Source organism: Amblyraja radiata, chromosome 13, assembly GCF_010909765.2.
Source record: "Amblyraja radiata isolate CabotCenter1 chromosome 13, sAmbRad1.1.pri, whole genome shotgun sequence".
Classification (NCBI taxonomy): domain Eukaryota; kingdom Metazoa; phylum Chordata; class Chondrichthyes; order Rajiformes; family Rajidae; genus Amblyraja; species Amblyraja radiata.
This window is the reverse complement of record NC_045968.1, coordinates 38,120,322-38,192,410: the sequence shown is the minus strand read 5'-3', so window position 1 is coordinate 38,192,410 and position 72,089 is coordinate 38,120,322. Positions and strand designations below refer to the sequence as shown.

The 72,089-nt window shown below is 44.8% G+C and overlaps 2 protein-coding genes across 4 annotated transcripts in view; one reads left to right on the top strand and one right to left on the bottom strand.

The window, feature by feature from the left end:
- Positions 1 to 11,949, top strand: part of aadac (arylacetamide deacetylase) — a 48,576-nt gene extending 36,627 nt beyond the window's left edge. For both annotated transcript variants that reach the window (XM_033031827.1, XM_033031828.1), the window contains exons 2-5: positions 327 to 549; positions 4,814 to 4,883; positions 7,368 to 7,539; positions 8,409 to 11,949. In XM_033031827.1, coding sequence (XP_032887718.1) covers positions 327 to 549; positions 4,814 to 4,883; positions 7,368 to 7,539; positions 8,409 to 9,020 — 1,077 coding nt within the window. In that variant the 3' untranslated portion in view covers positions 9,021 to 11,949. The remainder of the gene's footprint in view (positions 1 to 326; positions 550 to 4,813; positions 4,884 to 7,367; positions 7,540 to 8,408) is intronic.
- Positions 11,950 to 51,896: 39,947 nt separating this feature from the next.
- LOC116979891 (cysteinyl leukotriene receptor 1-like) lies at positions 51,897 to 67,672 on the bottom strand. Of its 2 annotated transcripts, none has more exons than XM_033031825.1 (2): positions 67,568 to 67,672; positions 51,897 to 54,114 (listed from the first exon to the last, which is right to left on the bottom strand). In XM_033031825.1, the coding sequence occupies exon 2, from the start codon at positions 54,103 to 54,105 to the stop codon at positions 52,957 to 52,959; it is 1,149 nt and encodes a 382-aa protein (XP_032887716.1). In that variant the 5' UTR covers positions 54,106 to 54,114; positions 67,568 to 67,672; the 3' UTR covers positions 51,897 to 52,956. The 2 variants fall into 2 exon arrangements, with proteins under 2 accessions (XP_032887716.1, XP_032887717.1); XM_033031826.1 differs by lacking the exon at positions 67,568 to 67,672 and adding an exon at positions 65,722 to 65,973.
- Between the last annotated feature and the right edge of the window lie 4,417 nt (positions 67,673 to 72,089).

Sequence of the window (72,089 nt, the reverse complement as noted above, 5' to 3'; positions counted from 1 at the left end):
GTGCAGGGAGGATTGACTGGGAGGGCCCCTCTCAGCAGGAGCCAAAGTGCTTGTTGGTGAGTGTTGCTTACGAGGCCTTTCACCAGACAATGCCACAGGATCCATCAAGTGCCTTTCTTGCAGCGCCTGCAGGATGTTCCGTGCTGAGCACTGCCTGATGGACTTGTGTTCAAAGGTATTGGTCCAGGGGAACCTTTCCACCAAGGACGGGGGGTCAGGCAATGGACAAGTAAGGCCAACTAGAGGCGAATGGATTGCAGGAGATGCATATCACGACTACCAATGTTCAGATTCACATGGTTATCTCTGTTTCTCTGTTGGTCTAGGCTGAGCTGACTGAGTTCATTGGGCTGAAGCACTACATGGAGGTGATGACGTTGCTCACGGTGGCGGAGATGGTGGGGCCCATGTCCGACGAAAATGTCACCGTGGTGGACACAACCTTTAACGGGGTTGCCGTCCGCGTCTTTGAGCCGACCCGTCGGAAGCCAGGACTGCGGCGGGCGGTCATTTATATGCACGGCGGTGGCTGGTGTTTGGGAAGTGCAAGTAAGCGGTAAATTAATTCTCCAATTAATGATAGAATATAGAGAATTGGTGCTGGAGTAGGCCATTTGGCCCTTCGAGCTAGTACCACAATTCAATATGATCATGGCTGATCATCCAAAATCAGTCCCCCATTCCTGCTTTTTCCCCATGTCCCTTAATTCCCTTAGCCCTAAGAGTTAAATCTAACTCTCTCTTGAAAGCATCCAGTGAATTGGCCTCCACCGCCTTCTGTGGCAAAGAATTCCAAAGATTCACAACTCTCTGGGTGAAAACGGTTTTCCTCATCTCAGTCCTAAATGGCCTACCCCTTATTCTTAAACTGTGACCCCTGGTTCTGGACTCCCCCAACATTGGGAACATTTTTCCTGCATCTACCCTGTCCAATGCTCTAAGAATCTTTAACGTTTTTATAAGATCACCTCTCATCCTTCTAAATTCCAGCGAATACAAACCCAAACGACCCATTCTTTCATCATAGGTCAGTCCCACCATCCTGGGAATTAACCTGGTGAACCTATGCACTCTCTCAATAGCAATAATGTCTTTCCTTAAATTAGGAGACCAAAATTGCACACAATACTCTAGGTGCGGTCTCACTGCAGTAGGATCTCCTTGCTCCTAAACTCAATTCCTCTCGAAATGAAGACCAACTTGCCATTGGCCTTCTTCACTGCCTGCTGTACTTCCATGCTTACTTTCAGTGACTGATGTACAAGTACACCTAGGTCTCCTAGCACCTCCCCTTCACCTAATCTGACACCATTCAGATAATATTCTGGCTTCCTGTTCTTCCCACCAAAGTGGATAACCTCACATTTGTCCACATTATACTGCATCTGCCATGCTTCTGCCCACTCGCTCTATCCAAGTCACCCTGCAGCCTCATAGCATCCTCCTCGCAGCTCACACTGCCACCCAGCTTTGTACCATTAACAAAGTTAGAGATGCTACATTTAATTCCTTCGTCTAAATCGTTAATATATATTGTAAGCAACTGGGATCCCAGCACTGAGCCTTGCGGCACTCTACTAGCCACTGCCTGCCATTCGGAAATGGACCCACTTATTCTTGCTCTTTGCTTCCTGTCTGCCAACCAGTTCTCTATCCATGTCAATACCCTCCCCCAATACCATGTGCTCCTATTTTGCATACGAATCTCTTGTGTGGGACCTTGACAAAGACTTTTTGAAAGTCCAGATACACCACATCCACTGGCTCTCCCTTATCCATTCTACTTGTTACATCCTCCAAAAATTCCAAAAGTTTAGTCATGCATGATTTCCCCTTCATAAATCCATGCTGACTTTGACCGGTCCTGTCACTGCTTACCAAATGCGCTGCTATAACATCTTTCATAATCGACTCCAGCATCTTCCCCACTACCGATGTAAGGCTAACTGGTCCATAATTCCCTGTTTTCTCTCTCCCTCCTTTCTTAAAAAGTGGGTTTACATTGGCTGCCCTCCAGTTCACAGGAACTGATCCAGTCAAGAGAACATTGGAAAATGATCATCAATTTATCCACGATTTCTAGGGCCACCTTGAGTACTCTGGGATGGAGACCATCAGGTCCGAGAGATTTATCTGCCTTCAAACCCAACAGTTTACCTAACACAATTTTCTGACTAATGTGGATTCCCTTCAGTTCCTCCCTCCCACTAGATTCTCGGTCCCCAAGTATTTCTGGGAGATTGTTTGTGCCTTCCTTAGTGAAGACAGAACTAAAGTACTTGTTTAACTGTTCTGTCATTTCCTTGTTTCCCATTATAAATTCACCTGTCTCTGACTGTACGGGACCTACATTCGTCTTCACTAATCTTTTCCTTTTTACATACCTATAGAAACTTTTAGTCAGTTTTTATATTCCACGCAGGCTTTCTTTCATGCTTTCCCCCCTAGCCAATTCCTATCTCAGACATTCAAAGTCTCCTTTCTTTAAGTTCAGGATCCTAGTCTCTGAATTAATCATGTCACTCTCCATCCTAATGCAGGATTCCACCATATTATGGTCACTGTTGCCCAAGGGGCCTTGCACAAGATCACTTACCAATCCTTTCTCATTACACCATACCCAGTCTAGGATGGCCTGCCCTCTAGTCAGTTCCTCTACATATTGGTTTAAAAACCCATCCCATATACATTCCAGGAAATCCTCCTCCTTAGCACTGTTACCAATTTGGTTGGTCCGATCTATATGTAGATTAAAGGTAGAAAAAAATGCTGGAGAAACTCAGCAGGTGAGGCAGCATCTATGGAGCGAAGGAAATAGGCAACGTTTTGGGTCAAGACCCTTCTTCAGACTGATGTGAGGGTGGTGGGGGCAGGAAGAAGAAAGGAAGAGACGGAGATAGTGGGCTTAGGGAGAGCTGGGAAGGGGAGGAGAAAGCAGGGACGACCTGAAATTAGAGGTTCATACCGCTGGGGTGTAAACTGCCCAAGCAAAATATGAGGTGCTGCTCCTCTAATTTACGGTGGGCCTCACTCTGGCCATGGAGGAGGCCCAGGACAGAAAGATCGGATTTGGAATGGAAGGGGTAGTTGAAGTGCTGAGCCATCGGGAGATCAGGTTGGTTAGTGCGAACCGAGCAGAGATGTTGGGCGAAGCGATCGTCAAGCCTACGCTTGGTCTCACCGATGTAGAGCAGCTGACACCTGGAGCAACGGATGCAATAGATGAGGTTGGAGGAGGTGCAGGTGAACCTCTGCTTCACCTGGAAAGACTGCTTGGGTCCTTGGATGGAGCCAAGGGGGGAGGTAATGCGACAAGTGTAGCATTTCTTATTTATATAAGACATAACTTTCATTCAGAAGAGGGTGTTGACCAGAATCGTCACCTATCCATGTTCTCTAGAGATGCTGTCTGAAGAAGGGTCCAGACCTGAACTGTCTTGCATTGTAATCATGTATAGTCTTTCTGCTGACTGGTTAGCATGCAACCAAAGCTTTTCACTGTACCTCGTTACATGTGACAATAAACTAAACTAAACCAAACTAAAGTAAACTAAACTAAACTATCCTTTTTCTCCAGAAATGCAGGCTGACCCAAAACCCATACGCTAGTTCTATCCTACACACTAGGGACAATTTACAGAAGTCAATTAACCTAAAAACCTGTATGTCTTTTGAGTATGGGAAGAAACCGCTGCATCCGGAGAAAACCCACCCAGTCACAGGGAGAACGTACAAACTCCATATATACCGCACCCGTGGTCAGAATCAAACCCGGGTCTCTGGAGCTGTGAGGCAGCAACTCTACCGCTGCGCCACTGTGCCGTACTAACTGTGGTAATGTAAATACCTTCCTCTTTCCTGCCTAGTCTGAAGAAGGGTCTCAACCTAAAATGTTACCTATCCACGTTCTACAGGGATGCTGCATGATGCACTGTTACTACAGCACTTTGTGCCTTTTTCTGACCAGATAACCTTCCTCCGTGCTGTTGACTAAGGCCAGGAAAATGGGGAGAGCATCCTCGGTCATTGATTTATTGTTGTGGAATCTTATGTGCACATTGGATGGGTGCAGGCTAGAGCTTAGCTTGATGTATTTTCTGAAGTTTAGCGGACCTAATAATTGCGTCGAAACGGGCTCTTTGGCCCAACTTGTCCACACCGACCAAGTTGGCATTCTGGCCTTGTCCCATTTGCCTGCTTTTGTGACCCACTCCATATCCATCCAAAATTACCCTATCCATGTACCTGTCTAAAGGTTTTTTAAACATTTTGATAGAATCTGTCTCAACTACCTCCTCCAGCAGCTCATTCCATACACCCACCAACCTTTGTGTAAAAAAATTGCATTTACCCTATCGATTTCGCTCATGGTCTTGTACACCTCTATAAGATCACCCCTCATCCTCCAGCACTCCAAATAATAAAATCCTAGCCTGCAGCAACCTCTCCCTGTAGCTCAACCCCTCAAGTCCTGGCAGCATTATTTTAAATCTTCTCTGCACCCTTTCCTGCTTAACAACCTCTTTCCTATAACAAGGTGACCAAAACTGAACACAATACACTAAATGTGGCCTCACCAATGTTTTGTACAACTTCAACACAACCTCCCAATTTCGATATTCAATAGTCTGACTGATGAAGCCCAATGTGCCAAAAATCAAAACATAGATGTTTGATGGTGGGGAACTTGGCAATGAGATAGGCATTGGAGATGCTGATTCTATACCAGTCCTGTGGCGTGAATGTATTTTGCCATTTATATTGACGTTTTTAAGCTTTCCTTCCTGCTGATAACCTCTCATTTCACTTCCAGAAATGCAACCCTACGATGCCCTGTCAAGAAAGACTGCAACAGAACTGAATGCAGTTATTGTTTCTGTGGAGTAAGGAATTTTACTGCTTTTTTCACACACTGTTGACTAGGATCATATGTTCATGTTCATAATTATACGAGCAGAATAGAATCATAAGTCGTAGGAACAGGAACATAAGATTAGTAGAGGTGTCAGAGGTTATGGGGAGAATAGGATTAGGAGGGAGAGATAGATCTGCCGTGATTGCATGGTGGGGTAGATTTGATGGGCCGAATCGCCTAATTCTACTCCAATTCCTTATGACCTTATAAGAACATATGTTCATATCATTCAACCCATCATGTCCACTGTGCCATTCAATCAATCATCGAGTCTACTGCACCTTTCCCTCTCAACCTCATTCTCCCACCTTTTCTCCGTAACATTTGACACCTTTACTAATCAAGAATCTCCGCTTTAAAAATACCCAATGACGGCCTTCACAGCCGTCTCTGGCAATGATTCAGCACCCTCTGGCTATATAAATTCCCCCTCATCTCCTGTCTAAAGAGTATGTCCCATTATTCTGAGGCTGGTCCTAGACTCTCCCACTAGTGGAAACATCCTCTCCTCATCCACTTTATCCAGGCCTTTCACTATTGGGTATGTTTCAATGAGGTCCTCGCTCACCCTTCTAAACACCAGCGAGTAACGGCCCAACTGTCAAACACTTATCATACATAAATCTAGCTTATTTGGATACAGAAAACCTCCAACTTATGCTCAAGAATTCTCAGCTCAGTCAAGACCAATTTTAAGGGTCTTTTTTTGATAAGAAAATAATCTTGATAATTATATTTATTCCGGGAGTTTTTATTATTGTACATTCATAGATTTTTATGACGGACTGGATCGAGTTTAGTTTAGTTTAGTGATACAGTATAGAAACAGCCCCTCGACCCACTTTGTCCACACCAACCATCGATCACTCATTCACACTAGTTCAATGTTAGACCATTTTCCCATCCATTCCCTACATGCCACGGGTCATTTCACAGAGGCCAGTTAACCGCAAACTCACAAGTCTTTAGGGTCTCAAAGGAAATTGGAGCACCAGAAAAAAACCCACGTGGTCACAGGGAGATCATGCAAACTCCACACACAGACAGCACCCAAGGTCAGATTTGAACCCATGTCTCTGGCACTGTGAGGCGGCGGCTCTACCAGCTGTAACACTGTAGTTAATGGGATAATCCCAAGGTAGAATTTTGTTATGGATACCAGCAGATAGTGGGGGCAGAGATTTAGTGTTGACTGCTCATTGCAGTTCCATTAGTTGGTTCTATTGTTAACATCAGTCCAAAAGATTCTCTTGGGAGTTAAACATCATTAGTGTGGTTTAGGGTGGCACAACAGCGCAAGGGTGGCACAGTGGCGCAGCTAGGCGAAAACAGATGGGATTTCTTTAATGTACAGATAGGTCTCTTCTACTGATTTAAGCCTTCCAGTTTAAGAATTTTTTTGTTGAGGGACAAATTTTTTGCCATGCATTCCGTGGTTAGTGAACAAAGTCTTTTGAATGAGAACTATTACTGTGAAAAGATATGGCAACTCTAACAATTTTATCTAAATGTTTGGAAAATATAATGCAGAGCTGCACAGTGGTGCAGCAGTAGAGTTGCTGCCTCACAGCGTCAGAGCCCCGTGTTTGATCCTGACAAGGGGCGCTGTCTGTACAGAGTTTATACGTTCTCCCTGTGACCGCATGGGTTTCCTCCATGTGCTCCGGTTTCCTCCCACATCCTAAATTCGTGGAAGTTTGTGGGTTTATTGCCATCTGTAAATTGTCCATAGTGTGCAGGAGATAATTAGTTCAAAGATGATTGATGGACGGAGCCAGCTTGGTGGGTCGAAGACGCTGTTTTCACTCTATATCTTGGAACTAAACTAAACTAAAATCACTGTGGAAAAGCCAGGCGTGCTTTTGATGCTAAGCATAAAATAGATTTCATGAATATTTTCGTTTTGGATAAACTCAACTTGAAAATGAAGAAACATAAAGTCATGATGTTCTGGAGTACATGACCACTTTAACTAGGTTAAAAAAAAAGTGTAAATTATCTCTAGTGTGTAGGATGGTGCTAGTATACAGGGATCGCTGGTCAGCACAGACTCTGTGGGCCGAAGGGCCAGTTTCCACACCATATCTTTAAACTAAACTAAACTAAATAAACTAAACTTCTGGAATTTGAAACAGTGGCTCCTGGAATGAGGCGGAGCTATAACAACATTTAAAAGACACGTTGACAGGCAGAGTCGTAGAGTGATACAGCATTGAAACAGGCTCTTCAGCCCAACATCCATGCCGACCAAGATATCCCACCTCAGCTCGTCCCATTTGCCCACGTTTGGCCAATATCCCTCAAAACCTTTTCTATCCATTTACTAGGAACCTGACGCGGTATTTTTTTACACAAAATAACTCTTGCTAGTGAGCTAGTAAATTCTATTTATGGCCAACACTATAGAGTTTGATGATCATTTGTTAAATTTGATGCCTGTTTTATCTTCCAGATATCGGTTAGCACCGCAGCACCATTTTCCCGATCAGTTTAATGATGTCTATGCCGTGGTGAAGTACTTTCTCCAGCGGGAGATCTTGGCCCAATACATGGTGGATTCCGGCAGGGTTGCTGTAGCTGGGGACAGCGCCGGAGGCAACCTCGCAGCAGCGGTGTCTCAACAGGTAGTTATGGAAGACCATCAAAGTTATAAGCAGTGTAGTGGCGCAGCGGTAGAACTGCTTCCTTACAGCACCAGAGACCCAGGTTCAATCATGACTACATATACTATCTGTACGGAGTTCATACGTTCCCTCTGTGACCCTGTGGGTTTTTCTCCGGGTGCTCCAGTTTCCTCCCACACTCGAAAACCCCACAGATTTGTAGGTTAACTGACCTGTAAAATGTTCCTAGTGTGTAGGATAGAACTAGTAGTATGGGTAATTGCAGGTGAGCATGGACTCGGTGGGCCGAAGGGCCTGTACCCATGCTGCATCTCTGAACAAAACTAAACTAAACTAAAGTCTGAAAAAGGATCTCGACCCGAAACGTCAACCTATTCCTTTTCTCCAGAGATGGTGCCTGACCCGCTGAGTTACTTCAGCATTTTGTGTCTATCTAAACTAAACTAAACTAAATTAAAAGTAAACTAAACTAAACTAAACTAAACATGTGGGTTTGAAGGTTCATTGGTTTCTGTAAATTGTCCCTCGTGTGTAGGATAGAACTAATGTACAAGTGATCGTTGGTTGGCAGGTACTCACTAGGTCGAAGGACCTGTTTCCACGCTGTATCTCTAAAATCAACTAAACACATCTTTAGTGTAGGAAGGAACTGCAGATGCTAGTTTACACCGAAGATAGACAGAGAATTCTGGAGTAACTCAGCGGGTCAGGCAGCATCTCTGGAGGAAAGGAATAGGTGATGTTTTGGGTCGAGACTCTTCTTCAGACTGCGAGTCAGGGGAGAGGGTAACTAGAGGTATGAAAATGTACAGCTCACATCTTTAGTTACTGTATGTTGTGCACTAAATAACAAAGGGGATGTTTTGCAGATCCAGGAAGACCCTAAAGTTGAAGTTGCAATCAAGATCCAAGTGTTGGTGTACCCTGCATTGCAGACAATTGACTTCAACACTCCCTCCTACCAGCAAAACGGAAACATGCCCATCCTGCCCAAGACCCTCATGGTCAGGTTTTGGAGTGAGTATTTTAGCCGGGACAAGTTGCTCCTGAAGGACATGAAGGACAATACCCACACCGGCCGTGAAGACAGAGATTTGAACAGCCTGGTAAACTGGAGCATTCTTCTGCCCGAGAAATTCAGGAAGCAGTATAAGTATTCCCCGCCCGGCCAGGGGAACGAGGGCACCTCTTCCACCATCGTTCCCGGGATCTTCGACCCAAGGGCGGCCCCGCTGCTGGCTCCAGACGAGAAGCTGAGGGCCCTGCCTCGGGCCTTCATCATGACGTGCGAGTTCGACGTGCTGAGGGACGATGGGGTCATGTACGCCACGAGACTGCGGGGAGCCGGGGTCCACGTCACCCTTGAGCACTTTGAGGATTGCTTCCACGGCGTGCTCATGTTCATCACCTGGCCAACCAACTTTGCCATCGGTCAGAAGCTCATGGGCCGTTATATAGACTGGTTGCAGGAGAATTTGTAAATTGGTTCACAAAATATTTCTCACCGGCCTTCCACTACGTACCACACCTGTGGATTATAGTTCATGTGTTCATACGTTCATAGGAGCAGATTTAGGCCATTCGGCCCAACAAGTCTACTCTGTCATTCAATCATGGTCAGTCTATCTTTCCCTCTCAACCTCATTTTCCTGTCTTCTCCCCATAACCCATGACACTCGTACTAATCAAGAACCTGTCAATTAAAAATACCCAATGACCTGGGCTCCACGGCCATCTGAGGCAACGAATTCCACTGGTTCACCATCTTCTGACTAAAGAAATTCCTCCTCTCCTTTCTGAAGGCACGTCCTTTTATTCTGAGGGTAAGCAATCAGCAAGTGATTTTATTTCCTAATGATCCACCTCCATGATTATCTTTGTATTTAACCTCTAGTCGTACTGTAGTGCTTTTGGTCAGGGATTATAATCACTTGAAGTGACAGCTTTAAAGGAAATTTACAGGGTACAGAACAGTGGGGGAGTTTGACCGCACATGGCTTAGACATTCACACCGGGGTTTTTGGCTTCTCCAAAATCTTATGAATGGGCAGAGGCCATTCTGCCCCTCAAGCCTGTTCCTTCATTCAATGGGAGCATATGAACATGAAGCAATAGTTAGCTCAAGGCACCTCAAGCCTGTTGCCATTCAATGTGATCATGGTTGATTAGTTTAGAGATACAGTGTGGAAATAGGCTCTTCAGCCCACCGAGACCACTCGCACTAGTTCGCACCAAACCCACGCGGTCACAGGGAGAGTGTGCAAGCTCCGCACAGACAGCAACCCAGGTCAGGATCAAACCTGGGTCTCTGGTGCTGTGGGACAGCAGCTCTACCTGCTGAGCCACTGTGCCACTCGATGTTGGCCTTGATTCCTCCTCTATGCCAGTTCCCCATAGCCCTCAACTCCTCATCTTTGTCAACTCAGTTACCCGCCTTGGTTGATTGTCCCTTAATTCTTTATTTGCCCAACAAACATTTGTCAAACTCAGTCTTGATATTGTAAAAAGTAAAATTCGGCAGATACTGGAAGTCTGAGGTAAAACAGAATGTTGGAAATGCTCAGCAAGTCAGGCAGCATCTGTGGAAAGAGGGCAGCAGAGTCATCATTTCAGATTGGTACCTCGATCAAAGGTCATTTACCAGAACCATTAATTCACATATTTTCTACATGGATGCTGCCTGACCTCCTGAGTATTTTCAATATTTTCCATTTTACTCCAGGTTTCGAAGTTTTCATTGATACCTCGTTAACTGGAAGAGAATTTCCTCAGCCTCAAGAAGTGTTTTCTCTTGATATCCTGACAAAAACTTTAAATGGTCCCATCTCCTTATCCCCCCCAGACAAAATAGCTGCTTTCCATCAAGAGAAAGACACAACTTGCTGGAGTAACTCAGTGGATCAGGCAGATTTTGAGAGCATGGATTAGTGATGTTTCAGTTCAGGATCTGAATGGACTGAAGAAGGGTCACGACCTGAAACATCACCTGTCCACATTCTCCAGAGATGCTGCCTGACCCGCTGAGTTACTCTAGCATTTTGTGTCTTTCTTTGGTAAACCATCATCCTTGTTCCTTGTTCCTTGTTACAACCTCTCCATCTAGCCAACTTGCAGCAACTAAAGATGGATCCCGACCCAAATCGTTGCCTATCCATTCCTTCCAGATGCTGTCTGACCCTCTGAGTTACTCCAGCGCTTTGTGTTTTACCCTAGTTGCATTTGTGATTATCTTAAACTACAGACAATTTCATAACTTTCTATCCCCAAGAAAATGAGAACCTGTGTCATACAATCTTTCAGCCTTACAATCATTCCTGGCTTAATGTCTGCAGTGTCCACTCCAACGTTCATAAGTTTATAAGTTCATATGTTCTGGGAACAGAATTAGGCCATTCGGCCCATCAAGTCTGCTCTGCCGTTCAATCATGGCTGATTTGCCTTTCCCTCTCAAGCCCATTCTCCTGCCTTCTCCCCATAACTCCTGACACCCTTACTAATCAAGAATCTTAAAAATATCCATTGACAACCTCCACAGTCATCTGTGGCAATGAATTCCATTTTATTCTGAGGCTGTGTCCTCTGGTCCTAGACTCTTCCGTGGAAACATCCTCGCCACATCCACTCTATCCAGGCTTTTCACTATCCGGTAGAACAAAGCCAACATATCCTTCTTGACCTGTAACTTCTATAATTGAAGGTGTCAAGATTTTGAACAGGTCTGGCTACAGTCCACCTGGACTTACCTGATCTCCCAGTTGCTGAACACTTTAATTCTCCTTCCCATTCCCACGCTGACATTTCTGTCCTCGGTCTCCTCCATTGTCAGAGTGAGTCTAAAAGCAAATTGGAGAAACGGCATCTCATATTGGGTAGCTTACAGTCCAGCGGTATGATAATTGATTTCTCTAACTTCAAGTAACCTCTCTCTCTATCCCTCCCCCACCTAAGTCACACCAGCTTCTCATTTTTACCCTACAAACAGCTAACAATGCCCTGTTTCCTTTATCATTAAGTTACTTTTTTGCATATCTTTCATTCATTTGTTCTCTCCACATCATCGTCTATAGCTCTCGTTTCCCTTTCCCCAGACTGAAGAAGGGTCTCAACCCGAAACGTCACCCATTCCTTCTCTCCAGAGATGCTGCCTGTTGCACTGAGTTACTGCAGCTTTTTGTGTCTAGCTTCAGCAAAATGCCTGAGCCAGGATTGAAAATTAATACATGCTTATGTCCAAAGCTAAGAAGCCTGATCCCCAAACCAGTCATACGCCTGTATTTCCTAGCTCTTTGTACCCCCACCCCATGTACTTCTCTATTGATGTGCTGTGTGTATAGATGTGATGTGATTATTTGCTCTATTTGTAATGCAATGATTAAAGTGTTGATTAAAAAGCTCCATCTTCAACTCAAATGTCTCTGTGTTTGTTATCCTAAGAGCAAACCGTTTGGATTACAAGGCCAGCAGCTAGACTTCTAAGCCATTGAAGTATGTAGAGTTATAGAGCCATACAGCACAGAAACAGGCCCTTTGGACCAACTCATCCCAGATGCCCCATCTACACTAGTCCCACCTGTCTGCATTTGGCCCATATCCCTCTAAACCTTTCCTATCCATGTACCTGTCCATGTGGTTGATCTCAAAAATGTAGCTGAGCAAATTACATTAATCAAAGTAAATAAATCTGGAAAAAGTTCACAAGTGTAGCAAAAAGCAGCATTTGAACTAGAGAATGGGGTCTTGAACAGAAAGGAAATTGTTTCATGTTGGTGATTGAAATTGAGCCACTGAATGAACAGCTGCCAGAGAAGCTGGTGCGGTCTATATGAGTTATGAGGAGGAGATGTCTATTGCTCTTAACCAGGCTGCATGGTTGTATGTAGAAACAAGGAACTCCAGATGCTGGTTTACCAAAGTCAGTGTACAAAATCATGAGGGGAATAGATCGCACAGAATCTCTTGCCCAGAGTAGGGGAATCAAGAGCCAGAGGACATAAATTTAAGGTGAGGGGGGTGGAAAGATTCCATAGGAACCTGAGATGTAACTTTTTTACACAAAGGGTGGTGGGTTTGTGGAACAAGCTGCCAGAGGAGGTGGTTGAGGAAGGTAATATCGCAATTGTTAAGAAACATTTGGACAGGTATGTGGATAGGAAAGGTTTAGAGGGATGTGGGCCAGACATAGGCAGGTGGGACTAGTGTAGATGAGACACTTTGGTCAGCATGGGCAAATTGGGTTGAATTGCTTGTTTCTACATTATATAACTCTGTGACCTTTCTCCATGTCAGTCAAACCCTGACCTGTCCGTGTTATATCTCTCATTATTCCAACAATGCCATATACAAAAGGGCACAAAGTGCTGGAGTAACCCAGCGGGTTAGGCAGCATCTCTGGAGTGGAGAACATGGATAGATGACGTTTCGAGTCAGGAGCCTGTAATTGTATGATTTCTTTGATGTCCTCACACCCCCTTCATCATAGAACATGCATATAACATAGAACAGTACAGCACAGGAACAGGCCCTTCTGCCCACAATGTCCATACTCAACATGATGCCAAGTTAAACAAATCTCCTCTGCCTGCACATGATCCATATCCTTACCTTCCCTACATATCCATGTGCCTATCTGAAAGTTTATTAAATGTCCCCACCATATCTACACCACCATCACCCTAACAACATGTTCCAGGCACCTCTCACCAACTAGAGAGCTACTGACCTACCACCTACCTCATTGGAGCCCCTTGGACTATCTTTAATTGGATGTTACTAGACTTATCTTGCATTAAACATCATTCCATTATTGTACACTGTGGCAGGTTGATTGTAATCATGTATAATAGTCTTTTCGCTGACTGGTAATGTAAATAGCTCATCCTAAGTTTCCCCCCAGTCTAGTTCCAGTCAATAAAATACTGAGTCAAACACTTGCGCATCTAAACTTTATTTTGACAAAACACAATTACAATTCCCACTACTATGCCTGACAACCGCAGGTTCGATCCTCGTATCTGCCTGGCCAAGCCCTCCTAGCCTCGTTCAAGCAGGGACACTCCAGAAGGTCACGCAGTCCCAAGCGTTCTCCCAGAAGATCAACACAGGACCTTGTGGGAATGGCCTTTTATATGTCCCCGAACCTTGAGGGGCCGAACCACATGGGGGTGGTCTCTTTACAGTCCAATAACAGATATCGATTAACACAGTATATGATAGAAATTTCCCTAACCCAATAATCCAGTGACGAATACAATGGATTTGAAAGAAAGTTATAGAAGGAAGCAAACAAGAATAAACATTGAAACATGTGCCCTGAGATTCAAACAGTTTCTCCAAGGCTCAACAGTTCGACCAATCATCGATTAACAGGATGACTGTCTTGCAACATTATTTACACTATTAACAATGCTTTTGCAGCGATCCAATCAAAATGATGCAGTTAGGGTTTGTTTGCAAAACTGCTATACATTTTATCAATTTAGGAGAAACAAGGAGAACACCTGGACCCTTCACCATCCTGCATACCATTTTGAGCCTAGACTGGCTGGCGCCATTCAAAGCCAGTAAAGTTCAGCTGACAAGGGTTAAGCAATTCTGACAAGTGCAGAGATCCTCCATTTTATGGTGTCTTTAATTTGTCCAATATTAACAGTAGCATGAAAAAAAAAGAGCTTTTCCCTGTACCTCAGTATATATGACAATAAACTAAACTAAACTAAAAATGGTGTAAAAAAAACTTGTCCCGCTCATTTTTACTTTTAGTTGAGTTTAGTTTAGAGATACAGCGCAGAAACAAGCCCTTTGACCCACCGAGTCCGCGCCGACCAGTGATCCCCGCATTAACACCGTCCTACACACACTAGGGCCAATTTACAACTATTCCAAGCCAATTAACCTACAAACCTGTACATCTTTGGTGTGTGGGAGGAAACCGAAGATCTTGGAGAAAACACAAGTGGTCACAGGGAGAACGTACAAACTCTGTACAGACAGCATCCTAGTCGAGATCGAACCCGGGTCTCCGGCATTGCAATCGTGTAAGGCAGCAATTCTACTGCTGTGCCACCATGCCGTTCATCTCCTTTAAACATTTCCCCTTTCACCTTTAAGCTATACCATCTAGTCTTTGACATTTCTACTCTGGGGTGAAAGGTTCTGATTGTCTATCCTTTCTATGCCCCTCGTGATTTTAAGGACTTCTATCAGGTCATCCCTCAGCCTCCGATGCTCCAGAGAAAACAATCCGTTTGTCCAGTCACACCTTTTAATTGAGGCGGCATTGTGGTAAACTATGACTATGTTAGATGTGCGGGAAGGGCTGACATTGCAAAAATAGTTATTGTAAAATGAGGAAATCATTAAGCCTAGAAATTTAACCCTAGTTGGTGCTAAACATGTTATATAGCAGTGGCAATACATGATACTTACACTGACAAATTCAGCTGCAGTTTGAAGGTGGGACATGCATAAATAGACCTTCTTATCCGCACTGTTGGTTGATATCAGCTTTAAATTCATGCTTGGAAAAATGTTAAAGCATAGATGACATGGAATCATGGAAACTTATTGGTTGAAGTCAGTCAAAGAAGACCTTCTTATCCACACTGTTGGTTGATCATTCACTCCACAATCCTGTAAATAATGTGGTTAATTGTTCATCCTGGATTTTTGCAAGGCCCTGAAGAAATGTGCCACCACGACCCTTTGAGGCAGAAGTTGAAAGGTTTGTAGGATTTAAAAGAAGGTTATGTAGGAAGAAACTGCAGATGCCGGTTTACACTGAAGATAGACACAAAATGCTGGAGTAACTCAGTGAGACAGGCAGCATCTCTGGTGAGAAGGAATGGGTGGCGTTTCGGGTCGAGACCCTGATTCAGATTTAGGTCTGAAGAAGGGTCTCGACCCAAAACTTCACCTATTCCTTCTCTTATATGTAGGTTTCCTTGGAAATATCAGTCGGCAAGTGAGTAAAACACAAAGAGCTAGAGTAACGCAACGGGTCAGGCAATATCTATGGAGGGAAATGGGCATGCAATGTTTCTGGTTAGGACCCTTCTTTAAATTGATTGTAGAAACAAGGAACTGCAGGTTCTGGCTCACAAAAAAAGGACACTAAGTGCTGGAGTAACACAGTGCGTCAGGCAGTATCTATAGTGAATATGGATAGGTGGCGTTTCTGGTTGGGACCCTTCTATTCTCTCCAGAGATGCTGCCTGACCCATAGAGTTACTCTAGCAATTTGTGTCTTTTTTTCAGAGTGATGGCGATTGGCATGTGAAGTTGTGCGTGTGCAAGGTTAGATTTACAGTAGGTTCAGGTTTATTATTGCCAAGTGTACTGAGGTACAGTGAAAAGCTTTGTTGTGCTTGGCTCACCAAACAGATCAGACAGCCATACATAAATACAATCAAGTCAAACTCAAATAAAATAGATACATCAGAGGGGAAGATATAGTTCTCAGCACTGTAGCACATCAGTGCTATAGACAAAAAGTCCAATGTCCGCATTGGGGTAGAGGTGAATCGAACAGTACACCTGTCATAGCACTGCTGTTTGATCTGACAGAGGATCCAAGAGTTCAGTAGTATTTCATAAACTGTCCCAGCCAATTTCAGCCAAGGTGAACATTGTGAGTAGGTAAAATATTCCTGTAAAAGTATTATAGTAGAAAACTTTACTTTAGACTTTAGAGATACAGCGCAAAACAGGCCCTTTGGCCCACCGAGTCCACACCGACCAACGATCCCCGTACACTAACACTATCCCACCCACTAGGGACAATTTGTACAATTTTACTGAAGCCAATTAACCAACAGACTTTTATGTCTTTGGAGTGCGGGAAGAAACTGGAGCACCTGGAGAAAAACCATGCAAGTCAGGGGAAGAATGTTCAAACTCCGCATAGGCAGCAGCCGTAGTCAGGATCGAACCTGAGTCTCAGGCGCTGTAAGGCAGCAACTGTGCCGCCAAAGTATATATCTGTATACTCTTATATTTAGAGACAGGAAGCAATGTTGCAGCATTGCCTGACTTTGGTAAGACCGTATTGGTGTATTACTTACCTTCTTGTTGTCCCCTTTGCAGGAAGGATATGGAGGCTTTGGATAGGGTGAAGAAGAGGTTCACTAGATAGTTGCCTGGATTAGAGGGCATTAGTTACAAGAATAGGTTGGACAAACTTGGATTGTTTTCACTGAAACATCAGAGGATGAGGGGAGTCCCGGTAGAAGTATAAGAGGCTAGATAGAGTAGACAGCCAGAATTTTTTTGCAAGGTGGAAACATCAAAGACCAGAGACCATAGCTTTAAGGTGAGAGAGGCAAAGTTTAATGGATTTACGCAGGGAATGTCTTTTTTCAAAGAGTGATGGGTGCCAAGGGTGGTGGTAGAGGCAGATAAATTGTGGCTTTTAAGAGGCTTTTGGATAGGCCCATGGATATGCAGGGAATGGAGTGTTATGGATTATGTGCAGACAGAGGAGATTAGTTTATCTTGCCATCATATTTGGCATGGACATTGCGAGCTAAAGCTTCTCTTCTTGAGCTGTATAGTTCTATGTTCTAAAATGTAGACATGGGAACACTGTCTGAAGGATCATGGAAGCTCGTGCTTAATAACTTAACTTTCCAAGTGCAGAAAAATACAAACATTCTTGGGTTGCCCAATCCACTAAAAAAGACCAATACCATTATTTTTGAATAGTAAAAGGAAATTCAGGGTCAAATCTTCACACATGCTATTTGTGGAACCTGTGGTTTGAAAATACAGTACGCTGCACAAAATGTTTTAACTCACAATGTACTGAATTGAGTCAAGCACTCAGTGGAGGTACAAGGAACTGCAGATGGAGCACCGATAAAAGGACAGCAGCAGTCTCTGAGTGATGTTATTCTTCCTGAGCACCCTCAGGAAGTGCAGTCTCTGCTGGACCTTTTTCAGCAGTGCAGAGGTGTTCACGCTCCACGTCAGGTCCTCCTCAATATGGATTCCCAGGAAGCGGAAATCCGCCACCCTCTCCACACAGTCCCCTCTGATAATTAATGGTACCATGTCCGTTTTATTCTTTCTGAAGTCTATTATTATTTCCTTTGTCTTTAAGGTGTTGAGGAGCAGGTTATTTTCTCCACACCACACTGTCAGCTGCTCTGCTTCATCCCGGTAGGCGTACTCGTCCTCCCCGGAGATGAGTCCCACCACCGTAGTGTCATCCGCAAATTTGACAATGGTGTTGCTGTGGTGGGCGGGGGTGCAGTCATGTGTGTAGATGGTGTAGAGCAGGGGGCTCAGCACGCAGCCCTGTGGAGAGCCGGTACTGAGGCTGAGGGCCGTGGATGTGTGATGGCCCACTCTGACTCTCTGGCTGCGACCCGACAGGAAGCTATTTATCCACATGCTTCAGGTTCCATTTGAGTAAGCAACACATGTCATTCTTTTATTAGCGATTTTCGAAGAATTTAAGATACAATGGAGACATCCAGATCAGGCAATGGTCTATCAGGAAACATCAGTGTGGTTGCTTTTACCAAGTACTGTATCTCACCATCAATGTGACCTGAAAGAGACATTGATTATTCAGCTCAATTATAAAGAGCAAAACACAAAGTGCTGGAGGAACTCAGCATCAATGCAAAATATATATTGACAAGTCAAACGTTGATCAAAAATGATGTTGAAAGTTAATACTACATTTGAAGTCAATGCTGTCATTCAAAGCTTACTGTCGTGCCGCTGCCGATCGGAACGCCTGTTGATGTTTAGTTGAGAGTAGTGTTAAACTTGTTCATGATATATGTATTTTTATTTCTATTTATTTATTTTTTACTGCACACTGAATGGACACTGGTTTGAGTAACGTTTTTTTGTTTCCTCTGGGTATGCGAGTACTCAGGAAAATAACAATAAAGATATACAATACAATATACAACAATGATGGAGCTTTGAGCAAAACATATAGTTCTGGAGGAACTCAGCTGGTCAAGCAGCATCTGAGGAGAGAAGTTGGCAGTCAGCGTTTTGGGTCGGAACCCTTCTTCAGACTGGTCACCAGTGGAATTGGAGGCTTTCCTTGGAAAGACTAGATGCAAGGAACTGCACATGCTGGTTTACAAAATAAGACACAAAGTGCTGGATTAACTCATCAGATCAGGCAGCATCTCTAGAGAACATGGATAGGTGATGTGTAGGAAGGAACTGCAGATGCTGGTTTACACTGACGTCTCCACCCGAAACGCCACCTATTCCTTTTCTCCAAAGATGCTGCCTGATGCTGAGTTACTCCAGCATTGTATGTCTATCTTATGGATAGGTGATGTTTCAGGTTGGGACCCTTCTTCAGTCTGATTTTTTGTTTGGGGGGGGGGGGGGGGGGGTAAGAGAGTAGTGGCAGGAAAAGCGTGGCAGCAGGGTTTTTTGATAGCCAGATGGTTGAACAAAGGCCAGAGATGAAAAGACATAAGGTGTGAGACACAAGGATTGAAGAGTTGTGAATTACGAAGCTGGAGAAAGGAATGTAGGTGGAGGGGGGAAGCGAGAGGGAGGCATTATGTGGTTACCTAAAATTCAGTGTTCATACCATTGGGTTGTAAGCTTTGAATGACAGCATTGACTTCAAATGTAGTATTAACTTTCAACATCATTTTTGATCAACGTTTGACTTGTCAATATATATTTTGCATTGATGCTGAGTTCCTCCAGCACTTTGTGTTTTGCTCTTTATAATTGAGCTGAATAATCAATGTCTCTTTCAGGTCACATTGATGGTGAGATACAGTACTTGGTAAAAGCAACCACACTGATGTTTCCTGATAGACCATTGCCTGATCTGGATGTCTCCATTGTATCTTAAATTCTTCGAACATCGCTAATAAAAGAATGACATGTGTTGCTTACTCAAATGGAACCTGAAGCATGTGGATAAATAGCTTCCTGTCGGGTCGCAGCCAGAGAGTCAGAGTGGGCCATCACACATCCACAGCCCTCAGCCTCAGTACCGGCTCTCCACAGGGCTGCGTGCTGAGCCCCCTGCTCTACACCATCTACACACATGACTGCACCCCCGCCCACCACAGCAACACCATTGTCAAATTTGCGGATGACACTACGGTGGTGGGACTCATCTCCGGGGGGGACGAGTACGCCTACCGGGATGAAGCGGAGCAGCTGACAGTGTGGTGTGGAGAAAATAACCTGCTCCTCAACACCTTAAAGACAAAGGAAATAATAATAGACTTCAGAAAGAATAAAACGGACATGGTACCATTAATTATCAGAGGGGACTGTGTGGAGAGGGTGGCGGATTTCCGCTTCCTGGGAATCCATATTGAGGAGGACCTGACGTGGAGCGTGAACACCTCTGCGCTGCTGAAAAAGGTCCAGCAGAGACTGCACTTCCTGAGGGTGCTCAGGAAGAATAACATCACTCAGAGACTGCTGCTGTCCTTTTATCGGTGCTCCATTGAGAGCATCCTAACATACTGTGTATGCGTATGGTACACCAGCTGCACAGCGGCTCAGAGGAAAGCGCTCCAGAGGGCCATTGACAACGCCCAGAGGATTGTCGGCTGCCCTCTCCTTACCTTGGAGGACTTACACAGTTCCCGCTGCATTAAAAAATCCCAGAGTATTATAAAGGACATTTCCCACCCCGGACACTCCCTGTTTGAACTGTTACCGTCAGGCAGACGGTACAGATCTACAAGGACAAGGACAAACAGACTTAAAAACAGTTTTTACCCCACTGCTATAAAGGCACTAAATGTAGCCGCCAAGGAACGCAGGGGCGATACATACTAAGAGACTGTGAAATCGACAGAAGGATGTAGGGCTGGGTGTTTATGCGTGCTATTTTCATGATATTTATTTTAGTTGTTTATCTTTTTTTAAATATTTTACCTTGTATGTACCATTAGCTTTTAGAAATGTTTGAATGGTGCACTGACTGGCTGACATTTTACAATTTCGTTGTACATGGTTCATGTTACAATGACAATAAAGAAACTATTCTATTCTAAGAGGTTGAACATTTAATGCATGTTGACATTCTCCCTGTTAGGCCATAGAATATAGAACCATACAGCACAGGAACTGGCCCTTCGGCCCACAATGTTCGTGCCAAATGTGATGCCAAGTTAAACTGATCTCATCTGCCTGTACATGATCAATATACCACTAGTCCTTGCACTTTCATGTGCCTATCTAAAAGCCTCTTAAATGTCATTATCGTATCTAACTCCACCAGTGTCTTACAGTGCCAGAGGCCCGGGTTCGATCCTGACTACAGGAACTGCAATTGTAGGAGGTAAACGTCATAACAAGGTTGCTGTAGGTGAACCTATGGAAGGATCATTAAAAAAATATATAGGGCAGCACAGTGGCGCAGTGGTAGAGTTGCTGCCTTATAGAGCCAGAGACCCGGGTTCCATCATGACTACGAGTGCTGTCTGTACAGAGTTTGAATGTTCTTCCTGTGACCATGTGGGTTTTCGCCAGGTGCCCGGGTTTCCTCCCACATATACATACATGTTTGGAGATTAATTGGGTTCAGTAAAAATTGTAAATTGTCCCAAGTGTGTAGGATGGTGTTAGTGAATGGGGATCGCTGGTTGGCACAGACTTGATGGGCCAAAGGTCCTGCTCCTACCCTGTATCTCTAAACTAAACTAAACTAAACTAAACTAGACACCACAATCCCTGGCAGCGTTTTCCAGGCCTCCACCACTCTGTGAAAAAACTTGCTCCACACATCTCCATTCACATTTCCGCCTCTCACCTCATGGCTATGCCCTCTAGTGTTGGACATTTCCACCCGGGAGGTTCTGAATGCTTACCCTATCTATGCTTCACATAAAGTTATATATTTCAGGAGAGAATGGATGTGTAAGGAAAATGGATGGGACTGGTACTTCAAGAATATTTTCCACATGTTCTCATGATGAATGGGGGTGTTAGCTCAACTTGCGGTTGTCAGGCTAACCCAGAGGGACAATGTTAAATGGGCAGAGTTCTATAACAGCAAATACCACTCATGATTCTGATTCAGAGGCACAGAGTTCAAGACCCCTTGACCGCTGAGAAAAAAAATGGCGGTACGGTGGTGCAGTGGTAGAGTTGCTGCCTTACAGCGCTTGCATCGCCGGAGACCCGGGTTTGATCCAGACTACAAGTGCGGTCTGTACGGAGTTTGTATGTACTCCCCCTGACCGTGTGGATTTTCACCGAGATCTTCGGTTTCCTCCCACACTCCAAAGACATACAGGTTTGTAGGTTAATTGGCTTGGTATAAGTGTACATTTTCCCTACTGTGTGTAGAATAGTGTTAGTGTGCGGGGATCGCTGGTCGGTGTGGACTTGGTGCGTGGGCCAAAGGGCCTGTTTCCACACTGTATCTCTAACCTAAACAAAACAAAACTTACTCAAGGGAGGTAATTGGAAAAGATCTCAGTGTTCCATTCCAGGACCGAAGGTATATCATGAATTCTACAGAGTTCGAACAGTACAGCACAGTTATAGGCCCTTCGGCCCACCATGACTGTGCTGCACAAGATGTCAAGGCCTACTTTAGATTTTAGAGAGTTTTCAGAGATTTGGCCCTTCGTCCCACCGAGTTCACGTCGACTAGTGCTATGCCACACACTAGAGACAATTTAATATTTGTACCGAAGCAGATTAAATTACATTTCTGTACGCCTTTTGAGTGTGGAAGGAATCCGGAGCACCCCGAAGAAAACCCACGTGGTCATGGGGCGAAAGTACAAATTCCGTCCAGATAGCACCTGTATTCAGGTTCGAACCAAGGTCTCTGACACTGTAAAGAGGCAACTCTGCTGCTGCGCCACCCTGTCACCCGATTGATTTATTTATAACTACAATTTAAATTCCACACAGATGAATAAAAACAGAAAATGTTGGAAGCTCTCAAAAGTTAGAACTGGAAGTGCCCTTGGCCTGAAACAAGTATTGTGTTCCTCTTTCCATGAATGCTGCCTTACCCACTCAGTGTTTCGAGCAGTTTCTGCTTATTTATTTCAAGTTTTCAACATCTGCGGTCTCTATGAATTTGTTCCTGAATAAATGAATTATTATGAACATGAGAAAATGGCATTAACTCAGGATGTAACGGTCTAAAAGTTATCATGCTCAAATGCGCTGCAATCAATGCTAATGTCATTGTTGAAACACAGCTGGTCAGAAAGTCAAGCGTGTGTCTAATTATCACATGTACCAACAACAGAACGATGAAATTCTTAGAGTGGACACAAGGAACTGCAGATTCTAGTTTACTAAAAAGGACACAAAGTGCTGGAGTAAGTCAGCAGGGCAGGCTGCAACTCTGGAGAACATCTATAATGAGATTCTTACTTTCTGCAGCTCAGCTCTCCGATGGTGCAGAAAGCTCATCTGCACCATTGGATGTGGTGGTGGGTACTTTCATTGTTTTCATTTAGTTTTACGATCGGGTCATTAAACAGTTATTCAGACCAGCGTTGTTTTGCACTGCATGGTTGTTTCATATGGAGAGTTCATATGGACTCTCGAAAATGTTTCTGAGTTAAAACAGGTTTGAAACATACTTACATTCCATGACTTCCCGCCACCATATTAGAAAACCAATGTTCTAACAAGAATAAGGAAGTGTAGAAACTGTGATTGGTAAAATTGTTATTAGTTCGAGAGGAGTTGGTGACTGCAAAAGCTAAGAAATCCAAAGATCCTTAGGGCAATTTTTTCACTCAGAGGGTGATGGATATATGGAACAAGTTGTCGGACGATAGACACAAAATGCTGCAGGAACTCAGCGGTTCAGGCAACATTTCTGAAGGACAAGGGTAGGTGACATTTGGGGTGAGGACCATTTTTCAGACTGAAGAAGTCTGAAGAAGGATCCCAACCTGAAACGTTACCTATTCTTTTTCTCCAAAGACACTGCCCCTACCGCTGAGTTACTCCACATTGTGTGCCAATCTTTGGTAAAAACCAGCATCTGCAGTTCCTTTTTATTACAAGTTGTCAGATGAGACATTTGAGGCAGGTACTATAACAACATTTAAAAGGCACTTGCATGTGTACATGGATAGGAAAGGTTTAGAGGAATATGGGCCAAATGCAGGCAACTGGAACTAGGTTAGATGGGAGATCTTGGTTGCCATAAACAAGCTGTGCTGAATAGCCTTTTTCCATGCTGGGTGACTCTATGACTCTATGACTCCATGACCTACATTTCAGTGTTGTTTTTAAAGAGGTAGCAAAACCATTGCTATCTACTTTCTGAAATATTTCATGCAGATTGAAAGGTTCACATACTATTTATGATAGAGAGATAAGAGAGTACAGTCATTCTAACAAGTACGCAACAAATATGTGTTGGCATAATTGTTTTTTTAGTTTTAGTTAGAGATATGACATGGAAACAGGTCTATTGGCCCACCGAGTCCATGCCGACCAGCGATCACCTGTACACTCGTTCTATTCCACACACTCGGGATGGGTGGGCCACCTCTGTGGGTTGAGGCTCCTGTTTCCATGCTGTATCTCTAAACCTTGTGACTCCAGTTTTTCTGTTCTTTGTGTGAGTATCTCTTCGACGTTTGTGCTCTGCCTGTAACCCACTAATAATTAGAACATAGAACATAAAATAGTCCAGGCAGCATCTCTGGAGAAAACGGATAGGTGACGTTTCAGATCAGGACACATCTTCAGGCCGACCTGAAACATCACCTATCCATTTACACCAGAGATGCTGCCTGACCCGCTGACTTATTTCAGCAATTTGGATCTATCTTTGGTATAAATCAGCATCTACAGTTCCTCTCTATTACATTTTAGAACAGTACAGCACAGGAACAGACCCTTTGGCTCATAGTATCCATGCCAAACATGAACCCGTCATTCATGTCTCCCTGCACAGTGGTGTAGTGGTTGAGTTACTGCCATACAGTGATATAGAACCGGGTTAGACCCTGACCTCGGGTGCTGTCTGTATGGAGTTTGTACGTTCCCCCAGTGCCATGTGAGTTTTCTCCGGGTGCTCTGGATTCCTCTAGCATTCCAAAGATTTACAGGTTTGTAGGTTCATTGGCTTCTGTAACCAGTGTGTAGGATATTGCCAGTGTACGGGGTGATCACTTGCCGGTGCGGACTCGGTGGGCCGAAGGGCCTTTTTCCGCACTGTATCTCTAAAAGTAAAACTATATTTTTTAATTGTAGATATTGTGGAAGTTGAATGGGTGGAAAGGTTGAGATAGCAAATAGTGAAATGGAATTAGATGCTGATGAACTAATGCTGATGCTGAGTAAAAAAGGAAGGGCAAAAAGGGGCCAGGAGATAGCTCTGGCGGGTAGCATTAAGGACAATCCCAAAATAATTTATAAATACATGAGGTGGAAAAGGGTAACTGGAGAAAAGAGGTAACTCTCTGTGGGACCTCTTAGGAATCAAAGCGGTCACCTCTGTGTGGAGCCACAGGAGATGGGCAAGGTCCTAAATGAGTATTTCTCCTCTGTATTTACCGAGGAGTAAGACAGTAGGACGGAGGAAATTGGAGCAGTCACTGGAAGTGTCTTGAGAGCAGTCAGGGTTACCGTTGAGGCAGTACTGAAGGTACTGTCGTGATTGAAGGTAGACAGATCTCCGGGGCCTGATCAGATATATCCCAGGGCATTGCGGGAAACTAGAGAGGAAATTGCGGGAGCCCTGGTTGAAATTTACGAGTGGTCTTTAAATACAGGAGTGGTGCGGGAAGACTGGAGGGTGGCAAATGTTGTACCTCTTTTCAAGAAGGGCTGCAGGGAAAATGCTGGCAACTATAGGCCGGTGAGGTTAACATCCGTACTTGGTAAGAAAACGGAGAGTATTCTGAGGGAAAGGTTATACAAGCATTTGGATGGGCAAGGGCTGTTTAGGGATAGTCAGCATGATTTTGTACATGGGAGGTTGTAACTCACAAATCTGATTGATTTTTTTGAAGACGTGACCAAAAAAGTTAATGAGGGCAGAGCTGTAGATGTTGTGTACACGGACTTTAGTAAGGTGTTCGACACGGTACCGCACGGTAGGCTGCTCTAGAAGGTCAGATCGCATGGGATCCAAGGAGAGATAGCTGAATGGATGGCAAATTAGCTCCATGGAAGGAAGCAGAGGATGATGGTGGAAGGTTGTTTCTCGGATTGAAGGCCTGTGACTATTGTTGTGCCTCAGGGTTCGGTTCTGGGCCCGTTACTGTTGGTCATCTACATCAATGATTTGGATGAGAACATACAGGGCAAGATTAACAGGTTTGATGATGATACAAAAGTGAGAGGTTATGCTGATAATGAAGATGGTTGTGAAAGATTGTAGCAGGATCTGGATCGATTGGCCAGGTGGATGGATGAATGGTTGATGGAATTTAATTCAGAAAGGTTGTAGAGGTGTTGCATTTTGGGACGTCGAACAAGGGCAGGACCTACACAGTAAATGGTAGGCCTCTGGGTAGTGTTGTAGAGCAGAGGGATCTAGGAGTACAGGTGCATGGTTCCTTGAAGATCGAGTCGCAGGTAGAAAAGGTGGTCGAAAAGGCTTTTTGCACTTTGGCCTTCATCAGTCAGAGTATTGAGTATAGAAGTTGGGAGGTCATGTTGCAGTTGTATAAGACGTTGGTGAGACCGCATTTAGAATATTGTGTTCAATTCTGGGCACCATGTTATAGGAAAGATATTGTCAAGCTTGAAACCGTTCAGAAAAGTTTAATGAGGATGTTGCCAGGACTAGAGTGTGTGAGCTATAGGGAGAGGTTGAGTAGGCTGGGTCCCTATTCCATGGAGCGCAGGAGGATGAGGGGAGATCTTGTAGAGGTATGCTAAATCATGAGAGGAATAGATTGGCTAGATGCTCAGAATCTTTTGCCCACAGTAGGGGAATCGAGGACCAGAGGACATTGGTTCAAGGTGAAGGGGAAAAGATTAAATAGGAACCCAAGGGGTAACTTTTTCACAAGAAGGGTGGTGGGTAAATGGAACAAGCTGCCAGAGGAGGTAGTTGGGGCTGGCACTATCCCATCATTTAAGAAACAGTTAGACAGGTACATGGATAGGACAGGTTTGGAGGGATATGGTCCAAGCGCAGGCAAGTGGGATTAGTGTAGCTGGGACATTGTTGGCCGGTGTGGCTGAGTTGGGCCGAAGGAGCCTGTTTCCACACTGTATCACTCTATAACGTGATTAAGCTTTGTTGATTTCGATGCTAACTTTGGAAAACATTTGTTCAGCTTTATATTTCCATGTTTGTTTCTTGTTACTTATTTTGCTGGAAGCAATGAAACTGCAAAGCATGACACAGCTCATTAGTACTGGAATAAACAGCACTTCAAAAGTTGAACTGTGGTTTTTTTTATTGAAAGCCTATGGGGGAAACATAAAATATAATTTAACAAAATTAGTCATCTCAACCAGGAAGTTACAGCCAATGTTGTAATTTATAGGAAGGGGGAATTAGGAGCAACAAGTTTGCGGATGACACAAAGCTGGGTGGCAGTGTGAACTGTGAAGAGGATGTTAGGAGGTTGCAGGGTGACCTGGTCAGGTTGAGTGAGTGGGCAGATGCGTGGCAGATGCAGTATAATATAGATAAATGGGAGGTTATCCACTTTGGTGGCATAAACAAGGGGGCAGATTATTATCTCAATGGGGTTAGGTTAGGTAAGGGGGTGGTACAGTGAGACCTGGGTGTCCTTGTACACCGGTCACTGAAAGTTGGCGTGCAGGTACAGCAGGCAGTGAAGAAATCTAATGGAATGTTGGCCTTCATAACAAGAGGATTTTAGTATAGGAGTAGAGAGGTCCTTCTGCAGTTGTATAGGGCTCTGGTAAGACCACATCTGGAGTATTGTGTACAGTTTTGGTCGCCTAATTTGAGGAAGGACATCCTTGTGATTGAGGCAGTGCAGCATAGGTTCACGAGATTGATCCCTGGGATGGCAGGACTGTCGTATGAGGAAAGATTGAAAAGACTAGGTTTGTATTCACTGGAGTTTAGAAGGATGAGGGGGATCTTATAGAGACATATAAAATTATAAAAGGACTGGACAAGCTAGATGCAGAACAAATGTCCCCAATGTTGAGTGAATCCAGAACCAGGGGCCACAGTCTTAGAATAAAGGGGAGACCATTTAAGACTGAGGTGAGAAAAAACTTTTTCACCCAGGGTGTTGTGAATTTGTAGAATTCCCTGCCACAGTGGAGGCCAAATCACTGGATGGATTTAAGAGAGAGTTAGATAGCGCACTAGGGGCTAGTGGAATCAAGGGACATGCGGAGAAGGCAGGCACGGTTATTGATTGGGGACGGTGGCAAAGTGGCTCTGTAGTAGAGTTGCTGCCTTACAGCGCCAGAGACCAGGGTTTGATCCTGACTACGGGTGCTGCCTGTACGGAGTTTGTATGTTCACCCTGTGACCACGTGGGTTTTCTCTGGGTGCTCCGGTTTCCTCCCACTCTCCAAAGACGTACAGGTTTGTAGGCTAGTTGGCATCGATAACATTGTAAATTGCCCCTAGTGTGTAGGACAGTGCTGTTGTGCAGGAATCGCTGATCGGCATGGACTTGGTGGGCTGAAGGGCCTGTTGCCACGCTGTATCTCTAAACTAAAACTAAACCAGAGAGCAGCGAGAAAGGGAACAAAAGTGAAGATTTTAAATATAAATAGAAAATGCTGGATCGACTCAACATTTGTTAATGTTTCAGGTTGACAAACTTTCACCAGAACAGAAAATGTGAGAAGCAAGACACAAAGAACTGCAGATGCAGGGATTTTGAGGACAACGCAAACTGCTGGAGGAACTCAGCGGGTCAAGCAGCATCTGTGGAGGGAATGGACAAATAAAGTTTTGGGTCAAGACCCTTCTTCAGAACGACTGTAGGAGGTGGAAGAAAGCTTGAAAAGAGAGTTGGGAATGGGCCAAAGCTGGCGAGTGATGGGTGGATACAGGTGGTGGTGGGGTGGGGTTGAAGAGCAGATGGGTGGTAAGTGACAACGGCTAGAGATGAAAAGGAGACAAGAGGGTGTCTGATGGGGCGAGAAGATGGGTGAAATGTAATAACGGAGGAAAGGAAAGAGATGGAGGGGGGTGGGTGTGGGGGGGAAGAGTAGTGGGACAGTGGGAGAAATGGTTGTGCATAGAGGGGACAGAGGAAAGGAGGGGCAAATTGGGGGTTATTATTTAAATTGGAGAATTCAATGTTCATACCAAAAAAAGGCACAAAGTGCTGGAGTACTTCACATCAGCCTGTAGAATGGTCCTGACTCAAAATGTTACCTATCCATGTTCTCCAATGCTGCCTGGCACAATGAGATTCTCCAACACTTTGTGTCCTTTTTTGTAAACCTGCATCTGAATCCTCAATTTTCATACCGTAAGCTACGTAAGCGGAATATAAGGTTTAGTAAAGATGAAAGGGTGAAGTGGGCAAAAGGAATGTTTGTGATAGGAAGGAGAACAAAAGATTTTGAACATCGGTAGTTCATTCAAAAAAGGAAGTAAGAGGAAGTAAGGGGAGTAAGAGGCAACTGTGGCTGACAAGGGAAGTTGGGGATGGAATAAAACTAAAAGAAAAGGTGTGTAACATAGCAAAGAGTAGCAGGAAGCCAGAGGATTAGGAAATCCTTAAAGATAGCGGAGTCAGGGGATATGGGGAAAAGGCAGGAACGGGGGGGTACTGATTGGGGATGGTCAGCCATGATCACATTGAATGGCGGTGCTGGCTTGCAGGACCGAATGGCCTACTCCTGCACCTATTGTCTATTACATGTGGTAGTACTGGCTGAGAAAGGGAGCTGAAGAATTGGTAATCATCTTTTACATGAAGAGCAATTACTCCTCCTTGTTACTGTTGGAAGAGATGGAATTAGAACCTAATGCACGTGACAAGAGAAGAAGGAAAAACACAAATTTGGACTGGTACGGTATAAGTGGGTTGGGCTGATGGGGTTGGTTTCGAGAAGAGGAGGGAAATGGAACAGATGGCCACTGTGATAAGCAGAAAGAGGAGAGGTGGAGATAAGCTATGTTGCAGCATTTGCATTTAGCTATAGATAAGCTAGTTGCACATCGAAATGTTTCCTTCATTTTAGTTAATTATTATTGTCACGTATACCGAGGCAGAGTGAAAAGCTTTTTTGTTGTGTGCTATCCGGTCAGCAAAAATACTATACGTGATTACAATCAAGCCATCCACAGTGTACTGATACAGGGTAAAGGGTATAATGTTTAGAGCAAGATGATGACCAGGAGAGTCCAATTAAAGATAGTTCCAAGGTCTCCCATGAGGTAGATGGGAGGTCAGGACAGCTCTCTAGTTGGTGAGAGGACGGTTCAGTTGCCTGATAACAGCTGGAAAGGAACTGTCCCTAAATCAGGAAGTGTGCGTTTTCACACCTCTGTATCTCTTGCCTGATGGGAGAAGGACGAGTGAGTGACCGGGGTGAGACTTGTCCTTGATTATGCTGATGGCCTTGCCAAGGCAGTGTGAAGTGTAGATGGAGTTAATCGAAGGGAGGTTGGTTTGTGTGATGGACTGGGCTGCATTCACAACTCTTTCACACTGGTTCCACGTTATCGCACTTTCGCATCCACTCCCTGTGCACCAGTAGCAATTTACGGAGGGCCAATTAACCTACAAACCTGCGCGTCTTTAGGATGTGGGGGAGGAAAGGAGACCACCCGGAGAAAACCCACGCGGGCACAGGCAGAATGTTTAAACTCCATACAATCACTATCCAAGGTCAGCATCGAACTATGAGGCAGCAGCTCTACCAGCAGCTCTACTATGAGGCAGCAGCTCTATCAGGAACAAGTGAAAAATAACTTCCGCTGAAAGGATTAGCTCTGAAGTTTTATCTCCCCTGGTGGGTTAGTGAATCAGCAAATATCCGCATCATTGTAACATCACCACGGGCTGATGACTCCAACACAGAATGAAGCTTGACTCAATGCATTTCATGTCTAAATGTAAACGTCAGTGCCTTTTTGAATAGGTTTGCAGTTCTTCTCACATTTTAAGATAGCAGATCTCAAATTTAACTGCACCCTAGTCGTGACAGCTGCAGTCCTGATCTTGTCTTGTTCCAGTTGATCGAACGGCCCAGCTTTGAACTTTACTTTTGGAATTTAGAGATACAGCGTGGAAACACGCCCTTCGGCCCACCGGGTCAATGCTGACCAGCGATGACTCTGTATTAACTACAAACCCACAGGTCTTTGGGATGTGGAAGGGTGGAGCTTTGGAGCTGCTGCTGCCTCAAAGTGCTAGAAATATGGGTTTGGTCCTGACCTCGGGTGCTTTGTGTGTGTAGTGTGTGAAAATATTCTCCCTGTGGCTATGTGGGTTTCCTCCGGGTCCTCTGGTTTCCTACCACATCCCAAATATGTGTGAGTTTGTCGGTTAGTTGGCCCTCTGTAAATTGTCCCTAGTGTGATGGGAGTGGATGAGAAAGTGGGATAATATACATTTAGTGTGAACGGGTGATTGAGGGTCCATGATAACTCGGTGGGCCGAAGAGCCTACTTCCATGCTGCATCTCTGAACACACAAGGAAACACATGCAATCACAAGGAGAACATGCAAACTCCACACCGATAGCACCAGAGGTCAGGATAGAACAAAGGTCTCCAACGGTAGATTCCAATGTTATTTTAATTTCAGTTTAAAGATACAGCACAGAAAGTTGGATGACAGAACTAAGGTGAAGGAGTGTCTGATAGTCTGCATGGACTCACTGGGCCGAAGGGCCTGTTTCCATGTGCTATCTCTAAACTAAATCTCTTAGTTCCAACACTATAGTCCCAGTCCAATGTTTTAAGTAAATAAGTTTTGAAGATCTTGATTCCCCACATCCTTAGGTTCTTTATGATGAGCACTACCAGCGACAGAAATAAAGTTAATCTAAGGTTCATTTGTGGGGAGAGAGTGCTATAATATCAACTAATGTTGCAGTTGTATAAGACATTGGTGAGACTGCATTTAGAGTATTGTGTTTAGTTCTGGGAACCATTTTATAGGAAAGATGTTATCCAGCTGGAATTGAATTGAATTAAATTGAATACATTTTATTAATCAAGTATGTATACATACAAGGAATTTGCCTTGGTGCTTTGCTCACAAGTAACAGCACGATATGCAGTAAACAATTATGAAAAAAACATTATAATTTGAAATGTGAAGAATTAAATAAAATACCAGAGCAAGCGGAGGCGACAGACTTTTGGCTGTTGAGTAGAGCTACTGCTCGTGGAAAAAAGTTGTTTTAATGTCTGGCTGTGGCGGCTTTGGCAGTCCGGAGTCGCCTTCCAGAGGGAAATGCTTCAAAGAGTTTGTGGCCAGGGTGAAAGTGGTCAGAGATGATCTTACCCGCTCATTTCCTGGCACCTGCAGTGTACAGTTCGTCGATGGGGGGAAGGTTGCAGCCAACAACCTTCTCGGCTGATCGAATGATGTGCTGCAGCCTCTGGATGTCATGCTTGGTGGCTGAGCAAAACCAGACCATGATGGAGAAGGTGAGGACAGACTCTATGATAGCCGTGTAGAATTGGACCATCATTGTTGCAGATTGTGTTTTCTCAGCTGCCGCAGAAAGTACATCCTCTGTTGGGCCTTTTTAAATGTGGAGTCGATGGTTCCCCCCCATTTAAGGTCACTGGAGATGATGGTTCCAAGGAACTTAAATGACTGAAATCAATTCAACTGTCAAGTGCATTGAGTTCTAGGCACCAGGACACCAGCTGTGTCACTTCCTGTCTGTAGGCGGATTCCTCCCTATCCTGGATCAATCCAATCAGGGTTGTGTCGTCTGCAAACTTGAGAAGCTTGACAGAGGAGTCTGTGGAGGTGCAGTCATCGGGGTAGAGAGAGGAAAGGAGAGGGAAGTGTACACAGCCTTAAAGTGCTCCTGTGCTGAGGGTCAGTGGGTCTGAGGTGCTTTCCCAGCCTCACATGCTGCTTCCTGTCTGTCAGGAAGTTGGTGATCCACTGACAGAGGGGTTCAGGCACAGTCAACTGGGAGAGTTTGGAGTGTAGTAGCTCTGGCACAATGGTGTTGAATGCAGAGCTAAACTCCACAAACAAAATCCTGGCAAAGGTCCCCTGGCGGTCCAGGTGCTGGAGGATGAAGTGCAGGCCCAGGTTGACTGCGGCATCCACAGATCTATTGGCCCGGTATGCAAACTGCAGGGGGTCCTGCAGGGGGTTTGTGATATTTTTCAGGTGGGCCCGTATGTCTTTCAAGAGTCTTCATGATTACAAAGGTCATTGCGACAGGCCTGTAGTCGTCAAGACCAGTAATCCTTGGCTTTTTGGGTACAGGAACAATAGTGGATATTTTGAAGCAGGCAGGGACAGTGCAAGTTTGCAGGGTTGAAAATGTCTATGTAGACCACTGCCAGTTGTTCAGCACAGAGCTTGAGGGTAGAGGGGGAAACATTGTCCGGTCCTGGACATTTCTGGCTTTTCTGACTCATGAATAGCTTCTCCAGCACCGCAATTTCTATTGTTGGTGATGGAGAAGTGGCCAGACTGATGTTGGGCAGCAAGGAAGGGGTGGACAGTGGTCGAGGGCCCAGTCTTAGTAGACTGAAGTAAGGCTGCAGGCCCGTACGAAGCTTTTCAAAAAGGGGGGTGGCATGACAGGATTACAAAAAAACTTAATGTGAAATAATGTGTGCGCAGCGCACATCACGAGCACGAAGCGTGAAGTCCCTCGATGCTGGGGTCCAGGGCCTGCTTAAGGGGTTTTAGATGCTCTCTGATGCATTCTGAGCCTTGTTTTGGAGCATTTTTGCACCAAATTTATGACCAATATTTCAGAAATTAACAGGAACTGAGGTAGCTTTTTCACACAAAGGGTGCTGGGTGTATGTAACGAGCTGCCAGAGGAGGTAGTTAAGGCTGGGACTATCCTAATGTTTAAGAGACATTTGGACACGTACATGGATAGGACAGATTTAGATGGATATGGGCCAAACGCGCGTGAGTGGGACTAGTTTAGATGGGACATGTCGGTCGGTTTGGGCAAGTTGGGCTGAAGGGCTTGTTTCCACACTGCATCATTCTATGACTAAAAAGTGAAGAAGAAAAATGCATGTAGATAAGTAGAGCAGATTTGAAAGAGGAGTGAAATGTAAAGGCAGAGAGAGGTTTATGGGTGAAAAATGATGCGGAGAATGTGAATAGGCGAGGTTTCACAGAGTGCTGGAGTAACTCAGCGAGTCAGGCAGCATCTGTGGAGAACATGGATAGGTGATATGTCACAGAGTACTGGAGTAACTCCGTGGGTCAGGCAGCATCTCTGGAGAAAAGGTATAGATTATAGTTCGGGTCAAGACCGTTCTTCAGTAATATTCATGATGTGCCATGCATAGACATTCCTGAATGTTACCTAAACCATCGTGAGCTACTTTGTTACGGTGCTTGCCCTCTCCTATAACATCTCTGCTGCCTTGGGTGATGCAGGACAGGACACAAGCTTTGGGACACTGTGTGAAGCTGTTGCCGTCTGTCCCAGCCTGGTAAAAACCTGGATGGAGTGGATTTGGAGAGGATGTTTCCACTAGTGGGAGAGTCTAGGACCAGTGGCCACAGCCTCAGAATTAAAAGACATTCCTTTGAGAAGGAGATGAGCAGGAATTTCTTAAGTCAGAGGGTGGTGAACTGTGGAATTCAAGTAAATGGACATTTTTCAGGAGGAGATTGATAGATTCTTGATTGATACGGGTGTCAGAGGTAATGGGGAGAAGGCAGGAGTATGGGTTTGAGAGGGAAAGACAGTCATAGAGTGATACAGTGTGGAAACAGGCCCTTCGGCCCAGCATGCCCCATCTGCACTAGTCCCCCCTGCCCACGTTTGATCCATATCCTTCCGAACTTGTCCTATCCATGTACCTGTCTAACTGTTTCTTAAATGTTGCGATAGTCATTCCCTCAACTACCTCCTCTGGCAGTTTGTTCCATACACCTACCACCTCTGTGTGAAAAACATACCCCATAAATTCCTATTAAATCTTTTGCCCTTCACCTTAAACTTATGTCCTCTGCTCCTCGATTCACTTACTCTGGGCAAAAGACTCAACCATATCTATTCAAATCATGATTTTATACACCTCTATTAGAGCATCCCTCATCCTCCTGTGCTCCATGAAATAGAGTCCCAGCCTACTCAACCTCTCCCTATAGCTCTGGCCCTCTAGTCCTGGCAACATCCTCATAAATCTTCACTGTACCCTTTCCAGTTTGATGACATCTTCCCTCTAACATGGTGCCCAGAACTGAACACAATACTCTGAATGCAGCCTCACCAACTTCTTGTGCAACTCAAACATGACCTCCCAACTTCTATACTCAGCCTGACCCGCTGAGTTACTCCAGCACTCTGTGAAACGTCACAGAACAGGGCAAGATTAGCAAGTTTGCTGATGATACAGAAGTGAGTGGTTTTGCAGATAGTGAAGATGGTTGTGAAAGATTGCAGCAGGATCTGGATCAATTAGCCAGGTGGGCAGAGGAATGGTTGATGGTTGCATGGTTCCTTGAAGGTCATGTCGCAGGTATATCAGGTGGTCAAAAAGTATTTTGGCACTTTGGCCCTCATCAGTCAGAGTATTGAGTATAGAAGTTGGGAGGTCATGTTGCAGTTGTATAAGACGTTGGTAAGACCGCATTTAGAATATTGTGTTCAGTTCTGGGCACCATGTTATAGGAAAGATGTCAAACTGAAAAGAGTACAGAGATCCCCATCCTGGATCAGTCCAATCAGGGTTGTGTCATCCGCAAACTTGAGAAGCTTGACAGAGGTGTCTGTGGAGGTGCAGTCATTGGGTGTGAAGTGGTGATTGGAGTGAAGTGGGTGTAGAAGGGCCCAGTCTTTGCAGACTGAGGTCAGGCTGTGAGTGGGTGTGAAGTGTTGGTTGGGGTGGGAAAGGGTCCACTATTTTCATACTGGAGTCTTGCCTTAAGTAGGTGTGAAGTGGTGAATGGGAAGGAGAGGGTGCAGGGTCCATTCTTTGCAGACTGTGGTCTGGCTGTGTTTGTTGGGGAAGGGGTACCAGGGTTACGTTTCTTATTGCTGGTGATTTCTTGCATGCCCTTCCAAACTGAAGAAGAGTCACTAGCTGAGAACCTCAACTTCTCAGAGTACCTTTCCTTGGCAGCTCTGATTCCTCTTCTCAGCTCTTTATCGATTAGGCTATCTTTTAACTCTTTAACGATTAGGCTATCGGCTTGACGCATATTTTCCCCCAGCCCTCTCCCCTCTCCCCCCGATCTCGAAATTGAAATGTTACATCTGTATATAATGATCCCATTAAAATGTGTATTTATGTCACAAACTATGGAATTCATATTTTTCAGTATTGTTATCAAGGAAAAGAAAGCAGTTCCAATTGTTTGATATTATTTGATATGGTTTAATATTATTCATATGGCAGAATAAATATAATAGCTCTAATTTTTTTGCAATCTCACAAGATAATCCCCCTTTCCCTCTCCCCTCACCCCATCTCTCTCTCCTCTCCCTTCCCCTCTCTCTCTCCCCCTCCCCCCTCTCACATCCCCCCTCTTTCTTGCAGGGGTGGGCGAAGATGAAGGTGGCGCAGGCGCAGCGGGGGCACAGCGGGCAGGGGGGATGAAGGTGGTTTGGGCCCAGATGGGGTTGCGGGGGCCTTGCGGGTAGTCAGTGGGGATGGCGTGGGCCCAGCGGCGGTGGCGTGCGCCCAGCGGGTTCAGCGAGGGTGGTGTGGACCCAGCGAGGATCAGCGGGGGTGGCGTAGGCCCAGCAGGGGTGGCGTGGGCCCAGCAGGGGTGGCGTGGGTCCAGCAGGGGTGGCGTAGACCCAGCGGGGGTGGCATTGACCCAGCGGGGGTCAGCGATGGTGGTGTGGACACAGCGGGGGTGGCGTGGGCCCAGCGGGGGTCAGCGAGGGTGGCGTGGGCCCGGCGGGGGTGGCGTGGTCCCAGCAGGGGTGGCGTGGGCCCAGCGGGGGTGGCGTGGGCCAAGCGGGGGTGGCGTGGGCCCTGCGGGGGTGGCGTGGGCCCAGCGGGGGTGGAGTGAGCCCAGTGGGGGTGGAGTGGGCCCAGCGGGAGTGGCGTGGGCCCAGCGGAGGTCAGCGGGGGTGGTGTGGGGGGAAGATGGCTTGGGCCCCGGCGGCGGGGGGGAGGCGAGGGGAGCGGGCTCCGCCGCAGCGGTGTCTGGTGTTGGTGTTACAGCCGTTGGGTTCAGATTCAACCACTCCCGCCCGGGGACGGGAGAACAGAGAACTGGCCGTTTCCAAAGTGGAAACGGTAATTTTTTTTTCCGTTTTTTTTTTTTCTCCCCGATTTTTTATTTTTTTTTGGTGACTTTTTTCTTAGGGGGAAAAAAGGGCGGTGCGGTCGCACCCAACGCATCCCCCCCTTCGGACGGCCATGGGCTGTGAGTAGGTGTGAAGTTGTGATGGGGGATGAGGGGGTGGGGGAGGAGGTGAGGGGGTACCAGGGTTATGTTTCTGTCTATCGAACCTGCAGTAGAACTCATTCAGGTCGTTGGTCAGCTGACGATTGCCCAAGGAGTGGGGGGCTTTCCTCTTGTAGCTGATGATTTCTTGCAAGCCCTTCCACACAGAAGATGAGTCATTAGCTGAGAACCTGCTCCTTAACCTGTCAGAGTACGTTCACTTGGCAGCTCTGATTCCTCTTCTCTGCTTGTCATTGGCCTGCCTGTAACAGCCTGCATCCCCGCTCTTGTAGGCCTCATCTTTAGACTGGCAGAGCTGTCTGAGTTCTGCTGTAAACCAAGGCTTGTTGTTGAACCTGATCCGTGTCCTAGTGGCTCCTAGAGTGTGCAAAGAAGATTTATGAGGATGTTGCCAGGACTTGAGGGACTGAGCTGTTGGAAGAGGTTAAACAGCCTAGGGCACTATTCCTTGGAGTTTAGGACTACGACAGGTGATCTTATAGAGGTGTACTATGTCATGAGAGGAATAGATCGGCTAGACGCCCAGATTCTCTTGCCCAGAGTAGAGGATTCAAGAACCAGAGGACATAGGTTTATGGTGAAGGGGAAAAGATTTAATAGGAACCTTTGAGGAGATAACATTTTCATATAGCGGGCATTACATGTATGGAATGAGCTGCAGGAGGAGGTAGTTGAGGCAAAGAGCATTGCAACATTTAAGAAACATTTGGACGGGTACATGGATAGAACAAGTTTGGAAGGATATGGTCCAAACGTAGGCAAGTGGGACTAGTGTAGATGTTGTTCGGTGTGGGAAAATTTGGCTGAAGGGCCTGTTTTCACGCTGTATGACTCTGAATATTTCTTCAACCTTCTTGTTTTCATGACTCACAGTGAAGTGCTAATGGAACTTTTAGAGACCTGGAGGGGAAATCAAATCCTGCCAGATGAAATTAAGACAATGAAATTTCACTTGATGAGATCTGTTAATTAAATTTAATTCCGAGTTCTCCCCATCACCGTTCTCAGTGCTTGGAGCCAATTTGCATCAGAAGTGAGTTTTCAATGAAAGGCCATTACTCTGAAATGTTAATGCCCTTCCTTTCTCTGAAACGTGGGCTGACTTGTTGAATATTTCCAGTATCTTCATTATTCTCATTCTCATTATCGCATCATTTTGTCTTCAGAAGTTCAGAAATTATAGGAGCAGAATTAGGCCATATCTTTTGAAAGATACATACTTTTATTCTGAGGCTATGGTATCTTGTCCTAGACTCTCCCACTAGTTGAAACATCCTCTCCACATCCAACCACATCTACTCAATCCAGGCCTTTCACTATTCAGTAAGTTTCAGTGAGGTCCCCCTCATCCGTCTAAACTCCACCGAGTACAGGCCCAGCGCAATGAAACGCTCATCGTATGTTAACCCAATCATTCCTGAGATCAGTGCCATAAACCTCATCTGGACCCTCTGCAATGCCTACATACCCTTTCTCAGATATGGGGCCCATAATTGCTCACATTACTCCAAATGTGGTCTGACCAGTGCCTTATAAAGACTCAGCATTACATCCCTGTTTTTATATTACAATCATCTCAAAATAAATGCTAGCATTCCATTTGCCTTCCTTATTATCGATTCGACTTGCAAATTAACATTTTAGGAATCTTGCACCAGCACTCCTAAGACCCTTAGCACCTCCGATTTCCGAATTCTTCCCCATTAAGAAAATAGTCTACACCTTTATTCCTACTACCAGAATGTATGCCTCCACACTTTGCTACGCTGTGTTCCTTCTGCCACTTCTTTATCCACTTTGCTTTTACCCTTTGTTTAGTTTCACAAAGCTATTCTGATCTTTGGCATGCACTGCGGAGAGAGAATGGGAGTTCACAGTCTGTTGCCGCCATTTTTACAGGCTAGTCTTGGGAATAATGCAAAGTTAAAAGGGTTACTCACGGAGTCAAATCTACACTAGTCCCACCTACCTGCGTTTGGTCCATATCCTTCTAAACCTGTCCTTTCCATGTGCCTGCCTAAAATGTTTCTTAAATGTTGCGATAGTACCTGTGCTAACTACCTCCTCCGGCAGCTCGTTCCATATACCCACCTCCTTTTGTGTGAAAAAGTTACCCCTCAGGTTCCTATGAAATCTTTCCCCTCTTACTTTAAACCTATGTCCTCTGGTTCTCAATTCCCGTTCTCTGGGCAAGAGACTCTACTCGATCTATTCCTCTCATGATCTTATACACCCCTATAAGATCACCCCTCATCCTGCTGCACTCCAAGGAATATAGTCCCAGCCTGCTCAACCTCTCCCTGTAGCTCAGACCCTTGAGTCCTGCCAATATCCTCAATCTTCTCTGCACCCTTTCCAGCTTGACATAATTTTATTCAGTTTTCTAAACTTATTGCAAAGTGAATGACCTAAACATTCACTGCAAAATATGGTTCTGAATATATAAAAATAAGCTTCACCCAAACCAAAGCAATGCAGTGCCCGTTGCTAGGCATCCTGGCATCTGTTCAGAATTCAACCCTTGGCATTCTGGACAGGGTTTTGTTTCGCTGTTTATCTGCCACCTTTATGGCTGGCACAGTGGTGCAGTTCATGAAGCTGCTGTCTCACAGCCCCAGAGACCCAGGTTCGATCCTGACCTCGGGTACTGTCTGTGTGGAGTTTGCACGTTTTCCCTGTGACCGGGTGGGTTTCATTTGGGTGCTCCGGTTTCCTCCCACATCCCAAAGACATGTGGGTTTGTGGGTTAATTAGCCCTCTGTAAATTGCCCCGATTGTGTAGGGAGTGGATGTGAATGTGAGATAACATAGAACTGCTGTGAATGAGTGATCGATTGTCGGTGTGGAGTTGGTGGGCCAAAGGGCCTGTTTGCATGCTGTATCTGTATGGCATGAAACCCACGCGGTCACAGAGAGATCATGAAGACTCTACACCGACAGCATGTGGGGTCAGAATCGAGCCCAAGACTCTGGTCCTGCAAGGCAGCAGCTCAACCAGCTGGGCCACTGTTTGCTGACTTTTGATGAAGTACAATAAATGCAAGTCTTGCAAAAAGTGACACCATTCTGGATAATGAATTAAAATGAATCATACATTCCCAGATCAATAGAAAGCCATCGTAGAAAATAGCTAATAAATGGTTGCATCATCATCTATCAATTGATGTACTGTTGTGTTATTCACTCTTGCAGTACAGATTAAAGGTCTTGACTTAAATCAAGGTTGCACAGTGGCAGGGCAGTGGAGTTGCTGCCTTATAGCACTAGAGAACTGAGTTTGATTCAAACTACGGGTGCTGTCTGTAGAGAGTTTGCACGTTCACCCTGTGACAGCATGGGTTTTCTCCGGGTGTTCCAGTTTCCTCTCACACTCCAAAAACGTACAGTTAAGTAGGCTGATATGCTTTGGTAAGTTGTAAAACATTGGCCCTAGTGTGTGTGGACTAGCGTACAGGGTGATCTGGTCGGCCCGGATGTGATGGGCCGAAGGGCTTGTTTCTGCACTTTGTCACCAATGTCTATAGTCTAAAAGTAAAGTCTAAAGTCGACTGCCCATTTCCCACCACAGACTCTACCCAACCCGCCAAGTTATTTTACAGCTTATTTTTTTACTGTTATTATACACCATTTATTCCTGTATAGTAACAGTGCTCAGTTAGTTGTTTGTGTGTAGACAGAAGGAACAACAGATACTGGAATCTTGCATAGAACACAAAGTGCCGGAGTATCTCAATGGGTCAGGCAGCATCTCTGGAGCACAGGGATATGTGACGTTTTGTGTTGGGGCCGTTCTTCTAGTTGTTTGTGTGATGGAGTTTCCTGTAAGCAAATTATTTACATGTGCCTCTAACTGATATGGAGGTCAAATTCCGTCCACCTATTTATCAACAGTAAGTAAAATTATAGATAACTAAATTGTGAGTACTAGAAAAAATGTAGCATTTAGAGAGTCACAGATTCATACAGCGTGGAAACAAGCCCTTTGGACCAAAGATGTTGTCTGTACGGAGTTTGCATGTTCTCCCTGTCACAGCATGGGTTTTCTCCGGGTGATTCAGTTTCCAGAACTAAGGAATTGTAAGGGTAAAAAGACCCTAATGGGACTAATTTACAGGCCCCCAAACAGTAGTCTGGACATAGGGCACAAGTTGAATCAGGAGTTAAAATTGGCATGTAGCAAAAGTAATGCTGTGGTTGTTATGGGAGATTTCAACATGCAGGTAGACTGGGAAAATCAGGTTGGTACTGGACCCCAAGAAAGGGACTTTGTAGAGTGCCTTTGTGATGGATTCGTAGAACAGTTTGTATTGGAGCCTACTAGGGAGAAGGCAATTCTGAATTTAGTGTTATGTAATGAACCGGATTTGATAAAAGACCTCGAGGTTAATGAGCCATTAGGAGGTAGTGACCATAACATGGTCAGGTTTCATCTACAATTGGAGAGGGAGATGGGTAGATTGGAGGTGTCAGTGTTACAGTTGAATAAAGGGGACTATGGGGCCATGAGGGAGGAGCTGGCCAAAGTTGACTGGAAAGATACACTAGCAGGGATGACAGTGGAACAAAATGGCAGGTATTTCTAGGAATAATACAGAAGGTGCAGGATCGAACTGATTCCAAGGAGAAAGAAATATTCCAAGGGGAGTAAGGGGCGACCGTGGCTGACAAGGGACGTCAGGGACAGTATAACAATTAAAGTGAAGAAGTACAACGTAGCAAAGATGAGCGGGAAGCAAGAGGATTGGGTAATGTTTAAAGAACAACAGAAGGTAACTAAAAAGACAAAACGGGGAGAAAAGATGAGGTACGAGAGTAAGCTAACCAAGAATATAAAGCAGGATAGTAAAAGCTTCTTTAGTTTTTTGGGTGGACCCTTGAAGGGTGGACCCTTGAAGACCGAAAAAGGTGAATTTATTATGGGGAACAAGAAAATGGCAGATGAGTTGAACAGGTACTTTGGATCTGTCTTCACTAAGGAGGACACAAACAATCTTTCTGATATAGTAGTGGCCAGAGGATCTGGGGTGACGGAGGAACTGAAGGAAATCCACATTAGGCAGGCAATGGTGTTGGATAGACTGATGGGGCTGAAGGCTGATAAATCCCCTGGGCCTGATAGTCTGCATCCCAGGGTACTTAAGGAAGTGGCTCTAGAAATCATGGATGTATGGTGATAATTTTTGAATGTTCTATACTCAGGATGAATTCCTGTGGATTGGAGGGTAGCTAATGTTATCCCATTTTTTAAGACAGGCGGGAGAGAGAAAACAGGGAATTATAGACCAGTTAGCCTGACATCGGTGTTGGGGAAGATGCTGGAGTCAATTATAAAAATTGAAATAGCCGCACATTTGGATAGCAGTAACAGGATCGGTCCGAGTCAGCCTGGATTTACGAAGGGGAAATCATGCTTGACTAATCTTCTGGAATTTTTTGAAGATGTAACTTGGAAAATGGACAAGGGAGAGCCAGTGGATGTAGTGTACCTGGACTTTCAGAAAGCATTTGATAAGGTGATTAGTGGGCAAAATTAGGGCACATGGTATTGGGGGTAGAGTGCTGACATGGATAGAGAATTGGTTAGTAGACAGGAAACAAAGAGTAGGGATTAACGGGTCCCTTTCAGAATGGCAGGCAGTGACTAGTGGGGTACCGCAAGGCTCGGTGCTGGGACCGCAGCTATTTACAATATACATCAATGATTTGGATGAAGGGATTCAAAGTAACATTAGCAAATTTCCAGACGACACAAAGCTGAGTGGCAGTGTGAACTGTGAGGAGGATGCCACTGTCTATAGTCTAAAAGTAAAGTCTAAAGTCGACTGCCCATTTCCCACCATAGACTCTACCCAACCCGCTGAGTTCTTTTAGCAGCTTCTTTTTTTACTGTTATTATACACCATTCATTCTTGTATAGTAACAGTGCTCAGTTAGTTGTTTGTGTGTAGACAGAAGGAACAGCAGATGCTGGAATCTTGCATTGAACACAAAGTGCCGGAGTATCTCAATGGGTCAGGCAGCATCTCTGGAGCAGAGGGATATGTGACGTTTCGTGTTGGGGCCCTTCTTCTAGTTGTTTGTGTGATGGAGTTTCCTGTAAGCAAATTGTTTACATGTGCCTCTAACTGATATGGAGATTGAATTCTGTCCACCTATTTATCAACAGGCCACAGTAAGTAAAATTATAGATAACTAAATTGTGAGTATTAGAAAAAATGCAGCATTTATGGAGACACAGATTCATACAGCGTGGAAACAAGCCCTATGGACCAACTTTCCCGTACCGACCAACATGTCCCATCTGACCCGTTGTCTTGTCATTTTTCATTTGTTTCATTTTACTGTTGACCCTGTTAACCTACATATGCCAAATAAAACTGAACTGAACTGATCTGATCTACACTCAACCCATCTGTCTGCGTTTGGCCCATATCGCTCTAAACCTGTTCTATTCATATACATGGCTAAATGTTTTTTAACAATAGTCTCTGCCTCAACTGCCTCCTCCGACAGCTCATTCCATACAACCACCGCCCTTTGTGTGTAAAAAATACCCCTCAGGTTCCTATTAAATCTTTTCTCCCCTCACCTTAAACCTATGGCCTCTGGTTCTTGATTCACCTACTGTGCGCAAGAGACTCACACCTATTCCTCTCATGATTTTGTACACCTCTATAAGATCTTCTGGAACATTTTCCTAACCTCAAAACATTACGCAGCACAGCTGGTAGACTTGCTGCCTCACAGCGTCAGAGATCAGCGTTTGACCCTGACCTTGGGTGCTGTCTGTACGAAGTTTGCACGTTCACCTGTGACCACATGGGTTTTCCCTCGAGTTCTCCAGTTTCCCATCACATCCCAAAGTTGTGCACATTTGCAAGGTTTGTAGGTTATTTGGTCTTCGTAAATTGTCTCTCGTGCGTGGGGAGTGGAAAGTGGGATAACATGGATAACATAGAACTAGTGTGAACGGGTGATCGATGTAGATTTGATCGTCATAGATTCGATCTATTACGTAGATTCGGTGGGCAATAGACTCAAAGGGCCTGTTTTCATGCTGTATCTCTAAATTAAACTAAATCACGACACCCTCCACAAGTAACAATGGATAAAAAGGTAGGAAGTTGAAACATATTGGTCACTAATGAGTAAGATCATGAATGATCTTCTACTTTTGTACTCCTTTCTTGAATGAAGCCCACATTCTTTGGTTCACTTAATATCTGCTGGCCTGTTTCTTTGCTGCAAATTCCATCTGAAAACAAAATCCAACACATTTGTATCTGGCAAGCTCCCCACACAAATTAGCATGTCATTGATCAGACAATCGGCTTCACTGATTTTGGTATATTGATAAATATTAGCTGGGATATTGTGTCAAAGTTATAAAGTTCAGAAACAGGCCTTTCAGCCCAGGATGACCATATCAACCAAGATGCCAACTTGAGCTAATCCCATTTGCCTGCAGTTACCCCATATCCCTTTCCTATGCATTGAGTTATAAATTATCTTAAACCTTGAGCGATCAATCAAAAATCAATCAATCAAAGACTTTATTGCCATTCAAAAATACACCAACAAATGCAAGTCTGAACGAAATTTCGTTGCATCTGGCTCACCGTGCAGCATAAAATAACAAAAGGATAAAATAGATAAAATAGGTAAAGAGATAAAATATATAATAGTGGTGGCACATTATATGGAATTCAAGAGTCTGATGGCTCGGGGGAAGAAGCTGTTGCAAAACCTGGCCATTCTGCTCCTTATACTGCGATACCTTTTGCCCGAGGGCAGCAGAGTGAACAGTCCATGATGGACATGTGTGGGGTCTTTTATAATGCTTTGGCCTTGGACAAGCAACGTTTGCACGCAATGTCCCGGATTGAAGGAAGAGAAGTCCCGATGATTTTTTCAGCCGTCCTCACCACTCTCCGCATGGACTTCCAGTCGGAGGCTTTGCAATCCCCAAACCATACAGAGATGCAGCTGGTCAAAATGCTCTCTATGGTGCCCCTGTAGAAAGTGGTGAGGACAGGATGGGGGAGGTGAGTTCTTCTCATCCGGCGCAGAAAGTGCAAACGCTGCTGCGCTCTCTTAACTAGTGATGTGATGTTTTGTGACCAGGTCAGACTGTTTGTGATCTGCACCCCCAGAAACTTAGTGCTACTGACCAACTCCACATCGATGTCATTAATGTGTAATGGTATGTGACTGTGCCGGTTCCTCCTGAAGTCAACGATGACCTCCTTTGTTTTGTTAACATTCAGGATCAGATTGTTCGTGTTGCACCAGTCCACCAGTTGTTTCACCTCCTCCCTGTAAGCCAGTTCATTGTCTTGCATGTTGTGGTGACATGCAGAAATTAGTGCCACTGAAGCTTCTTTCACATTCTGCTGTTGATACCGGAATTGTACTTACAGCCGTTAGCAGCTGCTGAAATCTGCAGAAACTATCTTCCCTTTTGATTCCTTGAATTCTCTGAAGGCTCTGATACAAAGCCGACCATTTAAGCCAAATTGTTCTGCAATTGTGGTCCAAAGGAGAAGAAGGGTCCCGACCTGAAATGTCACCCATTCATTTCCCCAGCAAAATCAGCATTTTTATGTCTATCTTCGGTGGTCCGAAGGGTCTGTTTCCACGCTGTATCTCTAAAAAACGTTTAAAAACTATGCCGTTTAGTTTAAGACTCCCCAACCCAAGGAAAAATACTCCTCGTGATGTTATAAATCTCTATGAAATCACTCCTCAGTCTTCTGCACTTCATGGAAAAAAGTCTGAGCCTAACCAGTCTCCCCTTGCTACATCCTCGTGAACATTTTCTGCACCCTCACTAACTTATACTGGAAAGTGTATTGGTGCTTATAATGTATTAGATACAGTGTATACTTCCTCTCTTCTAGTTCAAAATGGCAACAGTGGATCTTTCCCATCTACCTGTGAGGACAGGCCAAGCTCGGTTCCGGTGGTGCTGCGAGTCGGCTGCCTCACCTGCAACGGGTTCGTTGTTTCGACTTTTTTTGTTTTTTTCGATTGTCCAAAAGTATGTTTTAGTGTTTCTCTGTATGTCTCGTGTGGGGGGTGGTGGGGGGAACAGGGGGAAACCGTTTTCAGGCAACTACCTTGCCGGAGATGCAACTTTTTTCCTTGTCGCTTCTTTGCCCCCCTTCGCCCCCCTCCTTGTGGCCTTACAAATGGTTTGGTGCGGCCTTTCCCGGAGTCAGGCCCGGAGCTTCAGCGGCGGTGCAGCGGGAACTTTAACATCATGGACTCCCTTGCCGGGTGATGCCGGAGAAGCACTCCGACCGCTGGCCTGTGGCCTAAAACATCTTGGAGCTTCGGTCTGTGAAGCTTCTGGTGGCAGGCGTGGAGCGGACTTTACTTTACCAGCGTGGAGCGGGTGATCCCTCTCCGGGGGGTTGCCGGGGGGTCACCGGGGGGTCGCCGGAGAAGAGCTCCGACCGCAACCCTGCGGCCTACAACATCTGGAAGCCGCGGTCTCCGGTAAGGAGGTGACCGATTGGGAGATCCGGGCTGCGGGGGGTGCTCTACCTGTCCCGACGTCGGCGTTCCGACCATCCCGACCATGGGGCATGAACATCGGGCTGTCCGTAGCAGCGACTACGGAGGGTCAGGGCCCCGACCACAGGTGAACAAGAGAGGAGGAGGAGGAGGACTGTCTGAACTGTATTGCCTTCCACCACAGTGAAGAATGCTGTGGTGGATGTCTGTGTTGAATTATGTTGTGTATTGTGTCCTTTTTTAATTGTAACGCTGCATGGTAAATTACATTTCACTGCACCTTATGGTGCATGGGACAAATAAATTTGAATTTGAACTTGAACTCGAAACTATAAAAGAGATTGCAGAGCCTAAAGTGAGAGGGGTAAAGATTAAAGGGGAGGCGTGGGGCACGACTTTTACACAGAGGGTGGTGGGTGCCTGGGTGAACTGCCAGGGGTGGTGGTGGAAGCAGAGTCAGATATGATAGCGGCACTTATAGATTCTAGTTTAGTGCAGTTTAGTTTAGAGATGCAGTGCGGAAACAAGCCCTTCGGCCCACTAAATATGCTCCGGCCAGTGATCCTAACATGATCCTACACACACTGAGGACAATTTACAATTATACCAAGCCAATTAACCTACAAACCTGTACGTCTTTGGGGTGTGGGAAGAAACCAGAGTTCACAGAGGAAACCCACGCAACAGGTCACGGGGAGAATGTACAAACTCCATGCAGACTAGTCAGGGTCAAACCCAGGTCTCTGGTACTGTCAGGCAGCAACTCTCGCCACTGTGCCACCATGCTGACCGTGCTTCATGGAGTCAAAGAGTCGGACAGCGTGGACACAGCCCCTTCGGTTCAACTTGATCACGCCGAGCAACTTGTCCCATCTACACTAGTCTCACAAGCCAGTCCTATCCATGTACCTGTCCAAATATCTCTTAAACGTTATGATAGTACCTACCTCAACTAACTCAACTGGCAGATCGTTCCATACACCCCCCACCCTTTGTGTAAAAAGGTTACCCCTCAAGATCCTTTTAAATCTTTCCCCCCTCACCTTAAACCTATCTGGTTAAACCTATCTGGTTCTCGATTCCCCTACTCCGGGAAAAGACTCCGTATTTACCAATGCCTCGGTGTAATTTAGTTTAGTTTTGAGACACATCATGGGAAAAGGCCCTTCGGCCCATTGAGCCCACGCCAACCATGAATCGGTAGTTCACACTAGTTCTACGTTATCCCACTTCCCCATCCACACCCTACGCACCAGGGAAGATTAACAGACACCAATTAACCTACAAATCTGCATGTCTTTGGGAAGCTGGTGGAAACCGGAGCACCCGGAGAAAATCCACGCTGTCACTGGGAAAATATGCAAATCCCACACAGACAGCACCGGAAGTCAGGATGGAACCCGGTTCTCTGGCTCTGTGAGGCAGCAGCTCTACCAGCTGTGCCATTGTGTTTTTAATAGTCTGGTTCCTTTATCTGTTTAGGGAGGATGGTAGGGAGGATTAAAGGGCAGTTTAATAGTAATCTACTATTCTCACACTACAATAATTGCACTGATTCAATCATTGAATAGTATAATCTTACAGAATTTGGATGCAAAGCAAAGAATTTAACAGTATCTTAGTTACAGAACAATAACGTACCATTGAACCAGTGAAGTATCGATGGAGATTCTGTGAGTGGCAGCATAAATATAATGGACCGAATGATGTCCCTTCATGTCTTATAAGAAACTTCTTAAGATAAAAAATCTAGATGTTATTCCCGTTATGCTGTATCTGTACATTGTGAACAGCTCAATTGTAGTCATGTACAGTCTTTCCGCTGACTGGACAGCACACAACAAAAAAGGTTTTCACTGTACCACTTTTCACGTGGCAATAAACTAAAACTAAACTGGGTGTATTTCTTGAGTAAAGCAAAGGAGATAGTAAATGGGACAAGTCACAGTTTAATATCACAATTAGAAAAATTCATGAAGCCTTTTAAATTATTAATATATTAAGATTACACAACAATGATCTGATATACAAAACATATACATTTTTCAGTTACATTGGAAGCATTTCAGACAGAAGACACTGATGGGACTGAAACATCTTTCACTAGAACATGAGCTGCCTTGGATCGTTTACAGAAACACAAAGGTCTGGAGGAACTCAATGGGTCAGGCAGCATCTGTGGAGGGAAATGAGCAGGATATGTATTTATTTGTTCAAAACTATTCTTGAGAACAAATCTGAATAAGGGTTCTGAATCAAAAAGTCATCTGTCTACTCCCTCCACAGATGCTGCCAGACCTGCTAGAGTTCCACCAGCGCTTCATATTTTGCTTGAGATTTCAGCGTTTGCAGTTCCTTGAGTCTCCATGGACAGATTATTACCAGCTTATCTGTTCCTCTCTCATTTGAGAGATACAATGCAGAAACAGGCCCTTTACTTGTGTATAGGGTGATCGCTAGTCAGCATGGACTCAGTGGGCCGAAGGGCCTGGTTCCACGCTGGATCTCTGAAGTCATAAGTCTAAATAATAATAATAATAATAACTTTATTTATAAAGCACTTTAAACAACTACAGTTGCCACAAAGTGCTGTACATGAGAACAAAGAGTGTTACAATCTGTGAGGATGATGAGAATGTGGCTACATTTTTTTAAAAAATGCGATTAATGTAGATCTGTTTGGTGGGTTGAAGGTACTGTTCCCACACTCAATCTCTCCATACTCTAAACAATGTATGAGGAAGCCATTTTGTTCCACTGAGTTTATGCTGATTCATGGAGTAATCCCCATGACCATGATTACCCATTCATTTACATATATTTATGTCACTGCATTTATTCATGGTGCAATCCGATACCTTCACTAGTTTTCCCTATGACCCATTCTCCCCACCTTTCTGTCACCGCTCATATTCCACCACTCACCTACACCACAATACGAGCAATTTACACTTTCTGATTAATCTGCCAACGATGCTGCGTGTCTTTGGGATGTGGGAGGAAATTGGAACAACCGGAGGAAACTTGTGTGGTCACAGGGATATTTGCAAACTCCACACTACAGGGCTGGAGGCTGGGATTGAACTATAAGACAGCACCTTTACGAGCTGGGCCTCAGTCCTGCCATGTATAAGAATTTGTGGATGCCATAGCCTAAAGTTTAGCCATTTGATCTTCATAGAGTAACACAGTGTGGAAACAGGCCCTTCGGCCCAACATATCCACACCAACCAACATGTCTCATCTACACAGGTCCCACTTGCCTGCTTTTGGCCCACATCTGCCTAAACCTGTCCTATCCATGTACCTGTCTAAATGTTTCTTAAACGTTGCTAAAGTATCTGCCTCAACTACCTCTTCCAGCAGCATGCTCTGTACACCCACCACCCTTTGTGTAAAAAAGTTATCCTTCAGGGTCCCATTAAATCTCTCCCTCCCCCCCCCCCCCCTCCTTACATTAAACCTGCGTCCTTTGGTTCTCGATTACTATCCTTGAGTTTCACATGGACCACCTCCTACTGATTATTCTAACGCTCTCCAACCCTTCCATTCTTTTCTCTGCATCTGGTTGTCTAAAAACCTCTTTGACATTGCCAGACAATGACAAATCTTAGGAAATAATTTTTCGCCCCTCCCCCTCCCCCTCCATTCCTTTCTCCGGCTTCACAATTCGCAACTCTTTACCCTTTTGACTTTTGGGTGGCATGGTGCGCAGCGGTAGAGTTGCTGCCTTACGGCGCCAGAGACTCTGGTCTGATCCTGACTACGGGGGATGTCTGTACGGTGCTTGTATCTTCTCCCCGTGACCGCTTGGGTTTTCTCCCACACACCAAAGATGTATTGATTTTTAGGTTAATTGGCTTCAGCAAAAGATTGTAAATTGTCCCTAGTGTGTTGGATAGTGCTAGTATATGAGGTCGGCACAGACTCAGTGGGCCGAAGGACCTGTTTCTGCACTGTATTTCTGAATTAACCTAGACTCTCACCTCTTTTTCCTCCCAGGTTTTTGTCTAATAATCTGACTATCGAAAAACTCGATACCGGCCTGATACTTATTACCGGCTATGATCCGTCCTGCTTCTCCTCCCTTCCAGCCTTCTCTCACACCGCACACCTCCAGCTATCAGTCTGAAGAAGTGTCCCAACCTGAAACATCACCGATCTATGTTCTCCTGACCTGTTGAATTACTCCAGCACTTTGTGTCTTTCTTTAGGAAATTCTTTGATGTTAAAGGAAAGTTATTGATAAAGCTAGAGAATTATTCAGGTATAGCATGATATGGAATTAATTACTTCCTGAGAGAGATGGTGGGAAGTGAACAGTGGAGATTCAATGCACTAACACAGAGTTACTGAAGTGCAGATTAGATCCAGATTGGATCATATATATCTTGTAAACTTATGTTGAGTTCCATCCATTCGCAATGGCTCAATAGACAAAAGACAATAGACAATAGGTGCAGGAGTAGGCCAGTCGGCCCTTCGAGCCAGCACCCCCATTTAATGTGATCATGGCTGATCATCTACAATCAGTACCCCATTTCTGCCTTCTCACCAAATCCCCTGACTCCGCTATCTTTAAGAGCTCTATCGAACTCTGTCTTGAAAGCATCCATAGAATTGGCCTCCACTGCCTTCTGAGGCAGAGAATTCCACAGATTCACAACTCTGTGGGTGAAAAAGTATTTCCTCATCGCCGTTCTTATTCTTAAACTGTGGCCCCTGGTTCTGGAGTCCTCCAACATCGGGAACATGTTTCCTGCCTCTAGCATGTCCAATCTCTTAGTAATCATATGTTTCAATAAGATACCCTCTCATCCTTCTAAATTCCAGTGTATACAAGCCCAGCCGCTCCATTCTATCAACATATGACAGTCCCGCCATCCCGGGAATTAACCTCGTGAACCTATGCTGCACTCCTTCAATAGCAAGAATGTCCTTCCTCAGATTTGGAGACCAAAACTGCACACAATACTCCAGGTGTGGTCTCACTAGGACCCTGTACAATTGCAGGAGGACCTCTTTGCTCCTATACTCAATTACTCTTGTTATGAAGGCCAACATGCCATTATCTTTCATCACTGCCTGCTGTACCTGCAAGCTTACTTTTAGTAACTGATGAACAAGGACCCCCGCCAGATCTCATTGTACTTCCCCTTTTCCCAACTCCCAACCATTTAGATAATAATCTTCCTTCCTGTTTTTGCTACCAAAGTGGATAACCTCACAGTTATCCACATTAAACTGCATCTGCCACGCATCTGCCCACTCACCCAACCTGTCCAAGTCACCCTGCATCTTCTTCACAGTTCACGCTGCCACCCATCTGCAAATTTGTGTCATCGACTAATTTGCTAATGTTACTTTTAATCACTTAATCTAAATCATTAATATATATTGTAAATAGCTGCGGGCCCAGCACCGTGCTTTGCGGTACCCCACTAGTCACTGCCTGCCATTCTGAAAGGGACCCGTTAATCGCTACTCTGTTTCCTATCTGGCTCATTCTTGTTTCCGACCACTTTATTCTTATTATTCCGAATTATTATCCTTGAGAGAGAATGTCTTGCCCAGTATACAATGAGTAAGGGCACAGTCAACTCTTGCATTTAAAGAGATGTTAATCTAGATGTTAAGACAAAGAATGGTCACGACCTGAAACGTCACCTATTCCTTTCTTCCAGAGATGCTGTCTGACCCGTTGAGTTTGGGTCTGAGTTCTCTTAATTTGGTAACAGTTGACTGCAATCTGACGCACTTCCATAAATTGAGCTCTAAAGGGAAGTCTTGCCATAGTAACAGATTTTAACAATCAGCTTTTAATCAGGAATTGCTGTATGTGGAGCTTACCACATTAATGTTCTTTTTCTCCTGATTTTCTGGTTTGAGCATTTTAACTTTTATGTCATCTTACAAGCAAGTTGATCCACATGATTTTGGGTTGTGAACCTCCTCAGGACATCTACATTCATTGTGCAATGGTGGAACTCTCACTTCCGGGTCAGAGGTCACATGTGAGTTTGAGGTGACCTTTTTTCCAAGGTCTTCTTGAGGTTGACTCGGTATACTTTACAACAAAGTCTCTTGGGGATTGTACCCCTAGAATGTCTTTAAAAAGTCAACAAATATCTACAAAGTGCTGGAAAGTGAGGTATGGAAAAACTTACTTCTATAATCACATTTTAAAAAACGATTTTAAAGCTTCTTGATTAAAGTTGCATTGTTTATAGTCATGCGCATTTACGAGTGACTGGTGGATGAGAGGCGAGAAAAGAAGTCGATTATATTTTGTTCATATTCTCAAACCCAATATTCTTGAAATGTCTGCTGGACAATCGGGCAGAAATGATCCATTGATATGGTCAGATAGTCTGTCAGTTAACCCACTGGTAAACTTGCCAATTTACCATGCTAACTGGTGGATGTTAGATCATCACTGTTTCACTAAAGATAGGTTATTTTGGTTTTCCTGCTTGGCCCTGCTATGGTCTTTCTGGGCTTCTTCAATGTCCAAGATTGGACCAGGGTTTAGTGGTGCTAATGTGGACATCTCCAACTCCCTACTCTGTTGTATGAATGCCAAGCTGATGGCAAACATGCTACTGGAATTGTTGTAGGCCGGGTCAACCTCTTTCTTCCTCAGCCACATTTTAATGAAGGTTCTGAAGCCTTGCCCCACAAAGACATAGAGCAGGGGATCAATGCAACTGTTCGCCACGGCCAGGCACAGTGTGGCTACCACGGTCTTGCGGAGGATGTTTTCCAGGTCGCAGTTGTCAGGGTGATGTATCAGGAAGTGTAAGTGCGCCGTCCTCTGTACGTGATAGGGGAGGAAGCAGATGAAGAACACCCCAAGGACCAGTATGGTCATCGCCACGTCTCTCTTGACCCGTTTGGATTTGCAGTCAAACCTCACCAGGTGTCTTATCATCAGCGCGTAGCAGATGACAATGATCGTGAGCGGGAGCAGCAATCCGACAATGAGAGCAAAATAATTCAACTGCACAATTCGAGTCCAGGAATCCACATGCACCGGCTCGAAACATTTGACTTTGCCGTTGAATGGTTGACTTCCGTTCAAAAGGAACGGAGCTGTAGACACTAAGACAAACAACCAAACACTGACGCATGTTATAATGCAGCGGCGGAAGGTGAACACCCTTTGATGCGCTGCGTGGTGAACTAGAGATAGATATCGAGACACACTGAGGCCGGTCAGGAAGAAAATACTGCAGTACATACTGACGTAGAAAACGTAGCTAGAGATCCTGCACAGAAAATCTCCGAACGGCCAGTTACCTTGTCTCAGGTAATACACCACACGCAAAGGTAGGCTGAGGCAGAAGAGGAGGTCAGCAATGGCAAGGTTCATGAGATAAATAGTGCTGGCATTCCTTCTCTTGGCAATGCGACAGAACACAAAGAGAGCCAATAAGTTGGAGAACAGACCAATGACGAACACAAGGCTGTAGACTGCAGAGTAGATCATGTACTTATACTGGTCGGTGGACGGGCAGGGCTTGGTTATGTTGGCATGTGACGTGTTGGCCGTGCTTGCTTGGGGAGTTGTGTCAGTCAACATCTTCAGTATCTGTTGAAGAAGACAAGAGATGTTGTGTTAGTTGTGTGCTCAAGCATCAACCAGTGATGGTTTGGTGACCAATTCATATGTTCATGTTCCAACTCAGAGACAGGAGATGCTAAAACTGACGGACATTCCAGTTAACAGGTCTTTCTATGGGAGGGCAGAGTCGCAATGTGCCCGATAACCTGGTTCAAAGATAACCTATAACATAGAACTTGCAAAGCACAAGGATAGGCCCATCATTCCATCATATTAAGGCAAGGGTTTCAAGAGTCAAGAGTGTGTGATTGTTATAATGTAGCAACAACAGAACAATGACATTCTTCCTTGCAGCAGTATAACAGACCTGTGGACACAATACACACAGATAACATCATAAAAAGATTAACTAATTAATCACTCCAACACGAGTGCAAAAACAAATGCCAAGGCTGTAGTGCAACCAAAGACAGTGTTGTGTTGTGTTCAAGAGCATGATGGTTGTTGGGGAGAAGCTATTCTTCAACCTGGTGGTCATGGTTCTTGGACTCAAGTTCAAGTTCAAGTTCAAGTTCACCTTCTTCCTGATGATATGAGTTTAAGCTCCCTTCCCCCAAGGGTATTTATGAAAATGTCACTGAATGACAAGCTAGGCTTCCAGGCATAGACCAATAACTTTATGATTAAAAGTCACAAAGTGCTGGCGATACACAGCAGAATAAGCAGCATCTCTGGAGAATTTAGATAGGCGACGTTTTTGGGTCGGGACCCTTCTTCAGACTGATTGTGGTAGGGATGGAGGGGAGGGTGGAGAAAGCTGCAAGGTAGCGCAGCAGTAGAGTTGCTGCCTCACAGCAGCAGAGCACCAGGTTCAATGCTGACTATGGGTGCTGTCTTACGGAGTTTATACCTTCTCCCCGTGACCACATGGGTTTTCTCCGGGTGCCCCAGTTTCCTCCCATATTCTAAAGGCGTACAGGCTTGTAGGTCAATTGGCTTCAGTTAAAAATTGTCCCTAGTGAGAAAGATAGTGCGAGTGTACTGATCGCTGGTCGGCGTGAGCTGAAGGGCCTGTTTCTGCGCTGTATCTCGAAAATGAAATAACTTAACAATTAAAAGACACAAAGTGCTGAAGTAACTCAGCAGGTCGGGCAGCATCTCTGGATAGGCAACTCACCCGTTGCAGCGGCCCCTACAGCCTGTCTGTCTTTTTTTTATTTTTTGTCTCGTTAAATGTAGTGTTGGTGTTTTTTTTTAATACTAGTTTTAAATGTGTATATGTGGGGGGCGGGGGAACCGCTTAAAATCTCTTCCCTGTCCGGGAGACCCGACCTTTTCCCTGTCGGGTCTCCGTTGTCGTTGGGGCCTAGCACCGTGGAGCGGCCTCCAGCCTGAACGACCCGGGGGCTCGGGAGACTGCGGAGCTGCAGACTACTCACCATCGCGGGGCTGGCCGGCCTCGGAGCGTGGGGAGCGGGGTGACACGCTGCTGCGACTCGACTCCTGGGGCTCCAGCAACGCAGCCGCAGGTCCGGTGGACTGGGACATCGGGAGCTCGCGGGTCCGGGGGGAGAGACCGCTTCCCGGAGCTCCCGCAACACGACTTCTCCAGCCTGTGTCGCGGGGTTGGAACGACCCGGAGCGGGGACGTACATCGCCCGGCGCGGCTTCATGGCCGTGGGACATTCCAGCGCCCGCTGGGGGCTCCAACTTTGTGACTTTTAGACCGGGAGCGGGGCCGAAAATCGTCCTGCCCGGCCTAAAATGGCCGTGGGACTTAGCAACGCCCGCCTGGGGCTTGGATATCGGGAGAGACATGGAGAACAGGGGAGAGAAAAGACTTTGCCTTCCATCACAGTGGGTCCACTGTGATGGATGTTTGTGTGAATCAAATTGTGTGTATGTCTAGGAAATTGTCTTTGTTTGTATGGCTGTGGAAACAGAATTTCGTTTGAGCTTCACTGAGGCTCAAATGACAATAAATTGTATTGTATTGTATTGTATTGTATTGTATTTCGGGGGGTTGGAACCCTTCTTCAGACTGATTCAGGTAGGGGGGGGGTGAAGGCTGCAAGAGAGGTGAGGTGGGACAAAGCCTGGCAAGTGATAGGTGGATACAGTTGAGGGGGGGGGGGGTTATTGATTGGAGGGAACAACAGATGCTTGCAGTTCTTTGTCTACACTTAACTGTAAACATCCTAGCCACTCTAACCATTTGCCTGCTCACTTCCTTCCAAAAATAATCCATGTTACTCCATTTACATGGGAACAAAGTCGTACAAACACATCTCTGCAAATTTTCCTATCCTCTGTTACTTTTATTTATCAACTATTTTGTGTAGAGCTTATCTGCCTATTGAATATTTTACTGGCGTCTACCCCCACTCACCAGTCTACACATTCACCACTCTATGCAAAAGATAATCAAATCACCCACTGCATTCTGTTTAAGCCCTTGTACTCGTGTTTTTACACTTTTATGCTCCTGGTTTTGCTCTCATTAGACTTTAGGTTTTAGACATACGGTGCGTAAACTGGCCCTTCGGCCCACCAAGTCCGCGTCGACCAGCGATCTCCCCGTACACTAACACAATCCTACTCACTATGGTTAAGAAAGAACTGCAGATGCTGGAAAATCGAAGGTGGACAAAAATGCTGGAGAAACTCAGCGGGTGAGGCAGCATCAATGGAGCAAAGGAAACAGGCAACATTTCGGGTTGAGTCTGAAGAAGGGTCTCGACCCGAAACGTTGCCTATTTCCTTCGCTCCACAGATGCTGCCTCACCCACTGAGTTTCTCCAGCATTTTTGTCTTCCTACTCACTAAGGACAATTTTACAACTTACCAATGCCAATTAACCCCACAAACCTGTTGTAGAATTGTAGAATCTTCCATGAGAGTAAACATCTTTTCCATATTCACCCAGTCTAAGAAATGTATACAGGTATGTCTCAACTAGATTTAGTTTAGCTTAATTTAGAGATACAAGGTGGAAACAGGCCCTTTGGCTAACCGAGACCGCGCCGACCAGCGGTCACGTGTACACAAGTTACATCCAACACACTAGGGACAATTTACAGAAGCCAATTAACCTATAAACCTGCACGTCTATGGAGTGTGAGAAGAAACCGGAGCACCGGGAGAAAACCCATGCGATCACAGGGAGAACGTACAAACTCCATACAGACAGCATCCGTAGTCAGGATCGAACACAGGTCTCTGGCGCTGTAAGACAGCAACTGTTCCATTGCGGCACTGTGCCAACAGACTGTCCCTCATCCCACAATATTCCCTTACCTGCTTAATCTTTGTAAGACACAAAAGACTGCAGATGCTGGAATCTTGAGCCTAAAAGGAACTCAGTGGGTCAGGCAGCACCAACAGTGGAGAATGGACAGTTACCCTTTTGGGTTGTTACAATTCAGAAAATTCTGAAGAAGGGACCCGACTCAAAATATTGTCTCTATGTTTCCCTTTATGATGCCGCCTGGCCTGTTGAGTTCCTGCAGTAGTTTGTTTCTTGCTACTTAATCGTTCCTGGTGAATAATCCCTGCGTAACTGGGCTCATCCATGTAAGCATTCTGTGGACACATACAATGAGATAATATCATTTCTTAATAAGCGAACCAAGATTATTGCACTGCTCTACTTATGGTTTCACCTGCACAGATGCACTAAAAACATTGTGTATTAGATCACGAGAGGACTAGATGGGGTGAATGCACAGAGTCTTGTACCCAGAGTATGTGAATGAAGAACAAGAGGACATAAGCTCTCTGGAGCTTAACATCTCCAAGACCAAGGAGCTGTGTTGTGGGGGGAGGCGAACATCTTCCCCCCAACCTCTCTTTGAACCTCTGAAGCTGAATGGGCAGACAGTTGAGCAGGTAGAGGCCTTTAGATACCTGGGCACAGAGATTGACACCCGCCTGTCCTTCTCCCAGCACACAGACTCTGTGTACAAGAAGGCACAGCAACGCCTGTTCCTGCTGAGGAAACTCAGGAGCTTTGATGTCAGACAGGACATTTTAACAGCTGTCTATAAATCACTTATAGAATCTGTACTCACCTTTAACATCACATCCTGGTTCACCCTCACCTCTGTCAAAGACAAATCAAAGCTTTCCCGGATCATCAATCAAGCAAGCAAAATAACTGGCAAAACTCAAAATCAATTATCAGTACTCCACACCCAGGCAGTTAAAAGGAAAGCCAACCTCATTACACAGGATCCCACCCACCCCCTGCACAAGTCCTTCCAACTTCTGCCATCAGGCCGCCGATATAAAGTCCCCCTATCCAAGAAAAACATCCACAAAAACTCATTCATACCCATTGCCATAAACAGTTTAAATAAAAAATGAACAAGGGACAAATTAACCCTGACGCACTGTCACTTTACACGTATCCACAACTTTTATCTTGTCTATATTTACAGTTTTTAATCTTTATACTTGCTTTTAAGATCTATACACACTGTGTGTGCTCGCAGAAATCTGTGTTGTATGACTGCTTATCAGTACATTGTCCTGGTTGTATGTTGAGCCACGTCAAAGAAGATTTTCTGTTACGACAGACAATAAAGTTTTCTGAATCTGAATCTGAATCTGAATCTGAATAGCTTTACGGTGAGGAGAGAAAGTTCTAATAGGTACCTGAGAGGCAACTTTTTCACACACAGAGAGTGGTGGGTATATGGAACAAGCTGCCAGAGGAGGTAGTTGAGGCAGATACTATAACACCATTTAACGTCGTACAGCTTTCTACAAACTTTTCTTTGGTTAGTTTAGTTTAGTTTATTGTCTGAGGTACTGTTAAAAGCTTTTGCTGCGTGCTAACCAGTCAGCAGAAAGACTATACATGATTAATAATCGAGCCATCCACAGTGTACAGATAGATAATAAAGGGAATAATGTTTAATGCAAGATAAAGTCCACTAAAGTCTGATTAAAGATCGTCCAAGGGTCTCCAATATCCAAGGTAGATAGTAGCTCAGGACCGCTCTCTAGTTGTTGATAGGATGGTCGATGGTATCATGTAAATGATACTGTCGTTTTGATCTTCTTTCTAAGATTATGAATTTTACATATTTCTGCCCTATATTCCCTTTGCCAACTATCTTCCGCTCTGCTCTATCTATTGTACCCGGGTTTGACTTGATTATATTCATGCATGCATGGTATATCTGCTCCGTTTTGCTGTAGCTTGATACATGTGACAATATTAATCCTAAACCTAAACCTAAAAAACCTAAACCATTCTACTGGCCACAACGTTGCACCTAACACGATTCTACTGGCCACTATCTTGCATCTAACACCAGAGATCCTGTCACTTAACCTCTTGTTATGCACCTTGTCCAATGTGTTCTGGTTGAGGTGTAAATATTATCCCTGTCACTGGGGGAAAAGTGCCCTGGTTTTGTAAGTACAGCGATATTTTATAAGACCAGCGAGAGCAGAAGGGTTCTTTCAGGAACGCCATCTCTGGGAATGCAGCACTCCATTGCGACCATACTGGAGCTCTTAAGGTTGGACATGAACTCTTAACCTTCTGATTGGTGAAGACAGGATCATCTCTGAGAACAACGTTCAAAGCAAAACCTGAAGAGCAGCTGGAAGAACTCAGGAGGGATATAACGTTTCAGGTCGAGAGCCTTCATCTAGACTGGGAATATATTTCAAAGGTCTTGTTCACAAACTCCTGGCGTAGTATTTAGTTACTGTCAGGCCCAGTTACATGCAGGGACCTGCTTCACTGAGTTTTGCAAGTTACATGTTTTCCAAAAATAGATGTCTTGGGAAGAAGAGTGACATTATCCTTCTGAGACATTGATTTCCATATTTTTATATCTGTTTTTGACATGAAGGCCATTTGGTTCATTGAGTGCTTTCCGGTTCCCAGAAGAAGTATGGGCATCTCGTTGGAAAACACAAATTGTTGGAGTAACTCAGCATGTCAGGCAACATCTGTGAAGGGAATGGACAGCCGATGTTTCAGATCGGAACCCTTCTTCAACATCTGCAGTTGCTTGTCTTACTTTTATCTATCTCATTTCTGTATTTGTTTTCATGTAAGAAATTTTCATTTTTCTCTCATATTCCCATATTCATTTCACTTGCATTTTATGTGCAATGTGATGAATAGAACTGATTGATTGGTTGATTGATTGATTGATTGATTGATTGATTGATTGATTGATTGGTTGATTGATTGATTGATTGATTGATTGATTGATTGATTGATTGATTGATTGATTGATTGATTGATTGATTGATTGTTTGATTGATTGATTGATTGATTGATTGATTGATTGATTGATTGATTGATTGATTGATTGATTGATTGATTGATTGATTGATTGATTGATTGATTGATTGATTAACTCCTGCCAATTTCTACATTTCGGATAATTTACAGCAACCAATTAATCTATAATGAGATAATTTATAGCTTTGGCTGCCGCTGCTCTCTCTTCACACTGTGTTTTTGATTTTCTGTTTTTGGATTGAATTCTGTTTTTAATTTGTGTCTCTGTGATGTCTTTATTACTTGTTATATTCCGATTATATGTTTTTATTCCGATTACTATGTAAGGTGTCCTTGAGATGTCTGAAAGGCGCCCATTAAATAAAATTTATTATTATTATTATAAAGACAGATAAGAAAACATCACCTATCCTTTTCCTCCAGAGATGCTGCCTGACCCATTGAGTTATTCCAGCATTTTGTGCCTATCTTCAGTATAAACAGCAGCTGCAGTATTTTATTTCTACCCTTGGGATGTTGAGTTTAGTTTAGTTTCAGTTTAGAAATACAGCATGGTAACAGGGCCTTCAGCCCACGCTAACCACCAATCGCCCGTTCATACTAGTTCTATGTTATCCCACATTCTCATTCACTCATTATACAGCAGGAATAATTTTTAGAGGCCAATAAACCTACAAACCCTCATGTCTTTGGGATATGGGAGGAAACTGGAGCACCCGAAGGAACCCACAGGGTCACAGGGAGAACAGGCATATTTTGTGGAATTGTCATTATTGTAAGGAAAAGAGAACTTACAGGTAAGGAACTGGGGTTGTGGGGTATAAAGGTGCATAAATGAGCAGAAGAACCACCAAATGAAGTGCAAAACAATCTGGGTCATTGGCTACCTAGATGCTTGATCTATCGAGATAAGGTGGGTTGATACAAGATCCGCTGACAAAGTGAGTTCAGAGCCAGCCACTAATCAGTGCACAGTAGCAAGAACTTTTAGAGTTCCTTGATAGAACATAGAACAGCGCAGCACAGGATCAGGCCCTTTGGCCCACTAAGTCAGTGCTGTACATTGTACCAAGTCCAAACTAATCTGCTCTACATGTACATGATCCATATCCTTCCATTCCCTGCATATACATTTGCTTATCTAAAAGCCTCTTCAATGCCACGATTGTATCTGCCTCCAACACCACCTTTCTCTGTGAAAAAACACTCCAGCACATCTCCTTTAAACTTGGGCCTCTCTCACCTTAAACCTATGGCCTCTATTCTTTGTCATTTCCGCCTTGGAAAATGATTCAGGCATTCCACCTTACCTATGCCTCTCATGCTTATATCGGGTTCCCCATCAGCCTCCAGCATTTCCTGCATATCTATGTGCTTAACTAAGAAGTCTGAGCGGCACACCAACACAGCGGTAGAGTTGCTGCCTTACAGCACCAGAGACCCGGGACCAATCCTGACCACGGGTGCTGTCTGTATGGAGTTTGTACGTTTTCCCTTTGACCACGTGGATTTTCTCTAGTTGCTCTGGTTTCCTCCCGCATTCCAAAGATGTACAGGTTTGCTGGCTTCGGTATAGACTGTAAATTTTTCCCTAGTGTGTAGGATAGTGCTCGTGCAAGTTAAACAATAAATTAAAACTAAATTAAACTAAACTAATCTAAACTATGGTATCTGTTCCCTTTATTGTCAGAGTGACCAAATTGTCTTTCACAGTTCCGCTGCAACATTTGCAAGCGCATTTTAACCAATAAACGAATGACAGGATGTAAACAACTGATAAGATTCTGGGCTTCATTCATGCAGGCATCATTTGTGATATGTAGGAAGGAACTCCAGAAGAGAGACACAAAATGCTGGAGGAACTCAGTGGGTCAAGATCCTTCTTCTGAAGAAGGGTCCCGACCCGCTGAGTTTCTCCGGCATTTTGTGTCTATCTTCGTTGATGATGGACATTTATTGAACACTGGTTAGGCATAACAGAGGGAGTACTTCTGATTCTGATTTCCACTTTTTTTACACAAAGGGTGGTGGGTGTATGGAACGAGTTACAGGAGAAGTTAGTTGAGGCAGGTACTATCGCAACGTTTAAGAACATTTGAACAGGTGCATGGATCGGACAGATTTAGAGGGATATGGGCCAAACGCAGACAGATAGGACTAGTGTAGATGGGGCACTTTGGGCAAGTTGGGTTGAAGGGCCTGTTCCCATGCTGTATGACTATGACTCTATATCTCAAAGTCGCAATGGGTTTAGAGAGGGGTAGTGGAGGGAAGTTATATTCTTGAGTGATGGTTCAAGGAATAAGAGCACTATTATTATTGAGACAAATGACAATAAAACACTCTAGACCCGTAACCATCCTTTCTTGCTCCCTGCCATGCCCCTGCCTATTCTTGTCACCTGCCGTCATTGACCTGTACAACTTCCAATTTCCCATCTGCCTCACTACTGAATTGGAATCTGTAACCTTGCTAATTGAGATTAAGTTCTCCCAAGTAGGAAACCTGTCTACCAGGAAATTGGTTCCCTCCCAGTTCATGTACAACCCGTCCATCTTGTACTGGCCATGTCTGTCGCTGAAGGGAATCCAATGGTCCAACCATCTTCGCACCAAATAGAGAGTGGTCCTGACCTACCATCGACATCATTGGAGATGCTCGCACTATCTTTAATTGGACTTTGCTGGACTTTATCTTATAGAAACATAGAAAGATAGAAAATAGGTGCAGGAGTAGGCCATTCGGCACTTCGAGCCTGCATCGCCATTCAATATGATCATGGCTGATCATCCAACTCAGTATCCCATCCCTGCCTTCTCTCCATACCCCCTGATCCCTTTAGCCACAAGGGCCACATCTAACTCCCTCTTAAATATAGCCAATGAACTGGCCTCAACTACCTTCTGTGGCAGAGAATTCCACAGATTCACTACTCTCTGTGTAAAAAATGATTTTCTCATCTCGGTCCTAAAAGACTTCCCTCTTATCCTTAAACTGTGACCCTTAGTTCTGGACTTTCCCAACATCGGGAATAATCTTCCTGCATCTAGCCTGTCCAACCCCTTAAGAATTTTGTAAGTTTCTATAAGATCCCCCCTCAATCTTCTGAATTCTAGCGCGTACAAGCCGAGTCTATCCAGTCTTTCTTCATATGAAAGTCCTGCCATCCCAGGACTTAACGTTATGCCCTTTATCCCGGATCTGTACACTGTGGACAATAGAGTTGCTGCCTTACAGCACCAGAGACATGGGTTTCATCCTGACTATGGGTACTGTCTGTATAGAGTTTGTACGTTCTCCCTGTGACCATGTGGGGTTTCTCTGGGTGCTCCAGTTTCCTGCCACACTCCAAAGACATACAGGTTTTTAGGTTAATTGGCTTGTGTAAATTGTAAATTGTTCCTAGTGTATAGTGCTAGTGTATGGGGAGATTGCAATTCGGCATGGACTTGGTGGGCCGAAGGGCCTATTTCCTCACCATATCACCAAAGTCTAAAGAAAGCTGAGGACTTCCTGAGAGGAAGGAAACTAAAAATGTTTCTGAGCTCCAGTCATTTCCAAGGGTAATCCAATACCCAGATTAATTTCCACCCAACACTGTCACTGAATTGGACTCTGGTTCATTAATTATTAAAGAAAGATTGACTGGCTTTGGAGGGGAAAGATTAACAAATGCATATGTTTTGTGCAAAATAAAAAGTCTCAAGCAGTGAGCAGCTGTACCACTACATTGCCCACTGACTGCTAACGTTTGTTTGCAACTTGGACAGTTGATCAGCCATATTACAGACGGGATTACATGACATCCTCACTGAACAAAAGGGAGAAAACAAATGCTGAGATAAAGACCGAGATGTGAATGCAGTCTTTTACCCAGGGTAAGGAAATCAAAATCAAGAAGAGAAGTGCAAGCATTAGAAACAAGGAACTGCAGGTGCTGGTTTACACAAAAGGGCACAAAGTACTGGAGTAACTTAGCAAGTCAGGCAGCATCTCTGGGAAAGCATGGATAGATGAATTTTCAGGTCCGGACCTTTTACCAGACTGGTGCGATCACAACAGGACACATGTTTAAGGTGAGAGGATCAAGATTCAAAACTGAGGGCAACCTTTTCACTCGTGGGGCAGTGGGTGTATGGAATGAGCTGCCAGAGGAGATAGTTGAGACAGGTACTATAACAGCATTTAAGACACTTAATTGGGTACATGGATAAGAAAGGTTTAGATGGGCCAAATGTGGGCAAATAAGACAAGTAAATGTGGGCAAATAGCTTTGATGAGGCATTTTGGTCAGCATGGATGAGTTGGGCCAAATGGCCTGTTTCTGAGCTGTGTGACAAGGCTGTTGGTTTGGGAACAGCTCCATCCAAGATTGCAAGAAATTGCAGAGAATTGTGGACGCAGCCGAGACTGTCAGGCAAATCTTTGTTGACTCCATTTGCACCTCACTCTGCCTCGGCAAGGCCACCAGCATAATCAAGCATAATCTCACCCTGGTGACCATCTTCTCCCCTCTCCCAACAGGCAAGATGTACACCAGAACTATCCTACACACTCGGGACAATTTACAACCAAAGCCAATGAATCTACAAACCTGTATTCTTTAGAAAGTTGAAGGAAATCAGAGCACACGGGGAAAATCTACGTGGTCATGGGGAAAAGTACAAACTCCATACAGACAGTACCCCTAGTCAGGATCGAACACAGATGTCTTGCGCTGTAAGGCAGCAACTCTACCGCTGCGCCACCGTGCCGCCTCTGTGGTGGTGTAGGCAGATGTGATAGTGGCATTTAGGTGCCTTTTATATAAGTACGTGGATATGCAGGGGAAATAAATGTGCATTGTGTGCAGATTAGATTAGTTTAACTTCGGAACCTCATATATCAAAGAAGCAGAATTAGGCTATTCGGCCCATCGAGTCTACACCACCATTCAATTATGGCTGATTTATCAACCCCATTCTCCTGCCTCCTCCCCATAACCTTTGACACCCTTACTAATCAAGAATCTGTCAATCTCCGCTCCACTTGCATCGTGTTTGGCGTAGACATTGTGGGCTGAAGGAGCCGTTCCAGTGCTGTACTGTTCTAAACATGTAGTTTTAACCAGGGAGTTTGCGAAACTCTGTTTCATTCACTCATTCCTCCAAGCCAGCGTCAAACATTTCCCAGACAAATGTCCATGTCCTCTAACCACGAACCTCTGGCTTAACTTACCCTGTTTCCCCAACTCTCTTTAATATTTTTATTGCTGCTTCTTGTCTTCCTAAGCATCACCTCGGAGGATGATTTATCTTCTGAAATTTACCTATCTACTGTGAGTGTGAATATTTTAACATCACGCGCCTGCTATATACATGGACCTGCTAGATTGAGCTCTTGTTCCAGTGGCAAAAAGTTCCAGGCCCATTGGATCTGAAAAGAGGGGTCGCGACCCAAAACGTCACCTATTCCTTTTGTTCAGAGATGCTGCCTGGCCCGCTGAGTTACTTCAGCTTTTTGTGACTATCTTCAGGCCAGTTGGAGATTGGACTACAATGTAAAAAGTTACTCTTACAATCATAGACACGTACACCCTCATGCACTTACTTTATCCACTGACCAACTTCCTCAATATAACACTATAAGGATATTTAGTTTAGTTTAGATATACACCATGGAAACAGGCCCTTCAGCCCGCAAAGCCCGCACTGACCATCGATCACCCGTTCCCACTAGTTCCATGTTATCTCGCTTTCTCATCCACTCCCTACACACTAGGGGAAATTTACCGACGGCTAATTAACCTGCACACCCACATGTCTTTGGGATGTGGGAGGAAACAGGAGCACCCGGAGGAATTCCATGTGGGTCATGGAGATCATGCAAACCCCACACGAACAGCAACCGAGCTCAGGATCGAACCGGGGTCTCTGGTGCTGTGAGGCAGCGGCTCTACCAGCTGAGCCACTGTACTTGAGCAGTTGGAGCGGGTCCTCTGTACAAATAAGACGGTATTGTAGTCCTTGACCCACTGACTAACTTCCTCAACATAAAATTTGAAGGAGTGTTAACTCGGACCCGATGGGCTGAAGGGTCTGTTTCCACACTGTATCTCTAAACTAAACTAGAAATGAAACTAAATATGATCCAACACAGGAAGATCCTGCAGCACATTGGGGCTGATATTAAGCTGTGCGCTGATCATAGTTTATGGACTTTGACTTGTACATCTACTGGAGTACTTAATCCATTGAAAACAAATTGGCGGCAAGATCTGACCCCATGTATCATGCGTTAAGTGATAAATTTCTCAAATTACAAATTAAGTCACTTTCCAAACAGACAATATCTGACAAAGTTCAGACTTTCGAAATACTCAAGAAAGGAAACCAACATAATATTTCAAAAAAAAATTTAGTTTGTCAGAGTTTTACCCAAAGAAACTCTTTGAAGTCCTTATAGGGGCAGTTATCAAAATTCATTGCCTTCAGATAATTAACACTGGAATTAGATTTTAATTGTATTAATGCACTTAGTTATGATGATGTGACAGATTGGTTGATCTAGATTCACTAATAACTTTCAGATAGAACCGGTAAAATACTTTCAAAGGAAGAGATTGCAGGCTCTGGAGAAATAACACAGGAGAGAACATAAAGTACCGGAGTAACTCAGCGTTGTGTTTAAGAAGGAACTGCAGATGCTGGAAAATCGAAGGTAGACAAAAATGCTGGAGAAACTCAGCGGGTGAGGCAGCATCTATGGAGCGAAGGAAATAGGCAACGTTTCGGGTCGAGAACCTTCTTCAGACTGACCATTCATCAGACTCTTCTTCAGAATAACTCAGCGAGTCAGGCAACATTTCAAGGGAAGAAGGGTCTGGACAACATCACCTATCCATGTTCTCCAGAGATGCTGCCTGACCCACTGAGTTACTCCAGCACTTTGCTTCTTCTTTTGTGAAGCAGCATCTACAGTTCCTTGTTTCAACAGAGGAGTGGGATTAATTCAGTAGCACACTCAAAGGGACAGTATAGCTGTGATGGACTGAAGGGTCTCCTTCACCGCTGTGTGATTCAATGATCCCGAGAAGCAGTAGCAGTAGCCCACCAATCAGGAAAACAAATCATTCAACAATCTTGAGCAGTAGTGCGCCCTTATAAGTTCAAACAAACAGGCTAATTAGTATCGCGTTTCAGTCAGCACATTATAAAGGCTGGAACTCACATTTCGGGTTGCCTCCGAGAGAATAGATTAGTTGGACAGCTGCTGGCAGTTCAGTGTGTTCTGCTCGAAACCAATTACAGCTCTACTTCCACCTCTGAGCATGTCTGCGCTGCTATTTATCTGAGTAATGGCAATGTGGTCAACTGCGCAGTTCCCACCCACGCAAATTTCACACAGCAACCGTTTCTAGGGTATATTGTATTGACTTATGGTGCAGAGGAATAAGGGAAACAGTGGATTGTGAAAGATGCAGGGCACTTCCACACTCACTCACACACACTCACACACAATTACATCCTTGCTCACAACACACATGAGCACACATGCACACACATTTACAACCATGCTCAGAACACATATGGACACACACACACCATGGGCCTGAGATTTTCAGTACCCTCCCCAACAGACCGTATCCACTGGAAGAACATGTAGGACGGTGGTTCCCAGAAGTTCGTGGAGATGTTGCACTTCAGCCCCTCAAGGTGTTTGCTCCACTGTGAAACCTCCCCATAGAATGGCTACTTTGTGGAATTTCTCTCGCCGATGGGCATTCTGTGAGACCCTCTCAGCGAGGGTGACGCAGCAATAGAGATGCTGCCTTACAGCGCCAGAGACCCGGGTTCGATGCTATGTTTGGGTGCTGTCTGTAAGGAGTTTACACGTTCTCCCTGTGACCAGGTCGGTTTTCACCTATAGCATTCAACTTAATGCAGTCTGCTGTGTGTAAATCGAATCCCAACACGGAAATGGTGGCCTGAAGAGGACATTGATTATCAGGATGTGTTTGTAATATAAAAAATGTGTTTGCTTATTGAGTCATAGAGTCATAGAGTGTGGAAACAGGCCCTTCAGCCCAACTTGCCCACATCGACCAAGATGCTCCATCTACACTAGTACCACTTGCCTGTGTTTGGCCCATATCCATCTGAACCATCCTATACATGTACCTGTCAAAATGCTCCTTAAAAAATATGATTGTACCTGCTGGCTCATCCGTTGTCTCATTTATCAAAGTTTATGAGAGAGTGCGTTTTACGCTCAAAATCTGTAAGACCACTCAGTTCACCACATACTATGTCTGTCGCAGCCCACCACACCGTCCTTTGACATTGAAGGTTCATGGTGAGACTGTGGAAAATGTGGAACACCACCCTGAACTCGGGAGCTGCCTGACAGCAATGACAGTGATCCTTGATGAAAATCACACACGCAACACCACACATGCATCCACGCATGCATGCTTGCACTCATGCACATGTCCACAAACACTAGGACATGCAAACATATGAAATTGCATTTAAATAAATATGTACACACACATATACACAAACACGTAGAAACAAGCAGGTACACATACACACACAGGAACACTCAGACACATACACAGATGTACACACTGACATTTTGTATGAACAAATTTGCACACACTCAGGCACATGCTGTGTATTCACACGAATAAAGAAGCAGCACACACACACACATACACAAGTACACACACAATCACACCAAACATTCACACACAACAAAGTCACATAGAACTGAACGTACACACATATACGCAAATAAATACACACACAGCCACATGCAAATATATAAATGCAAAGCATGATCACACACACACACACACACACACACACACACACACACACACACACACACACACACACACACACACACACACACACACACACACACACACACACACACACTGAATCACAAGTATTCAAAATCACTCTGCAACACACTCACTGATACAATGCCATTTCCATGTCTTAAACACAACCTGATTACATCTTATTCTGGTCAGATCATTAGATAGCCTTGTGCGCAGAAGTGCGGAGATGAGCGGTGCAGTGTATATTTTTTGTTTTTCTCGTAAATCCCCAGAAATTCTGTAAAAACATAGCTGCCTGATTTTCACTTTAGTCCGTCTACTTTTGGCGCTGCGAAGAAAGATTTCACAAAGGGTTGCAGTCTGTGTCCCTGCATGCATTCAGGCCCCTATCTGTTTTATTACATTATTCATAGCCAAAGACGGAAGGTTAAGTTTCAGTGAAACCTTGTTACCATCCTGTGGCCAAATCAACTTCTGCTTATTTTTTCTTATTCATTTTCTAATCCAGTCCTTGAATTCTTGGCGGAAGGAAGTAGAAGAATATATGTGTGACAATTGAATTGAATTGAATTAAATTGAATTGAATTGAATTGAGTTGACTACTTTATTGTCATAAGTCACAATGAAATTCTTAACTGTTGGAAGGAACATGCAGATGCTGGTTTACACCAAAGATAGACACAAAATGCTGGAGTAACTCAACTGGGACAGGCAGCATCTCTAGGTAGAAGGAATGGGTGAAGAAGGGTCTCCACCCGAAACGTCACCCATTCCTTCTATCCAGAGATGCTGCCTTTCCTGCTGAATTACTCCAACATTTTGCGTGGTTTTCTCTGGGTGCTCCAGTTTCCTCCCACACTCCAAAGACATACAGATTTCAATCAATCAATCAATCAATCAACCTTTATTGTCATCTTGCAAGCAACAGTTGTACAGTGCAAAATGAAAAGACGTTTCCCAGGGAATAGCGGAGCATCGCACATGAAATTTAAAACATTTCACACATAATACTAAAAACAATCCAGTCCCTGATGGAACAGTACAAATAGTTAAAAGCAGGTAAAACACAACGTTAAAATACAATAAACCAATCATAAAATGTCCGGGGCAGCTGATTTGAGTGGCCAGTGCCAGTTATTAAAGTGGCCAGTGCCAGTTATTAAAGTGTCCGTGCCAGCCGCAGAATCAAGTGACTGTGAGTACAGAGTGACTGTTTAGCAGCCTCACAGCCTGTGGTAGGAAGCTGTTTAGCAGTCTTGTAGTCCGGGCTTTGATGCTTCGATATCTCTTGCCTGATGGCAGGAGATCCTGGTGTATGTGGAGGGGGTGCAGTTTGTCCTTAGCAATTCTCTGAGCTTTTTTCAGACAGCGGCTCTGGAACAGTTCTTGTACCGAGGGTAGGGAGACGCCAATGATCCTCTCTGCTCCCCTCACTACCCTCTGCAGAGCCTTCCTGTCCGAGCAGTTCCTGGTGGAGTACCACGTATTTATGCAGTACGTGAGTACAGACTCCACCGTACCCCTGTAGAAAGTCCTGAAGATGTTGGTGGGGAGTGAGGCCTGTTTTAGTTTCCTCAGGAAGTGCAGTCGCTGATGGGCCCGTTTGACGGTCCCAGTGGTGTTCCTGGACCAGGTGAGGCTGTCTGTAATTTGCACACCGAGGAACTTTATGCTCTCCACTCTCTCCACTGTAGTGCCACTGATGTTGAGGGGTGTATGCTTTGGCTGCGCCCTCCTGAAGTCGACAACCATCTCCTTCGTTTTGTCGACATTTAATTCTAGATTATTTTTGCCGCACCAGTCCACTAGTTGTTTTACTTCCTCCCTGTACATTGTTGGTTTATTGGCTTCAGGAAAAATTGTAAATTGTCTCTAGTGAGTAGGATAGTGCTAGAATAGGAGTATGTGCAGTGGCAGGCTGGGTCTAAAAATATTGGTTGCCAGGAGACAAAGGGGACCCACTTCATCAGGGGCCCACTTGATATAGGGGGCCCACTTCATCAGGGGCCCACTTGCCATCGGGCAAGCTGACACCCTGGCCAGTCCGCCACTGAGTATGTGGATCACTGGTCAGCGCGGACTTGGTGGGGCGAAGTGCCTGTTTCCGTACTGTATCTCTAAACTAAGCTAAACTAATCTTATTAGATGGCCGAAAAGCGTGCTATTCTTAATAATTCCATGCACTGTGGAAAGTGTCCTGACTATGTGTAAGAAAGAACTGCAGTTGCTGGTTAAAATCAAAGGTAGACACAAAATGCTGGAGTAACTCAACGGGTGAGGCAGCATCTCTGGAGAGAAGGAATGGGCGACGTTTCGGGTCGATGTATGTTTCAGACTGATGTATGCTGACTAGTTGCCCCATGGCCTGGTATGGCAATTCTAACACACAGGAAAGCAAGAGGCTCCAGAGAATGGTTGACTTAGCCTGGTCCATCATGGGCACAGTCCTCCTCTCCATCTAAAGCATCCATATGAGGAGCTGCCTCAAGAACGTGACATCTATCATTAAGGATCTCCACTATCAAAGCTATTGCCTTTTCTTGCTGTTACTGTCGGGTAGAAGGTATAGAAGCCTGAAGTCGGGAACAGCTACTATCCTACATAAGGGGTGGCATGGTGGCACAGCGGTAGAGTTATGCCCCTGTCCCACTTAGGAAACCTGAACGGAAACCTCTGGAGACTTTGCGCCCCACCCAAGGTTTCCGTGCGGTTCCCGGAGGTTGCAGGTGGTTGCCGGAGGTTGCAGGTAGTGGAAGCAGGTAGGGAGACTGACAAAAACCTCCGGGAACTGCACGGAAACCTTGGGCGGGGCGCAAAGTCTCCAGAGGTTTCCGTTCAGGTTTCCTAGGTGGGACAGCGGCATTACTGCCTTACAGCGCTTGCAGAACCAGAGACCCGGGTTTG

What these genes read in the sequence shown, in the direction of transcription:
- LOC116979891 (XM_033031825.1), bottom strand. Translation starts at nt 54,105, where the DNA reads ATGTTGACTGACACAACTCCCCAAGCAAGCACGGCCAACACGTCACAT.